The sequence below is a fragment of the Ruditapes philippinarum genome, unplaced genomic scaffold (assembly GCF_026571515.1).
Source record: "Ruditapes philippinarum isolate M1 unplaced genomic scaffold, ASM2657151v2 ctg4427_1_1_1_1, whole genome shotgun sequence".
NCBI lineage: Eukaryota > Metazoa > Mollusca > Bivalvia > Venerida > Veneridae > Ruditapes > Ruditapes philippinarum.
Genome location: NW_026864030.1, coordinates 1 through 67784, shown reverse-complemented (window position 1 = coordinate 67784; position 67784 = coordinate 1). Strand labels below are relative to the sequence as shown.

The following is a 67784-nucleotide window of genomic DNA, read 5'->3' as shown; positions in this document are numbered from 1 at the left end:
TCCAAACAGTTATTGTTTATTGCCATTTTCAACTGTGTGTTATGAATTTTGCTATTTTATCTTTTCACAAAATATTATGAGACGTAACATTACCATTATTCTCAAACTGTGTGTTAATGTTAAATTAAGTTTCCTTTTAAAAGGAAAGGCTTGCACAGTTGTGCCTTCATCCCAACCCTTTAAAATTGTTCTTTTTTGGGGGGTTTCAATTTATTACCACATTTGTTTTTAAATTTATATCATAAAGGGTTTATTTAGTTTTTTTTTGTTTTTTTTGGAAAACCGAATATTTTTTTGTCAAAACGATTTAGATCTATTCTCTATTGTATAAAACTAATAAAGAAAATGATCAATCGTAAAAATATTAACGTGATACTGAAGGAAAACAAGTGTGCACATCTCATTTCCCCTTTTTCGCAGCGAAATCATTCCTTTGCTTTATAGACAAGTAAATGCACTTAAAATACTTCGTTACGTGGTACCAATTAATAAAGCATGTATCAACTATGATACATAGATCAGCACGTGGAAAGGTTAATGATATGCATGGGCTATTTTTAGATTACCTCACCAAGAAGTTGAATTGGTTCAGTAGATCTAAATATAACTCGATCATGCGTGATTTTGGTTAAGCAGGACCACCCTTTGAAGACGGAATAATACTACAGTCACCATTCTCTATTGTATAAAACTAATACAGACAAAAAAAAAAAACAATTATAAAAGAAACTAACTTTTGCGTCTTGAAAAACAAATGAAACGGAACAATTTCGTTATTAATTTATTACGATTTAAAACCAGATAAATCAAGTAAAAATAGAAATCCTATTTATATACACAAACTGGGATTACCGAAGTAACTAAAATAGCTTAGATTTCCGTAATATTATTCCGCAGTATGACGGAATCGCCGAATTGTCACAATTGCAATCGGAACTACATCGGCTAATATCATTAATCCGAAGACTGATGGAAAAGGCCGAAAAGTTGCGATTGGCACGATTGCAGCTGGTTTCCCGTTCAATCATGCACAACAGATGTAAGCAGGAAACCACCTAACCGGAACAAAGTTTTCCAGATGAAATGGCTTGCAGCCGTGGCTGCAAGCCAAAAAAAATATTACTGCCGTTTTTGCTTAATATGTAAAATAGTAATATTGCAATTATACTCAAACTGTGTTCATATTTCTTACCATTTTTCTATAATTATATACACCAGTAATGTTCTCATAACAGACACACCGATTTGAGTGAAAAGCGTTGTTGCTTACAATAATAATTATATTCTAGAAAGATTGGTGTGAGCCAATGATTTAAAATTTTGCACACAAGTAATGAATAATTTATTGGTCTATACCTACATGAAATGTTAATGTCAAATATTTTTATCCAGTTCCGTCAAAAAAATCTAAGTGGAGTCCCTTTAATAATTTCTTGACAACACTTTAAATCATATTTCGAAATAGCTACATGTACTATAACAAATATTTCAAAACCACCTTAATTTTCTATTTCAAACTTGTTTTTTTTAAAAAAATACACCAAGGGAGAAGAACAGTAAACACAAATAATGTTTGCTTACTAAAATAGTAGGTGGAATAAATTTGTGCAATTAAAAAAAAGCCATATTTTTTTTTTGAAAATGGAGTAAAGTACACAGTGTTATTAATTATTGACAAAAAACAAACACTGAACTTTATAAAGCTTTCTATATATTGTGTATTTATTTATTTATTTATTAACTTTAATTTTATTTAAGTTTTGGATAATCACTTCTGTTAATTTGAAAAAAAACTGAAAAACTGAAGTTAGTAAAATGAAAATTTTTAAATGTGGACCTACTTGTAAAAGACCATTAAAACACCAGTTTAAAGAAGTTTTGATAATAAATAAATAGAACTAATCTCATGCAGTTTTGTATAAATTCACAAAATACGAGTATTTAAAAAAGAGAAATCTGCTCCAATAAAGGTTTTGCCCCCCCCCCCTTCTTTCGATTTATCATGAGTAAAAGAACCATAATCCATCTAATTATAGTACTTTTTTTTCAACAATATGTTGTGAAAATAAACAAATTTGTTTGTTGTAACAACATAATTTCATGAGTAAAAAAATTTACCTAATACATAATGGTTCTTCTGGTTTTTTTTTTTTTTTTCCCTTTTTTTTCACAAAAGGGAAAATACCATTTAATATTTATTAAGTTAACAAGAGGGATATTGATAAAAACATGTAGAAAAATGTCATGGTTTTTAGAACTATTCCCATTTTTTTGGTGCTGATATAAACAAATTTTTATACAAATTACCTAAAACACAACTACTGTACAATGTTATTTACTTAAATTTTACGCATAAAAAGCTTTTAAAAATTTTTACCATGAATAAAAAAGTTTAAAAATTCTACTTGTTTATATGACAACAGGTAATGTGAATTTGTGTATCTTAACACATGTTCCAATTTTAAATCCTTAAATTGACTTTACAATAAAGAATTTTCTAAGTTAGTTTAAAACCTTTGTTACAGTTCACACTTTTCTCCATAAAATTATTATGGTATCTGATATTTTATACACTTTCAATGGCGTTTACATATTTAAAATAATTCCTATATCCAATATTTACAAATTTCAAAATATCAAATATATTTAGTAATATCAAGCCTTTACAACGGGACTTATTATTAACTCCTTTTAAAAGCACACGTTTACATTACACTAGTATCGGACCGATGATAGATTTTACAGCTCAACTATCTGATAGTTGAAAACGACAGAAAAGAAAATTCAATAACGCTGCTTTTATTATAACCACGAGCATAGTCATATGCTCAATTTACTTTAATCGCCCTTTAGGTATCAGTCCATTGCCGTCTGTTTCAATATTTTTTTTCACGATATCTTAAAAACCGCAATCACTATTTGAAATTTTTCTTATCGAAAATGGAATTCTTCACTATCATTTACAAATGGCATATAATCCTTTTGTGGGAAAATGTCGCAATGTTTACAGCAATGTTTATCTAATTCATTACCCTGAAAAGCCTTTCATGTCTTCCGATTTGACTTCAACCGGTAACCCCGGTAAACCCGCTGATTTATTTCCCCTAGGAGTGAAATCTTGATAGGTTAATCGCATAATTTAGATAATCTTGTCACTTATTGTACCGGGTATACCCTAATCTATTAACAATTGCCCTAGATTTTATATTAGCATTAACAGATTATTTGGTTATACACAGAAATTTCTGTGTTGTCATTTTTTTCAGAAATTCCCGTTAAACAACATGTTAAGCCCGGGTACTTTAAGAACAGGGTGGGGTCTGATTGCAATGGTGAAAGGATCAATTCTAGTATTATCAATCACATTTTTTTAAAAGTCATTCCTTTCAAAATGTTAACAAAAACATAGTTAATAATTATCTGCTTGTTTGACAAAAAGGGCTATTTGAAAATAAAATATCTTATATTAGTGACTATAACAAGAGCTGCCTGGCTCACAGGTCAATTCTCAGTGTTTGAAATAATATAAGTAAAAGCAAAGAGAACCTGTGAAGATTTCAGCTAAAGGATAGCAAGGAAAACTGTGCTGAAAGGGAGCAAGGAAAATAGCCTAAAAGGAGCAAGGAAAATTAAGTCTTCAAATTTCACTTATTTATAAATGTATATTTGGGGGTGTTACATAAGATGTGACAGCTGTAAAATGCAACAAAGGTATACAAATATTTCTGGTCCATTATCATAATGATTTTAGTGTTGAAGACTGAATACTACTTATGCCAAAGCTGCAAGAGACTATTCCACCTATCACTGTCAACAAACCGCAATCAAAGCAAAATATTTTACAAGACATGATTTGGACAGGCAGAATTCCCTAATGTTTAAAGGCACAATATACCTCAGAAATGAATACAATTTTCCTTCTTAATTTAGAAAGGGCAAACATGAGTATTTAACATTAAAACAACGGTTTTGGAGCATGTAATGTGCTTAAATTTACCAAAGGAATGTAAGGCTGTCTATGTCATATCATTTCTAATATAGGCAGCAAAATGTAAACAAACTAGTATTTTTGACTTATTGTCCAAAGCAATATTGACCTGGCACTTCATTAATTTCCGTAAAGGTCAGGTGATAAACAGTGGTATCTAACGAATATATTGATATCTTTATTACTTCACACGTCAATGAGTTGTGGTGTATTGGTATAGATGCCTGACTACTGATCTGAAGTTCCCTGGTTCGATACCTTACCAACACCATGTTATGAGGACATACATTTTTTTATTTCATTTTGAAATTAACTTGCAAGAATTAATTTGAAATTGTTTTACTACATCTTGTTTTTAGGATACCTTTTAAGTAGTGTTTTTATACAATTTTATTTTTTATTTCATTACATTATCTTTAATTAATAAAAAGGACAGCACGTCCATAATACAAATTAAAATTCATACACAACCAAAACTCAAAACGTTTTGCACGAGTTAAGAGAGAAATAGCAATTTTAAAATAAGAAAAAAATATAAAAGTGGCTGAAGCAGGATTCAAACCTACGAGTGTGCGTCTATATTCTTGAAGTTAAAGCACTTAAAGAGGGATTTGTAATTTAGATCATTTAACAACTGGTTATATACATGTACATTCATACTGATTTACAATAGATTGTAATGTTTACGGAATTTACCGACTATGGGGTCAAATGCAAGAGTGCCAGGTCAATGTTGTTGGACAATACATACAAAATACTAAATTACTATAATTATATATACACTGTTCTAGTTTCAAAAAAGCAACAGGAGCAAATGATGGTTTCGGGCAAATATAGCTAATCATTCTGGATGCTTTAACAGGACACCAAAAATAAAAAGCATTTTTGAGGCATTATGGGTTGTTAATTATTTATTCTGCCAATTTGGAAAAAAATCACAATTTTATCATGAAAATTCCCAAAAATTGGGAGAGGATATTTCCCTATCAGGTTAACAATTAAGATACATGTACAGGCAGGATTCCCAAATGATTTTATGAACAGCACAATTTTAATGTTAATAATCTTTTGAATCAAAGGTGAATGGTTATATATTCCCACTTTCTATCTGTTATATTGCTAAATTTTCCCAATTTAAAAGGCATGGGCTGGTCAGTAAACAGTAAGTGATTTATTGTTTCTATTAGAACTTATAAATTTCAAAATATAAATTTTAACAAATATAAATAACAGTACTAACAAGTTTTGTCCTACAACTGGGCATATTCTGACAACCTTGGCCCATTAACATATAATTATAATTGACGTTTAATTGACATGTTTAAAAAGTATAATTAACAATCGCCTACAACAAACAACAGATTCTGGGAAACCTGTGTTGTTTTTTTTACCTAGAATCAGGTCAAATAGAAACTTTTATTCTGCATGTGACACTGTGTTTGTTTTTAGTCATAAAATCAATCTATATTGATCGTACCCTTTTCTAACAAGCTGTTTTTGCAAATGCATTTTTCATATTCAATAATGTATTATTCACATTACTGTTTAAAAATCATATTTATAAATTACATGGGTTACTTAATGTTAAAAAGAAGCTCATGTTCATTTCCTTAAAGGTGAAGTCTTATTTTTTTAAGAGTTGCAAAATTATAAACAAAACAGAATGCAAGCTGTACATTCTGAAAATGTAAAATGAGAATCTATTTAAACCTTCCCATGATTTTTAAAGAAATCAATAGCAGAAATAATTTAAGCAATAAAATATCTAGGTTCACTGACCTAGTTTAACAGTTATCTGCAGTCTCTGGTGGGATTCAAACCAACAGCAGTAAGGGACTACAAGTCAACAACTTATCAACTACTCAGCAATACTGTATTCCTAGAAAAGATTTTGCGCATTTTAAGTAAGCGCTTTTCGCGGTAGGCATGATTCCGCGAATCTTAATAGCCGCGAATATGGAACCTATAACAAATCCGCGAACATTTCTAGCTTCAACCAAATAAAAACATAAACTTGCAGAATATTTATTATAATCTACTTGCATATTAAGAAACATATAAACACAGGTGCTATAGAAATTTGTAAAGAATTGTGTATGTATGTTATAGATAACTGTTTGGACCCTGAAAAAAATTGTCAATTATTAGTAATTATCATGCTTATTGACGTTATTCGCTAGTCACTGCGTATACAAAAACATTTAAAGTTTGCGTACATTGAATGACTTTTATTTTATTTGCTTGCAGTACTGGTGTCATCCTTTGCTGAAAGTACAAAAGCGATCAAGTGCTTCATTGATAAACAGCTGTTAATTTGTTATAATGAAAGCAATGCACAGTGTAATTAATTACATATCCACATTTTGAAGATAAAGTCAGTTATGATTCAAATGAGAATAAAAGCTAATGGGTCTGACTTAATCTTACTTAATCACACAGTGAACAAGAGCACCGCTAGGCGGAGCATCATATGCCCGAAAGTGTTTTGTTTTTTAGTAAGGATGAAGCAATTGTAAGACATGGGATTTAAATAAAGTATTACCTCCTTCAAATAGCAATCCTCCTATGAAGTTTGCATATTGTGGGCCAAATGGAACTTAAGTTATGCTCCGAAAACTGTTTTCAGTTTTAAGGTAATAGTGACCTTGAACTTTGACCTTGTGACCCCAAAATCAATAGGGGTGTTCTGCCCAATATAGACATCAATAGGGGTGTTCTGTCCAATATAGACAATCATCCTATGAAGTTTGAACACTGTGGGCCAAATGGAACTTAAGTTAGGATATGGAAACGGTTTTCAGTTTTAAAGTAATAATGCCCTTGACGTTTGACCTTGTGACCCCAAAATCAATAGGGGTCTTCTACCCAATACGGACTATCATCCTATGAAGTTTGAACACTATGGGTCAAATGGAACTTAAGTAATGCTCCAGAAACTGTTTTCAGTTTTAAGGTAATAGTGACCTTGACCTTTGACATTGTGACCCCAAAATCAATAGGTGTCTTCTACCCAATATGGACAATCATCCTATGAAGTTTGAATACTGTGGGCCAAATGGAACTTAAGTTATGCTCCGGAAACTGTTTTCAGTTTTAAGGTTATAGTGACCTTGACCTTTGACCTTGTGACCCAAAATCAATAGGGGTCTTCTACCCAATATGGACAATCATCCTCTGAAGTTTGAACATTGTGGGCCAAATGAAATTTTAGTTATGCTCCGGAAACTGTTTTCAGTTTTAAGGTAATAGTGACCTTGACCTTTGACCTTGTGACCCCAAAATCAATAGGGGTCTTCTACTAAATATGGACAATCATCCTATGAAGTTTGAACATTGTGGGTCAAATGGAACTAAAGTTATGCTCCGGAAACCAAATTGCTAACGGACGGACGGATGTCCGTACAGACAGACGGATGGAAGCCAGGGGGTATAACATAATATGCCCGAAATTTTTTCGGGCATATAAAAAGGTAAGGAATGAAGTAACAAGAGCACGGCTAGGTGGAGCATTATATGCCCTAAAGAACTTTAGCTGTAGGTTGATTAATGCTTGAGTTATTGAGCGAAAACTGTTTCCAGTTTAAAGGTGAAAGTAACCTTATCTTTGACCTTGTGACCCCAAAATCAATAGGGGTCTTCTACCCAATATGGACAATCATCCTATGAAGTTTGAATACTGTGGGCCAAATGGAACTTAAGTAATGCTCCGGAAACCATTTTCAGTATTAAGCTAATAGTGACCTTGACCTTTGACCCCAAAATCAATAGGGGATTTTTACCCAATATGGGCAATCAGACAGACGGACAGACGGACGCCAGGGGGTATAACATAATATGCCCGAAATTCTTTCGGGCATACAAAAAGTGTTCCTGGAACAACCGTCCTTGTTCGACTAGTCAATACATGAAAAGGTATCGAGTAACGTAGCGCTTTAGGCGCGACTTGTTAAAAAAAATAAAAGAATTAAAAGTAACAGGCAAGGTCATGCATTAAAAACATAGCCTCTAAAAACTGTAATTTATGCTGTAGCGACTTAATATTCGCAGAATTCTCGGTTACTACAAATCCGCGAAAGTTAAAAAATTAGTCACGGTGAAAATGCTGACGTTATGAAAAATGCGAAATATTGTATCCGCGAACATTTCTAGGTATACAGTTGACTCTACGGTATGGGCCAAATATGTAACACACTGTTGACTTTTCAAATTTGGTTTTTTCAGCTTGAAACTGTAAAAAAAAAATATCAAAGGAATGAAGTAACAAGAGCACGGCTAGGTGGAGCATTATATGCCCTAAAGTACTTTAGCTGTAGGTTGATTAATGCTTGAGTTATTGAGCGAAAACTGTTTCCAGTTTAAAGGTGAAAGTAACCTTATCTTTGACCTTGTGACCCCAAAATCAATAGGGGTCTTCTACCCAATATGGACAAGTAGACTGTTTAAAAAAAGATTAATATATCATTTTTGTATTGAATCCTTAAAGTATGTTATCATTTAAGTCCAAATTCGAATTTTCGTATAATCTAGTCTCTAAATTTTTAAAATTAAACGCCCATTTTAAGCTTCAAAAATGCTAAAATTGTGTAAGTTCTAAAACATTATTGATTGGCCACCTTTACCGAGCTATCTTTCGCTTTGTTTGTGTTTTGCCATTTCTCAGGCTTACTGTGCCTGGAAGTTTGACAGGTTTTAATATTCTGGCATAGCTGAAATTAAGACATATAAGTAGGGCAAACCAATATAACACCCACAACTGTGTCATAATTGGACAATTAATCATGTCCATCTTTATTAGTGGGGGTAACATTTTAATGGGAAATGTTATAAAAGGCTTAATTTCTTCTTATACTTTGAAAGGTAACATAGGAACTACAAATATTTAAATAAAACTTGCAGATAATGGAAAGACTAAGGTCATTGTAATTTATGCAGGGGGAAAATAGTGTGAATGGGGATATATAAACTGCCAAGGAAACAGGGAGAACAGTGTGAATGGGGATAAATTTCAATTGAAAGGGGGAGAATAGTGTGAATGGGGATATTAACTGCCAAGGGAAGTGGAAAAACAGTGTGAATAGGGATAAACTGCCAAGGAAAGGGGAGAATAGTTTGAATGGGGAAAAACTGCCAAGGAAAGTGAAAAAACAGTGTGAATGGGGATCAATTGCCAAGAAAAGGGGGAGAACAGTGTGAATGGGGATAAATTGCCAAGGATAGGGGGAGAATAGTGTGAATGGGGATAAATCGCCAAGAAAAGGGGGAAACAGTGTGAATGGGGATAAATCACCAAGGAAAGGGGGAAACAGTGTGAATGGGGATAAATAACCAAGGAAAGGGGGAAACAGTGTGAATGGGGATAAATCACCAAGGAAAGGGGGAAACAGTGTGAATGGGGATAAATCACCAAGGAAAGGGGGAAACAGTGTGAATGGGGATAAATCACCAAGGAAAGGGGGAAACAGTGTGAATGGGGAGAAATCACCAAGGAAAGGGGGAAAACATGTGTGAATATGGATAAATTACCAGAGTGTTTCCCTTCACTGCCATATAGTTAGTCAAAATTGCGCAGTGTCTTGCCTTTGCCAGGTGTTTTAAATCAACATATCAAAGCCCCCACTAATTTAATTCTCCTTAGGTTGGGGGCATGGTTACAAAGGACTAATTATGCATTAATATTTGTCTCCAAGAACAGTACAAATTCTACAATGTTATGGTTAAGCTTTGAATTAAAATACGACCTTCATAATACAATGATGTGTTTTCTGCATTCAGAGATGGTCCTCTGTTAAGCAAAATTTAATACTGTAAAATTAATGGTTTTATTATAACATAACCTTAACCCAGATAAATTTGTCTACAGAACTTGTCAAGTGCCTTTAATTTGGAATTTCCAATTGTTAGTTTAAAGGATTTCAATATCAAAACTGTGTACCCAACTCTATGGGAAGCCTGCATGGTTCCAATACACAAAAATAATTAATTGCAGTCTTCGCTCAAAATTTACCAGAGTTAAACTATTCCTCTGGAAGGATTTGCATAAAATCAGATTGTTATAGAATTAACTGGAGTATTATAATAATTAGGATTGTGGCCAAATTTTCACCCTTGAAACACCAAGCAATACAGTCTTCAAATCAAATCATCACGGCATGAACAAAGTTTGCAAAGGCTAGACAGAAGTGTCATTAATGATTAAGAGTCCAATGATTAGAATATTGATCACCATACCCCCACAACACAAGTGTTTACATATTCCAATTGAAAAAAGATTAAATAAAGTTCATCTCAGTTCTGTTACGATAACATACATGGTGGAAATGCAATCTATTTCCTTGCAGCAAATATTTACATTTCTAGCTGTGATGGGGTTAATAGTAGGTGGGTAGATATGCCACAAGTTTAGCCTCAGTCAGACTGGTCCTCCCTCCAGTCATGTTGTGACATATTATATTGTTTGCAGCTCCATTCAATCTGAAGTCTACCCATATACACCACTAAATATCTTAAATGGACTTGTCTATTTAAGATATGGACAATTAAGACCATTCATCATTTTCCGGGGCGTCCATGGCCGAGTGGTTAAGGTTGTTGACTTCAAACCACTTGCCCTTCACTGTTGCGGGTTCCAATCCCGACAGGGACTTTAGATTCTTCCATGTGAGAAAGCTATCCAGCTAGCTTACGGAACGTCGGTGGTTCTACTCAGGTACCTGTTCCTGCCTGAAATAATGCACAGAGGGGCACCTGAGGCCTTCCTCTACCAGTAAAGCTGGAACGTTGCGATATGACCTATACTGTGTCGATGTGACGTAAAACCCAAAACAAATTAACAAATCATCATTTTTCGTTTATACAAATCTTTTAGTGTGATTGTGTAATGGATTACTTATAAGCGTATTGTAACATTCTCCAACCTGTTCCCTTAAACAACAGGTACTACTAAGCAATACCTCAAGAAACAATGACATGCCTGTGACAGGGTTTAAACCCACACAGTGAGTCAGCAATCCTTACATTACTAGTCCACTTCATCTTGTGTAATGCCGCCGCTCATTTTTAGGGAAACTTCAAAATATTTACTTACTAAATAGTGAACAGTTTAGACCATGATCAGATGCCACGGACATGCCGACTGATCTTGGTCTGCACATGCTGCATGGGTAAATTCAGTCATGCCAAATTAGCAGGCTAAGTGTTAATTTTATAGCAAGACACTCAATAAAGCCTGATATTTTCTCATCAATTTCTAATAATTATAAAAAATTGCCTAATTTTTTGGGGATCAAACTTAGGTGTTTGGCAAGATGTTAGAAGGCAAAAAACCTTACTTACCCAATACTACAACAACAACATTATAGGCTCCTTCAGATGCATGGTAAAATATTTTTTTAAGTACTCTTTCAGTAGGAACGGACCGGACCAGTACTAATTTTTAGAAATACAGTAATAAAGAAGTTAAAGAAAATTAAAAATAATTCTTAAAAACAAGATACAAGAGAGTTACATTGATGGCAATAATTTATTGCTCACCCGAGTACAGACTCCAACATCTGTTACCTCTGATGATTGCTTAATAGACAATATGAGCATTAAAAAAAAAAAAGACTTTAATCCATTTTCAGCATTGAGATACCTTGAATGACGAGATCAACTTAATGCCATCAATCATAAAACCTCAAATGAGTGCTGAGATTTACCTATAAATTATTATTAAACAAGAGCTGTCCGTAAGACAGCGCGCTCGACTTTTTTATTGCTTGCCAATAAAAAAAGTTTTTGCAGTAAAAGGCAATACAAGAATCTCTGTATTTTTAAAGTGAACAATGGCCATGAGCATTAAGATATTTAGTGAAGAATTATTTTACTGAATTGAATATTACAGCAATGTTTATATGACATAATTTATGGTAAAGTGAACAAGTGGATAGGAATGAATTTTTTTAGATTTTTTAAGTTTTTTAGTGCTTGCCTATAATACAAAACATTGACAGTTAAGGGCCATAATTCAAATAAAATCTTTGACAGAATTACCTTCTCCTGGACATGTTTGGGAATCATGATTGTAAACAAGTATTCCAACTTTCAAATTAATATCTCAAACAGTTCAGTCAAAAAGTGGACTGGTACTAAAAACTTAACCAAGATTCTAAGTCGATAAAAGGCCTTAATTTTTAAAACAAATCCTTGACAGAGTTACCTTCTCTTGCGTACAGATGGGGGTAATGATGTGAAATAGCATTAAAAGTTTCAAAGCAATATCTCAAAGGGTTAAGGCAATAAGTGGATTTTACCCATATTCAATGTATTTTCTAAGTCAAAAAGGGGCATAATTCTGTCAAAAACCTTGACAGAGTTATGTCCTCTTGTCTGTTGATGAAGGTCGTGATGGTAAACAAGTATGGTCAGTTTCAAAGCAATACCTCCAATGGTTTTTGAAATAAAGTGAGGTGGTACAAAAAACTTAACCAAGCTCAATACACTTTCTAAGTCAAAAAAGGGCCATAATTCTGTCAAAAACCTTGACAGAGTTATGTACTCTTGTCTGTAGATGGAGGTTATGATGGTGAACAAGTATGGTAAGTTTCAAAGCCATACTTGTAATACTTCTGAAATAAAGTGGGGAAGTACGAAAAACTTAACCAAGGTGTGACGCCAACGCCGACGCCGACGCCGGGGCGAGTAGGATAGCTCCCCTTTTCATAGAAAAGTCGAGCTAAAAATCCAACATTTTCCATAAATCAAATGCTAAAAGAATTCAAAGTCTCTTAAATCGTTATACATACATTAGAACTGCCTCAAAAAGCATTCTAAAAAGCCAAAAGATAAGCCAATAAAGTTTTTGGATGGTTCCTCTAGGCTGTGATATTGCTAATATTCAGACCGGGAACCAGGTAATTATTCAACGCCATTGACAACAATTAAAAAGCACTTTGAAAAAAAAACCTAGGATATCATGGGACATTAGGACACTCCTGACATAAATTGACAATGCGTATTGATTTTGAGATACTAACTGACCATTAAAATGACCTAGTCTTCCTTGAATATAAATGAGCCGTGTCATGACAAAACCAACATAATGGGTTTGCGACCAGCATGGATCCAGACCAGCCTGCGCATCCGCGCAGTCTGATCAGGATCCATGCTGTTCGCTTACAAACCCTATAACAAGTAGAGAAACTGATAGCGAACAGCATGGATCCTGATCAGACTGCGCGGATGCGCAGGCTGGTCTGGATCCATGCTGGTCGCAAACCCATTATGTTGGTTTTGTCATGACACGGCTCAAATGCATTTTGACGACAAACTATTGATTCTAGTACACATTTAGTGCCAAATATTGACAAACCAATAAAGTTACCAATTTTCATTAGCATTGCAAGTCAACTGTGTATTGGCGAACACTGATTTCTATTTGTAAGGTTAAACAGTAAGTATTGACAAAATTTTCACCCATACTGATTTACACTAAATTGGATTGTAACAAAACAATGACAAAATGTGACATTGATTATCACAAAATCTTACTGAAAATCTATAAAATTGTTTATAGGCTTTAATTGCCTACAGTATCTATTGAAAACACGATACTACTTCCCAACAAATAAATAACAAATCTGTATCTTCCAAACAAAAAAAACAAATCTGTTTCCACTTTGTCAAGAGTCAAAACAAACTCCTTGCATTGTCCAGGGATGGCAAATTCAATTGTCAATTTTGCCCAGGTTGTCCCACAGGCACAAGTGGAAATTTTCAAGAAATTACTATATAAATATTATACAGACAATGAGTTAGAAAAATGCTTTATATAAAAATGGACCAGATTTTGTCGGCCCTGTCATCATCATAACTCCTGTGACGATAGGTATATCATGTGACCAGCAAGAACAGTATGTAAGACAGTGTGATAGAGGATGGAAGACATGGGTTGCAGAGGCTTTCCATAACAGTCAGTTTGGAAAATGCTGGGAGCAGTGGGCATTTAAGGAGAAGCCTGGAAAACGGCAGCACATGTTCTTGGCAAAGCTGTAAAGAGAACGTCTAGTTGGCTCTGGCTAAGACGCAATGAACCAACCTGGCAGCCATCGTAGAGGAGGTAAAACCTGATCAATACTACCTGCCCCACCATCTAGAGGATGTTCCGAGATAAGGAGCGAAACATCCAGTGACAGATGGGAACTCGGCTGATGAGTCTATGTTCAGTAGTATATCTGTATTACAAGACTATTCTCAGTGCAATGTTCCCATTTACACACATGTGCGTATTTTACGCATAAATGTCAAAATTTACATACAGAAATTTACAGCAAGAGGGTAAAAATACGCACAGAAAATCAGAAACATAATCATGTATAATTCACGCACAGAAAATCAGAAACTTAATCATGTATGATTAAAAAATCATTCTTGGGAGCAATTTCTCAAACAAATATCACTGAAATTGCATTGAAATTGATAAAAGCAAGAAAATCTACACAATGAAGTTTACAGACCCCCCACTGGGAATTATTGCTGTAAATTACAAATTTGAAATTTTTGTTGTAAGAATAGCCAATTCAAAACAATCTTAACATATTAAAAAAATATTAAATCTTATATAACTGTAATCTGCAACAGCTGAAATTGTGTATGTTCATACAGAAAACTGACAAATTATCATTTGCCACATATTTTCGCGAAGCTGATTTTATTAATTTTAAAAGAAAATCACAAAAAAAGGAAGCTTTGTTTTGTTCAAAGGTATGTCACTTAGTAACAATTTAAAAGTTGTTTATGAATTAAAATAACTTAAATAATGGTTACATTAATTGAGATGGAGATATATGCCAGTATGTGTTGATCCCAATAAAATTTTACCTAAAGGGAGGGGGGGGTATAGAGATAATCATGAAGAAAACAGCATAATTGTCATATGTAAGGTTTTGGAATTATCCTTAAAATATTTTCATTACTTTTTTAAGGTACAATGTTTCCCATTTTTGACATATTACAATTTTCTTATACTACCTTTTCTCTGTTTAAACTCTGATCCCCTCTCCCTCTTCTTATTATATATCAACTGCAGCAAAGAGTCAGCTTAACATATTTTTGACGGTCATTTGGGACTCCTACTTTTCTGGCTTGGTTGGGAGTCCCAGTATTCCTATTTTGGAAATCCCAGTAAGAACTGAGAAATATTCTTTTTAACACTTTTTTCACTTCAATTAAGTATATTTCATATAATTATGTATATGTATATTGTACAAATTTATGTACCCCCTGATTTTTCAATTTACCCCCAGTTTTCAATGGTTAATAAAACCCCCAATGAAAAATAGAAGTGGGAACACAGCAAGTGTTTAACTTGGATAATATAGTCTTTTCTATCTTCATAAAGGGCCATAATTGTTAGAATAATGGGCATTGGATAGAGATCTCTTACTGTACTGTCAAATAAGTGTGTGAAGTGTATTTTTAAAACCCATTCCTTTCAGTTGTTATGGAAATACCAACTTGCACACAAATTCTTAACAAACATGGATGCTCAGGGATGAGTACAATAGCTCTCCTTATTCTTCAAAAGGTCGAGCTAAAAATGGCAGCCCATTTACACATGAAATTTTTGTTTTTAAAGCCTCAGACCCCTTCCTTCCTAAATTTGTATAATGACTTTGCTCTGCTCAATGAATCTGGAGCAATCCATTTGAAAATTAAGGGTTTTCAATACAAAATTGAGTAAATTTTAATTGTCAGACTGCATAATTTATATGTGCAGGCTATTACACAAAAAGCTTTTAAATCAAATTAGGCTAATATAGCACAAAAATACAATTTTCAATATATTTCTTCAATATATTTTCATATTTTCTGTTTCAAGTGCCTCAGTTGATCTTTAAGTAATTCAATTTTCATGTTCCTCAGCGGAGCTTCTTTAATAATTAAACTCAAACATATGGACAAATATCATCTAGATATTAAAGTATGTACATTTTTTTGAGGATCTAATTTATTACAAGACAATGATTTTACACTACAAATTCAATCAGCAATCTGAATTATTTCCCATTCTTCAGCATGAACTTATATCATTCTTTATCTTATGTAAGTTTATTATGTAAACAATTTAAAAGTGAGTATCATACAAACATTTTTTTTTTTAATCATAGAATATTTTCCTATTTTAAAAAAAACACAATGGTGATACATACGTAATAAACACTTAATCATGGTATTAATCATTAATAATACTTAAGGTTAAAATCTCATTAAGATTACTGATTAAATAAACAGACACTATAACAAGATCAATTTCTACTAAATCTAAATCCTTTTCAAGGTGCTTGACATACTTAAAAACCTAACTAATACACATTGACTTTTTGACCAGATTTGGATTAAGCTACTTTAGTACCGAATACCTTTTAACCATAACCGTTGCTAAATTTGTAGAACTACGACACAATTGTCTTCCTATATTTTGTATAAATTTGAAAATGTCAATGTACTGCAATTTTATAATTATTCCCAGGCACTAATTTTCATGCTTTTCCATGAATTCAATATCCATTTAAAAAAAAAAATTATCTGCTCAGTGTAGGGGTATAATTTCGCATTCCATTAATGTACATTGTATTTTTTATTTTGCAAAGGCACATTATCTACAAATCAAGAACCAACAAAATGTCCTTTTTGACAAATTCATATTTGTTCATGCATCTTTTTTTCATTCTTTACATAATTATGTTATGTGAATATAAGTTAATAACTTAAAAATAATATCACACAATTATGTGTATGGTATATGATACATCAAACATAAGTTTCTACAAAAACATTATAGGAAATCAATGCAAATAATTATAATCAATATCAATGATATAAAATCAATATATATACTACCTCAAGTAACATGATTATCTTGTGGGATGAAAGTTGCATAAACAGTTGTAAAACTAAAATAGAATATCAAATGATGTTAATTTTCAAACAATGTAGTTGCTTTTTTCATTTCTGGAGTAGGTTGATTTTCTAGATCAATACAAAATACAATGTGCGAGAGATGTATATTTAGCCCACATTTTAAAGACATAAAATGCAGGATATTAAACCGGTGGCTTTTACAGTTAACTCTATCTGACTACTGTCATAGGAATTGTGGCACAGACTGTGCCCATTGTAGACCAATCCACTTGAAAAGGGAAAAATACTTTTTTTAACAACTCTTGATCCAGGTTTTCTTTAAAAAAATTTACATTTGACTATATTTTTTTTTAATTTAGATAAATTTTAAATCTTTATGACTAAACATGACAATAATAAATTAACAGTTTAACTTGTGATGAGAACTAATCAATTGTATAGTGGGGTGATTGGACAGTTTGTTCCCTATATGTTGTGCATACTTTGTAGTATGTTGCAGGTACTATATAGCAAGTGACACAAAAATCATTTACAGACCAAAAGGTATTTTTATTCAAGGGCCATTACTTATCTAAAAATCATTCAACAGAAAATATGAGTTAAACAGTATTCAACAGTTAAATAATATGCACAAGTACTTGAGATACCCATTAACCTGTAACATTTCATTCAATTTGCATCAGTATTATAAGAGGAGAAGTCAAGACAAACCATAAAAATAAAAATCATGAAAGGGACTCCACTGAGGTTTGACAGGACTGGAAATAATTTTTGTAGGTCTAGTCACCAATATCTTCTGTGAAAAATTTCAGATCTTTTGCTCCCTCCATTTTCCAGAATGATACTTCTAATTGTGACAAATGACCCAATATTTAAGAGCAGTGCAACACTTTCACTCAAATTGGGCAAAGAATAGCACAACAATATGATATTTCTTTTTATATTATTAAAGTTCTTAATTAGCTTTTGCATGTCTTTCTGTTTTAAGTGCCCCAACTGATCTTTTTAAGAAATTAAAGTTTTGTGAATTTAGGCCTTTGGACCTCAGTGTAGTTCCATTAAAGGGCTACCACTCTGACAAAAATCACTGAGCTGGAAAATGCTGAAGATATGCAAAACTACACTTGGTAGTTAATTGGTACAGATTAAGGCTTATTACCACGTTTACAACTTTTTGTTGACGTTTACACGATTGCTTAGAACCGAAACGATACCATTTAAACAATGGTACCTTTATGTACTATATACACCATGTATTTGAGTCGCCAAATGATGACTTACTTTCTTTTTTTTTAATACACATACAAAAAAAGAATGTTCAGGGCCCATCACGATTGAGTCAGCACACATTTTCTGCATTGTATCCCCATTTTTTACCAAAAATGTATTATGTCACAAGCAATTTATGCAGGGCAATGCTGTGTGGAGGGCTGTAAACACCCATTTTCCATATTTTACTTTCGAATAAACCACTAGAATTGATAAAATCCATGATTACAGGCAATAATTAAGAAATTTTGTAAGACAATATGGTCATTTCGATAAAACGATTAAAATATCGTAAACGTTTATGAATGAAAATCGAAACGAATCTGTTTAAACGTGTAACCATGGGGGCCTTAGTACAGATCATTGAAATTGAACCAGTACTTTTTGAGGAGTAGTCCGGACAAGTTTTGTGATGGACAGAGAAGTGATCCCTTTATGTCATCAAGCACTATTTTGTAGCATGTAGAGGTAACTGTATAGCAGGCGACACAAAAATTAACAGGCCAATAAACCTTTTATATTCAAGGGCCAGAACTCACCAAAAAACACCTTTCAACCGGAAAACCTGTTATATGTGCAAGCACTTGAGGTATCAATTAATCTTGTGAAGTTTATTCAAATTGCATTAGTAGTCTGAACAAACTTTCAAAATAAAAATCAATAATGAGTCACAACTCTGACATAAACAATTAACAAGAAAATCATCCAAAGATATGCATAACTGCACTATATGTAATGTATTGATCATTCCTGTAAAGTTTGCCATAGTTTTGCGACAGACAGATGTCTGTCTGTCTACTCTGTACATAATCCAACCTATTGTTCTAGTAACTATGGGATGAGATATTGTGCTATTTTGTGTATGGACAATATCTCCCCTCTACGAGATTCTGACTCAAAATTTTGCTTTGACTGTCACTAGTCCTATACTCTGTGCAGGTGGCACAAAAATGATAACTATCATTGGGTACCCTAAATTGAATCCGGGTCAGCTCGGGCCTAAAACGTACTCGGCCCCCGAGTCAGCTCAGCCCTATTCCAACTCGGCACGGGTCAACTCGGCCCACTTTTCAATTATTAATATTTAGGTTTGTGTTATCACTATTTATTGTAATTATTTATAATACACGGATTAACAGTTTTCGAACTAGCAGCAGACAGGCTTTTCTTATCAGTAGAATTGTGAGTAAAGATAACCGATTGAGTATCTCACTGTATTTCTGACTCCTGGTAGATTTAACCGTAAATTTAAATACTTTCAGTGTCAAACAATGTGTTGAAATATATATACTGAGAGGAAGCTCATCTTGAAGATCATCAGCTTTTAATTGGTGTAATAAATTTTAAAATCGGACATTAAATCGCACTAGCGATTTATCCACGGCTAAATGCAAGCTAAGGGAAACTAAGGGAAACAACTCTTGTTTTTTTTTCACTCGATTTACCTCGGTTATTTACGTAGTTCATAAAGAGACTGTCCATTGGTGGAGACAGAGAGAGTTTATAAATATAACAAAGAGCAAACAGTGCTTATATACAAGCTTATGATATTAGGTAAACACGTTTTTGTTTCATATTTTTTGAATATTACTTTACAAACAAAATGCATCTAAAGAAACACATTTTTATTAGATCTATATTAATTTTATCGAATCTGCAAGACAAATAAATAACATTTTTTTTTCTAAATTTCGGCAGAAGTACAATGTATAAATTATATAATAATAAGATATTTCTTATTATTCATTTACCTTAACAACATGCAAAGCAAAGTTAATACGTTATATATATTTTTGTAAAGTGGGCCGAGTTGACCCGTGCCGAGTTGACTCGTGCCGAGTTGACTCTTTTCCCCCTAAATTTGTCCCTGTCCTAGTTACAACACCATTTTTGTTTGAATCACAAGATTTTGTCTTGAATTTTAAGAAAGAAAACATTCAATACAACTGGATACGTTAATGAAAGGCAAAATTGTACATGCTGTCAAGACACTGAAAAACAAGCAGTTGAAAAATCAGGATAAATCATATTTTTCATAATTACCGCAGGTTATTGTGGAAATATAAACTAAAAAATTACATTTTTCAAACTTTTACTTACGACTGTCACGCTGGCATTATCCTGAAGAATCTTTTTATCACAAAAAATGCTTCTTTTCTAAATTTAGGTCTTCCAAACTCTGAAACACTTGACATCCATATCACGTGATGTAAACGATCTTTCAACAGGAAGTGACAGGTGCCCGCCGTTGGTTCCCAGTCAATACAGAGTTTATTTTTAGCGTCGACTAAAAATTGCAACATTGTATTTTCGGTTTTGGTTATCTACAGTATTACATTTTTCCTGTCACATTTAGAAGGTTTGTTGTAAATTCTTATATATTTTAACACAATCTTCACTTATAATTTTTGCAGTTGCTGTCAGTTATTAAAAGATTTAATGGTAATGAAAAACGTGGTCGGTTTTCTGGAAATAAACCCAAAGATTTGTAAAAAGTAAAAAGGAAGTTATTTCAAAACTAGATTTGAAGATTTCATATGAAATTTATGGTTTTTTTAAAATATACTGATAATAAGAGTAATCTGAAAATAATGTAGATACACAAGTCATTAGTGAATAATTATAACAAAAATTATTTTTAATCCAAATTTCACATTAATTTGATAAACAATTTTGTACTCAGTTCTGTTATGCACATTTGCATTAAAAAGGGGCATCTGTGACCGAGTGGTTAAGGTCGTTGACTTCAAACCACTTGCACCTCACCGCTGTGGGTTCGAATCGGGATCTTTCATGTGTCTTTTTTTTGTGAAGAAGCTTACGGAACATTGGTGGTTCTACTGACAGGTGCCTAGCTTAAGGTCTTCAGCATACCCGTTTATATACTATGACATGACGTGAATGCCGCATCAGATGAAAAACAAAAATGTTAAAAAGCGGCTTATAAAGTTTTGGAAGCCAGAACTAACAGGTGCCCATTGGTGCTTGAAATAATGCTCAAAACTGCAGAAGGGAGTTCTTCCAACATCGCCATATGACCTATACTGTGGCGTGTGACGTAAAACCCAATCAAACAAACAAACATTTGCATTAATTGTAACATTTTTAAAGTAATGCTCTAATCATTTGTCAACTCAAATTTTTCTTTTGAGTTAAGCATGCTCTTTATCTTTGTGACTGGCAAATCCACTCTACTGGTTTGACTGAGTCACTGACAGAAGTCCTGTCAACTGTGGGTGTATCACAGCTAGAACCTTATAAAAACAACTGTTTGTTAAAACATAACATGATTAATGTGTACATTATAAATAGAATAGAATAGGTTCAATTTCTGTTTCAGAAATGTCGGCCCTTAGTGCTACTGACCCGACGTCTTTCTCCAACCCGGATAAAGTTGTAGTCACACATATTGATCTAGATCTTGAGGTGGATTTTGAAAGACATGTTCTAGCAGGAGAAGTCAATCTTTCTCTCAACAAACTTGTTGATGGTGTCGATACAGTGGTGAGAATGTTATCAATATTCATAGAGTATGAATGTTTTTAATTCTAAATTTGCTTTTTACTCAAACCCAACACTGCATAAAAATAACACAGTCCAGATTTGGAATTTCAGCATCTTTATTTTAAAGCTATTGTAAGTATTGAAATGTTTCAAATTAACCATATCATTCAATCATTTATATGTGTTCTACTTTCATTGGTTTTGAAAAAAAAAAGCTGTATTTATAATAATTTAGAGCTGGTAAGATATACTTTGTTTCCTTTACTGAGAGACCCTCCTGTAGAGCAATAATCTCTTTACAAGAACAGATTTTCCTGAAGTAAGACAGTAGACTGCACTAAAAATTTAACCTCTCCAGAGCAACAACTTATGGCAACAACCAAAATCTTTGTCTCCCAAAGGGTGTTACTCTGCCGAGGTTGAACTGTTCTGTTAAAATTAAAAAAAAAAAATAGAGAAAAAACACCACACTTATAGGCATATACATGTATATAATCTTTTGCATGCAGCATCATAATTATGTATACATTATCTGCTGAGGATGATAGAAACAGACATGTCACCATACTTAAAGGCCCATTATGCCTCAGATATGCTATTTTAATGATAATTTATGTTATGAGACATATTCTTTATAATTCATGTTATTTTAATGCTGTACAATATTGTATTAGATTCTGGACACACGTGATGTAACTGTCCATAGTGTTACAGACAAGCAGACCGGTCAACAGCTGAACTTCTCACTGGGGGAGAAACTTGAAGCTTTTGGTTCAAAACTTGAAGTAAAACTTCCAACATCTGCAGATAAAAAGTAAAATCATTAAATCATTGTTTTGAATTTGTATAATAGTAATTGAAAAGGTATTGCAGGGGGGTGGCTTTGAATCACTTGTCCTTCTCTGCACTGGTTCTAAACTTGCTGAAGACTTACCTACATGTAACTTAGAGAGTTTATAGCTAACTTTCAAAAGGATAGTGTTTCTATTTACATCTTTTATTCAATGTATAGAGGGTCCCCGTGGTCCTCCTCAGGTAAAGCTTGAAAGTGGCAATATGACTCCCTAGCTTCTCAAAAAAAAATAATAAATAAATAAAAAAAGGTAAATTTTTTTTTTATATCTTATATCCAAATGCTTGCCATTTTCTTTAAAAAAAGTTATCTGTTTGTAGTGGTCTTGTTTTGTATATATACATTTTTGCTTCCAGAGTAACACCTATCAGAAGGTATGTGTTGTTTTCTTGTTATGTTTTGCTACCTCAGTTCCCCTATTTTATGCAGCATTATAACACAAATATTATTTTCAGATGTGATATTACTATAAAGTATGAAACATCTCCAGAATGCAGTGCTCTTCAATGGTTACGCCCAGAACAGACTGCCGGAGGGAGGCAGCCATATTTGTTCAGTCAATGTCAGGTATCATTTTTTTTTATCACTTTAAAATTTGTCATCAGTTAAAATTTAACAAGAATGGAGCTGTAGCATTTTATAGTATCACGGCATGGTCATTATCAAGGGATTGAGCGTAATTAAATACTTGAGTAAAAATATACACGATTGTATTCAGTAAGGTTTCCATTTTAATTGCTCAGGTTTTTTGTGTTTCACTTAGTATGTTGTCTGTTGAATATGTTGCTATGGAGAAGAAAGATAAACTGGTTCTTTTAAATGCACTATTTCTATCTTACGTATTTCTAGCACTTTTTTGGCACTTTTCAAGACAACTCTTCAAGTTATATTTTATGTATGTCGAAAATTAATATTGTAAGTGGTTTTTCTCTTAATTGGGAAAAAGTCAAAGCCTCTTAATTTTAAGAAAAATTTTCACTACATTTGCTTATTTATGAAATAAAAAGCTGGTGTAAGTTCAAATTTTTGGAAAGACTACATAATTTTAAAGAAAAATTCAATTGGGAAGAGGCATTTTATAGGCCTTGGTAATACATGTATAAAGGGGAAAATCACTGTACTGTTTCAAGCTATACAATTTGCTATACGTAAAAGGATTTTTAGGTTTTTCTTAGTATTTTCTGTCTTGAAATTCAAAACAAATGTTTAATGTTCAACAACATGTGATAATGTTCTGGTTCCAGGCTATACATTGTAGAAGTATGGTTCCCTGCCAGGATACACCTTATGTTAAATGTACATACACAGCAAAGGTAGGTAACTTTGTTTCATTTGAGTATAAAAATTGTTTGTTTTTTTCACTGATCATTAAAAATACTCTATTTTAATGTTGCTTTAATTAATTTTATTCCAATTAACCCTTACTGTAGCAGACCTGCCCATCTTTCAATCTATGACAACCATTTATCAATTTAAGGAAAAATGTCAAACTATGTTCTATATGAAAAGCAATCGGTGCAGACCATATTGAGGTGGCACAGATGTGTTGGTCTTGGTCTGCACTGGTTGCTTGTGTAGAATTTGTTGCCGCTAGGAGGCTAAAAGCAAACTGAATTTCAGCTCTCAAAATAAACCAAATTTTAGCACTCTTAAATATGTCAATATTGTCAATCTGACTTGTTTCCAAAAAGTTGATAACAACAGTGGCACTGATCTTTATTCTCTACAATTTATTATGTATTTGGAAAAAAAATATATCAGATAAGCTAGATTTAAGGGGTGGTTAGATTGATACAGCTAAAGTTGTTGCCCTTGGATTTGATGAAAAGACAAATATTTTATCTGAACATCTGGCTGTTAAATTTAATTGAACACCCAAAGGTATATTTTTAAAAAAGGGGGAGAGAAAAAAAAAACCTGTACTGGCATGCGAGCAGTTCCCGTACAGAAGCAGTACCCGTATTTTTCATTTAAACGCTTGATTTTTACATGCATTCTTCAAAAATTCATTTCAAATCAAGCAGATACATAAACGAGACAAAATCTAAGTGTCAGTTCGGCAGTACGTATAAAAAGTCTCATTTTAAATCACTTTCACCTGTGCGTTGTCAAAACGTGACCGTGTTTTATCTGGGGGATTCCGTCCTTGCGCGCATGCGCAAACATACATACACGTGAGGCATGTTAAAGGGTTTTCCACTAATACCACCTGTTTACTGATAAGTAGGCAATGTGATGAAAACTTGTTTAATTATCAGAATTTTGACCAATATTACTATATAAAATAATTTTATGGCTTTGATGCGTAAAATATCATGCATACAAGCATGCCATCACATGTGAATGCGTTGGGGATAACGGTACCGGGTAATAAATACATGCCTTTAGTCTACTTTCTATTTCCTGAATTACATCTATTTATCTCTTAGAAAGTGGTCTGTTCAACAATTATAAATGAAAAATAGGTCCGATATAATAAAATTGTATTATTATAATGGGTTCAATTTTATGTACAGGAACTACTTCTCTTTATACAAAATAATTGATAATTTCGGTACCCCATATGAGGCCTCATAACTAAGGGTTATTCTATGTTTAGAACATGATGGAATTTCCATGATTTGTGTGACGAGCCGAATATTGATGTGTAACATTGAAATTTTGGTGAGTGAGCGTAATAAAAAATAATGTTTAAGTAACTACGATTTTTGTACGGGAACTGCTCACATGCCAGTATATTATGATAACTGTCACAGTAGATTTTGGAGTCATTGGGGGATCATGTACCATTAGTGAAGTTTTTAAATTATAGTATTGCCTTATTCTGTTGGTTTAAAGAAACAGTTGTCATGATTTAGACATTTATTTGCATGACAATTTCTACTTTCATAATGTAAACCATTCAGTATGATTCAGTTTGTGATAATATAAAACCTACTTTGCGACAAAAAGTATTGCTTAAATACACATCAAATGAATGTAAGTCACTTGAAAAAGAAAAACAACAGACAAAAGTGCTATTTATTTAAACAGGGCTGCCATAGTGGAAGTTTTGGAGTCACTCCTGATTTTGGCTTGTTACTTTACCTTCTAAACCTAATTAATGTGACTTCCTGTGTCAGACATTTTCAATCTGACTTCTCTAGATTTTGGAATGGAAGCCCTGTTTAAATCATCTATCCTTTGAGCAAAAGTGTTTTGCTTCTTTATTTCACAGATAACTGCTCCTAAAGTCATTACAATTCTAATGAGTGCGCTATTGGAGGGGTCGAAACCAAGCGCCTCGGATCCTGGTAAAACAGTTTACAGTTTCCGACAGAAAACACCCATGCCAAGCTATCTCATTGCCATAGTAGGTGGAGATATTGTTTCAAAGTAAGTTGATGTCACTTTAAATTTAAATGGTTGTGTCACAAATAATTTTTGAATTCTATACTTTTATAGATACTACTGGAAAACCATACTATAACTTACTTATAATATTTTATTCTTTAATAGTCCCATCAGTGTGATGCAGTATAATTATACAACATATCGTAAATAAAAAACATATTTAAACATAATTTGAAAAAGCACATTGTCACTCTCTACAGAGATATAGGAGACTTTCTTATCTTTTGATATCATAATACATGTACAAGAAAAATCATTGCTTAATGCAGTATTAAAATAATATGATAATGAATAGAATGTCATGCCCAGCTATTTCCCGCCCCCCTTTTCTCGCCATGGTTTCCATTCCCTGGTGCATATGAATGATACAAGAATTTTTAACCATTTTTTTTCAAATTAAAAGAATTGAAATAGAATGTATTTGAAAGGTTACCATTAAGTACAGGTTAATTAGTCAAAGTGCAATAACCCCTCAACAAACTGAGAGCAAGTTATATTTAACAAGCTTGTATGATATTATTTGCAGAGATCTTGGACCAAGGAGTAAAGTATGGTCAGAACCAGAACTTGTGGAACAATCAGCATTTGAATTTGCCGAGGTATATTTCAACACTTATGCCTACAAGTGACAAAAGACCTATTACCTTTGAATTATATCCCTTTGTATGGTTAAAAGTTTCCTAAATGATTAAATAATGACTCTTGTTTTATTATCAAGCATTGAGAATAGTCAAGCACAATGTCCCTCAGACAGGTCGTTTGTTTAAAGGTAGATGTCTGCTTCATATTTATATAAAAATGAGGGTGATTCAGGTATATAAAGAAAAAAAAATATAAAAACAGTAAACTTTATGGTATTTTCTTAAAGGCTTGTTATTTAATATACAATACATGTATATTGTACATAAACAAAATAAAATGTTTCAGAACAAAGTATAGAAGGTTTTGCTATAATTTCACACTTGCCCCTCTGGCTTTCAATAATCTGACAAATTACTTTCATTTTACTGATTAAGTTATTCTGTAATCGTTATAATCACAATATAAACAATTTTACAATCCACAGATGGTAAATATTTAGCTGTTTATACTTGATAACCTTTTATAGTGCATTTCCTGTTTAAAGTCTTTGTTTAGTATTTTAATTTATGCAATGCTCAGGTGGTAATTTGCAGGCAATTTCTATTTTAAGACTGAACAGATGTTGCAAACTGCTGAAAAACTTCTCGGACCCTATGTTTGGGGTCACTATGACCTTTTAGTGCTGCCACCATCTTTCCCGTATGGTGGCATGGAGAACCCCTGTCTTACCTTTGTTACGCCTACATTATTGGTAAGTTTTTAAGAAAAGTCTTCTTTAATGATTAATACAGTCCACTTTTTGTGGTTTATTAATTATAATCAAAAAACAGATTATGATTATGCTGTAAGAGGAAGGCCTTTGTGGTCAAGTCTTTAAGGTCCTTGGTGTTGAATTTCTTGCCTCTCAATGTATTTGGTTTCAAGTCCAAACACTCGGAAGACAGATGGTTCTATTAGGATGTTAGTTAGAGGGATACCTAAAGGGTAAGATACCCCCTACCAGTGAAGCTTGAATGACACAATATGGCTTTAAAAGTGTTGTTATTACTTAAAACCAAACAGAAAATACAAAACACATGGGTAGGGTACATAACTAGATTGTTAATTCCATAGGACTTAGACTTCCGTTTAGCATTTTAGCAATGCCTTGAAGCAAATTATATCTGATATGTAAGCAGAAACTTTTCTATTTTTGTTAACTATGTTTGTTTAATTGGGTTTTACGTCACACTGACACTATATAGGTCATATGTCATTTTCCAGCTTTACTGGTGGAGGAAGATATCAGGTGCTCTTCTGTGCATTATTTCAGGCACGAACTGGTGCCTGAGTAGAACTTTTCTATAACAGTCTCTTAAAGGAACTCCAGTGGTCAAAAGCCTGAAAATATCAGATTTAAAATTCAAACTTAGATCAACTGGGGCAATTCAAAATGGAAAAAAAGATGATTAAAAATCAAATTTTTGTGTGATTCTTAACCTGATTTAAGTTAAATCCGTTTTAAAGGTCATTTTGAGCAATGAAAATAATAATACTGGGAAAAAAAAGTGTGAGCAAATGGTCTGAAATATTACACACACATGTTTGGCATCAAGGCCAACATTAAATGAAACACAAATATATATTTGTGTTCTTTTATATCAAAGAAACCTCAGATAAGTCCCTTTAAGAAAGATAGTGCTAGCAAACAAATGGTAATAATCAAGTTATTGCTCTTGTTTTGTTTCAGGCAGGAGATCGTTCTCTGGCAGATGTTGTTGCTCACGAGATCTCGCACAGTTGGACTGGTAACTTGGTTACAAATAAAACATGGGACGATTTCTGGTGAGTATGTGTCAGGCTAAAGTAATTTATACAAATGGCACGAGTTGCAGAATGATAAAGGTCACTAGCTTCAATTTCTCTCTCCCGTATTGCTTGGGGTATAAATACTTATAGGGAGATAAGATATTTGAGCCGTGTCATGACAAAACCAACATAATGGGTTTGCGACCAGCATGCTGGTCGCCAACACACTATGTTGGTTTTGTCATGACATGGCTCATTTTTATTTTTGAAGTGGCTATCCATATAGAAAGTGAGTGGTTCTTCTGCTGTGCTTACTTGTGCTTGAACATTATTTGATTATAGCAAATATTAAGAATTTAGAATTTTTAAGAAATTCAGAGATTTATATTTTATCACATAAACCTCAGCGCAGGAGTGAAATAAAGCCATTTAATAAAAACGATATTACACTTGTGTAATAACACTTTGAAATGATGTCATTGCGCTATATACAAACATACCATATAAGCGTGCTAATGTTAGCTTTACATTATAGGGCTGTCAATGAAAAATGACTCTATTTTAAGAGTTTACCATTTTAATTTTAGATATGTGATTTATAAAATATTATATTCATGTAGATTCAATACTTAATTTATTCAAAGCGTTGAATTAAACAAAATAATGTTTGTCAGAGGCTAGCATAATATAATTTTGTTCACCTCGTTTATAGATTTAGAATTAAACCTACACTCATTCAATAACCGCTATTTGTAACTGCAAATGATATTTTATTCAGAAAAGATTTCAGTATGAGTGGCGACCTAGTTGTTAAGTTGTCTGCAGACTCATACATGTAACTGTTTCAAATAAGCTACAAATTTTCATTACAATCAAGCTTAGATATATGATGTTTAAGCTAAATTAGAATGTTTAAACATTGTTTAGGCTGAACGAAGGCAATACAATGTTTGTAGAAAGGAAGATCGCAGGGAGACTTGTGGGGGACTCGGGGGAACAACTCCGTCAGTTCAAAGCCCTCTGTGGCTGGCATACACTTATTGAAACTGTAAGTTTATTATGCTGGAGGTATTGTATACTAAATCATATTTGGATGCAGCTAAAATGAATGTAGTATCTAGATTAAATTAAAGCGTAATCTAGTGCTAGGGGACGTGGACAGTAGCTTGCACTTTACACTGCTGTTCAACAGGCTTAATCACACAGAACCTGCAACATTTTCAATTTTGCCATTATTAGCCTCCTTTATTGAGTCTGTTTTTCTCTTTTTGCTTGTCTATAGTGAAGTGATGAAAAATATTTGGTAAATTTATACATAATGCTTCCATGTTAAATTGGCTAATGGAAAAAGTATTTGAATTTGTTAATTTCTACTGATATAAGACACATATTTCAGTAAATGCTTTAAAGCTGAATTTTCTTCCATTCCTTAATTATACATGTACATATCTTATTATGGATGATACATTGTTATGCCCCCCCTTGAAAGAAGTGGGGGTATTGCTTTTATCTGTCAGACTGGAAAGGTCGGTCTGTAGACGGTTATCGATCAATAACTAAAGAACGCTAATGCCTAGAAACTTCAAACTTGGTATGGAGATTTTTCTTGACCAGTAGATAACCCCTAGTTATTTTGTGGTCAAGGGTCAAAGGTCAAGGTCATATTGACCTTGTAGGTAAAAACAGTTTCCGATCAATAACTTGACAACCCATAGGCCGTTTGGTGCTTAAACTGCATAAGGTGCATTAGTTTTGGAAAGTAGATGGCCCCTATTGATTTTTGGGTCAAGGGGTCAAAGGTTAAGGTCACATTGACCTTGTAAGTAAAAACGGTTTCCAATCAATAACTCGACAGCCCATGGGCTGTTAGCCCTAAAGTATGGTAGGTTGATTGGTCTTGGCAAGTAGATGACCCCTCTTGATTTTGAGGTCAAAGGTCAAGGTCATATTGGCTTGAAGGTAAAAACGGTTTTTGATCAATAACTTGACAACCCATAGGCCGTTTGGTGCTCAAACTGCATAGGTGATTTAGTCTCAGCAAGCAAATGACCCCTATTGATTTTGGGTAAAAGGTAAAGTTCACATTGACCTTGTAGGTAGAAACGGTGTCCAATCAATAACTTGGCAGTCCATGGGCTGTTAGCCCTTAAACATGGTCGGTGCATTGGTCTTGGCAAGAAGATGACCCATATTGATTTTTGGCTCAATGGGTCAAATGTCAAGGTCATATTGACTTGTTGGTAAAATGGTTTTCGATCAATTACTTGACAACTCATGGGCCCTTGGCCCTCAAACTGCTTAGGTGCATTAGTTTTGGCCAGTAGATGACCCCTATAGATCGTAAGGTCAGGAGATTAAAGGTGAAGGTCACATTGACCTTGGATGCCAAAACAATTTCCTATCAATAACTCAACAACCCATGGACCTTTTACCTTCAAATTTCACAAATGCATTGCTTTCGGTCAGATGATTACCTCAATGAATTTTTGGGTCAAGGGGTGAGAGGTCAAGATTATATTGGTAAATAGGTTAAAACAGTTTCTGATCAGTATCTTGACAACTCATGGACCCTTAACCTTCAATCATACAGGTGCATTGGTCTTGGCCAGTAGATAACCCCTATTGATTTAAGGTTGGTTGATATTTTTATTGAACTAAAAATGCATTTGGTATACACATTTCAACAAAACCTTTATTGATTTTTCAGTCACTAGGTCAAAAGTCAGTCACAATTACCTAGCCACATGACTAATTGGCTGCCAATAGGGGGCATACATGTTTTACAAATATTTATCACACACCCGTGCCGATTTTGCGACTCCGTAAAAATGGTATTGCACGGTCGTGCATATTTTTTGACGTGACGCCATTAGCGTTATACAAACATAGTGTAAAGACGCGCTAATAAATGTTAGCGTTATACAATAGACGCGTCAATGAAAAATGACTCTTATTTCACTTTCAACGGTCTTTATTTTGGGTATGTGATAAATAGAATATTGAATTCGTGTAAGTTAATTACTGATTTTATTGCACTCGTTGAATAAAATAATATTATGCTCGCCAGAGGCTCGCATAATATAATTTCATTCAACTCGTGCAATAAATTCAGTATTGAACTTACACTCATTCAATATCCTCTATATCTTGTTATTGAAAGGAAGTGTCCATTAAAGGAAGAGTCCATAACAGAATGCTGATAATGGTGATATCTTAGTATAGTTACTTTTTGTTTGCATCCAAGCATGATTTGGTATACAGTATTTCAATGTTCTTCACTTTTGATTATATATATTCAAGCCTTGATTAATGTGTTCTTTAACTAGGTTGAATGAAGGAAACACAAAGTATGTGGAAAGAAAGATTGTTTCTAATCTTAAAGGAGGTGAAAAATTGCGACAATTTTTGGCTCATAAAGGCTGGACTATATTAACTGAAACAGTAAGTCTGTAGGATAATGATGCACTAACAGTTCCATCTGTCTATTTTTGACCCTAACCTCACTTGATATCATAAATGGAGTGGTCCATCTTTTAATCTGGACAAAACCATTTATCATTTTTAGGGAAAAAATTTCAAAATATATACTGACTGAATGTCAAACAGTGAAGACCATGATCACAGATCATGGCACAGATTTTAAGAGTGAACTGTAATGGTCACACAGAAGGGACAACAGTTTACTGTTCCTCAAACACCCATGAAATAACTGTTTTATTACCTAAAACTTAGTAACAAACTACAGTTGACTCTCAATAAGTCAAAATCCCCTTACTCAAATTGCATGTAAGTCAAAGAATTTCTGAAGTCCCATCAAATTTCCTTCTTTATCTTTGTACATTAACTCCACTTAGGTCAAATTTTGACTTACTGAGACTCCTGTTTAGTCGAAAAGAGTTTTTGGTCCCGTCAATTAAAGACCAGCATATTTTAATCTCAATTAGTGGAAGTGTGAAAACAGCTGACTGTTCAAAGGTAGGCGACATCAAGGTGAAATGTTGTCACTCGGGTTCACATGTTCTATAGTAATTTAATTGCCAGTCATCATGTATTATTAACACATTGTAAAGGTGACTCTAATTGGTAAAAGGACTTAATTGGTTTTAACAGTTAGATAACTAAATTAGTATGTACTTCCAGCTCATGATATTTGCTACTTTTGTTTTCGTTAGATTATGAATTCACATTCTCCAAGGTATTAGACATGTTTTAATAAATATTTTATTGTGCTTCTATAGTAATGAATTGTCATGAGTGCTTATGATAAACATGTGCTTAATATTATTACTGATGAATCCTGACTAACTTGAATTGCATTTATGCCATTGCTACGAATGTTTGTGTTTATGTTTCACTATTTATATACATGTACATGTATTAAACTTTAAATAATATCTTTCTGCTCATTTATAACTTGTGGTTGTAAGTGATTAAGCGTCATTTCTTACCATATTGTACAATATGGGCATCCTTGGCCGAGTGGTCAAGGTTGTTGACTTCAAACCACTTGCCTCTCACTTCTGTAGGTTTGAGCTGCACCAATGTTTGTATTCTTCATGTGAGAAAGCTATCCAGCTAACTTCAGAATGTGGGTGATTCTACTCAGGTTCTTGTTAGTACCTGAAATAATGTACAAAGGGGCACATCAGGTTTTTCTCCAGCAGTAAAGCTGGAAAGTCACCATATGACTTATGCTGTATACTGTGTTGGTGGGACGTTAAACCCAACACAAAAAAAAATAATATTGTACAATACAATGTTTACTAGTTTATTTATAATTCTTCAGAGTGGATAATCCCCGATTGAAAAACTGTGAATTCATCCGTCATGTATCATTGCTAAGAGATGCATGCCTAATGTTTCTAACCTCGAGCTAGGTGAATGGCAGGTTGACCTCAGACAATGAGTTAATTGGTCTTTTGTTTCTAATGGTTGATTCAGAAATCATGTTGGATTAGTAGCTGGTCAGTTGTGAACAATTTGATAGTTAATTATTAGTTAGAATGCTAGTTAGGTAGATTGACCACCAAGTTGTGACCGAAAATGTATTGAAATCATCGTCAAACCAGAAAAAAATATTACAATGTATAATTATATACCTTCAGGTTGATGATTTGGGTAAAGAGCATCCTTATACAAAATTAGTACAAGATACGAAAGGTGTTGACCCTGACGATTCCTTCTCATCTATACCATACGAGAAAGGTCATGCTTTACTGTTTTATCTAGAACAGTTACTAGGAGGTCCAGGTATGTATGTGGCTTGTTATCAACTGTGAAAGTGAAAGTAATTTGTACCTCTTTTAAGATGAATTATGCTCAAATTTGATATTTGAAAATACTGATAATTGCTTAACAAGATCTTTTTAGATGTAAAATTAACATATTTTGTGTACATATAATAGGGAAGATATGTTATGTTTAGAATTCTACACTCTACAGGTAAACACAGTATGAAAACATAGTGTCATTAAGAAAACCTGGCAGGTTTTTTAAGAAATGAGCACATTACCTTACTAGTATTAGGTAATGCAGCTTCCCAAAAATATTTAATACATTTTCTTATTTAAATATCCATATTTAGTAAGAGTTTCCTACATTTTAATAAATTTCTGAAATAGAAGTATTTTACCCAAAGATGAGCCAAGTATATCTTTAAAGGGACTGGCCTGAGGTTTTTTGCATTATTGTTTTGAGATTTATATTCCATTTGATGTACCGTTACCTCTATGTCAATAATGAGTGCAACATTTTAAGTCATTCACTCACTCTTTATTTGCAAGAATTATCTTTTTTTTTGTGCAAAATGACCTAAAACGAAAATTGTTTTTAATGTTTATAACTCAAATCAGGATTGGAATGGCAGTAAATATTGATTTTCAATTCAAATCTGAGTATGTCTCATCATATATTTTTCATATTTATCTGTATTAAGTACCTAGGTTTTTGGACCTCAGTGAAGTTCCTTTAAATTAAAGATTATGATTATTCTAGCATTCTGAGACTTCAGATAATGATGTAATTTTCAGACGTATTTGAGCCATTCATGAAAACATACATTGACAAGTTTAAATACAAATCCATAACTACAGCAGACTGGAAAGAGTTCCTATTCACGTACTTCCATGAACAGGTAGAGATTAATTTATATCATTTGTTTGATATTTATACTTAAGGTACGATCCCATTAGATTGTTTGCCTATCATTTTTCTTAACATATTTATTTTAGCTCAATTGTGCAGAAAACTGGGTAGCTTATGTGAACAACTTGACTGCTTATTGAAATAAGTTAATACAGTAAAACTCCACACCACTTATAACAATGCTGTTGCCTAGGACCGACTCTGGTTTTGAAACTGGTAGTCTCTTGGATATAACAATATCTGTATATAACGATATAGATTTAGTGTTTCCCTAAATATTGTTGAAGGGGGAGTCTAATGAACTAGTGTCATATGAGGAAACATGGTTATGACGTTTATGACCCCTGTAAGTCTTGAACCAACAGTCCCCTTATTAAGAGGCAGACAACTTTACAACTAAGCCACCTAGCTATTGGGAGTCAGTTACTTGAGCTTTAAGCATTTTTATGTTGAAACTGCTTAAATCCGAGTGGAGGATTGAACTTTACAGCTGATGAAGATAATTATTGAATGTCAGCTGTGTGTAGCAATTATAAGTGTATTCCTTACATTATGTTATAGTGAAATTAAGTTAAAATGTTATAATTTCATACATCTTACGTTTGACAGGCTGCAGCCGGTGTATTTGATAAGGTTGATTGGGACGGTTGGTTGTATGGAGTTGGGATGCCACCTGTCAAACCAACGTAAGTCGTTGAGCACTGGAGTGTGGTTTACTTTCCTTTTAAGCTTGATAATATTAGGTAAATGGAGTCTTGCATTTTCATGCAGTCACACTAGATGATGTTTTGCTGCTCAAATTTTGTTGGAAGTATCTTAAGATTTTTCACCTTATAGAGTTATTGTACATGCTTAATATCAGATTTTATTTTGGAGTTATATCTTGTATAAGAATTAAATTTTGCATGTATTCTACTGTTTTTTGCTCTTTAATATAATAATGCTTTATCATTCTGTGTTTTCTGTGACAATGAAATTTATTTCTATGGAATTGAATATTAAAATTTGTAATAAACTTTAAAATGGGAAAAAATTCCAGTTGTTAAAGAACAATATTCATAAACTTTCTAAATACAGTGTATCTGGAAAAGGGGAAATCCTGGAAAAGCTATGAAAACAATAAAATAATATGAAAATTGCCAACTCGATTACTAGTATAAGATAATGTAAAAAAATGAAGTGAGAGATAATGTAAAAGAGCAATATCTCTCACACCCCCAAGCAACAGCTTAAGCGTAACGGTTAGTCTACAACACTTACATTTGAGCCGCGTCACGACAAAACCAAGGTAATGCGTTTGTGACCAGCATGGATCCAGACCAGCCTGGGCATCCGCGCAGTCTGATCAGGATCCATGCTGTTTGCTTACAAACCCTATTACAAGTAGAGAAACTGATAGGGAACACCATGGATCCTGATCAGACTGGCAGGCTGGTCTGGATCCATGCTGGTTGCCAACGCAATACCGTGGTTTTGTCGTGACGCGGCTCATTTGTTATACTCCCCGAAAAATTTCGGGGAAGCATATAGTCGTCAGGTTTTCCGTCAGTCTGTCCGTCCGTCCGTACATACCTCCCGAATTCGTGTCCGGCCCATAACTTTGTTATTTGAAGTCAGATTTTAAAAGTTATAAACTATTTCACAGAAATGATCACCATATTGAGATGACGTGTCGCGCACAACATTTGGGTCGCTACCTTGAAGGTCAAGGTCACAGCATAACCTTGCAGCAAGAATCATGTTTGGTCCATAACTTCATTATTTGATGTTAGATTTTAAAACTATTTCACAGAAATGATCACCATATTGAGATGACGTGTTGCGCACAACATTTGGGTCACTACCTTGAAGGTCAAGGTCACAGCATAACCTTGCAGCAAAAATTGTGTTTGGTCCATAACTTCATTATTTGAAGTTGGATTTTAAAACTATTTCACAGAAATGATCACCATATTGAGATGACGTGTCGCGCACAACATTTGGGTCGCTACCTTGAAGGTCAAGGTCACAGCATGAGCTTTCCTTCCATACGTATGTCCCGAATTCGTGTCTGGCCCATAACTTTGTTATTTGAAGTCGGATTTTAAAACTATTTCACAATAATGATGACCATATTGAGACGACGTGTCGCGCACAACATTTGGGTCGCTACCTTGAAGGTCAAGGTCACAGAATGACCTTGCAGCAAAATTGTGTCTGGCCCATTACTTGGTTATTTGAAGTCGGATTTTACAACTATTTCACAGAAATTATCACCATATTGAGACAATGTGTTATGCGAAACATTTTGGTCGCTACCTTGAAGGTCAAGGTCACAGCATGACCTTGCAGCAAAATCGTGTCCGGCCCATAACTTTGTTATTTGAAGTCGGATTTTACAACTATTTCACAGAAATGATCACCATATTGAGACAATGTGTTGTGCACAACATTTGGGTTGTTTTTACACTATGAACTTTGTCTGTGACATAACTCTAACATTACAAGAAGTATACCTTCCTGTGTCCGGGGAGCATCACCCGGTTCAACCGGCTCTTGTTTACAAGTTTTATCTTTATGAAATTTTAATGAAATTCAGTTACGATATGACCTTGGCAGAGAGTTGCGAGACCCTCGCCAAGCGATGGTTAGACAGTAGTGAGGAGCAGCTTTCAGGGTTCACATACAGTGACGTGGAACAATTTTTACCAGTTCAAACTGAACAGTTCCTTGCAGCATTCCTCAACTATGTAAGTTATGCTTTCACTTAGTGTATAAAGCTATATAAGCTGATGTCTGTGAATGTTGTAAAATTATTGTTCATTTTATGGGTCGAACAATTACAGAATACATAAATTGAAAGAAAATTGTTATTTTATTTTATTGAAAGTGATTGGGGCTTGCTTGAAATCATCGTCAAACCAACTAAAATGGCAGTGAAATATTTTGTTTCGGAATATTTTATTTGTGAACGTATTTTTGTACAATGAGTGATATACCCGAGATCTTGTTGATAAAAATCTAGCATCTCATTGGCTAGCATAAATGATAGCAATTATTTATTGGAAGATAACATCGCCTGTATAGTGAATATCAGTGCATAATGCATTGCTAACATACTTTGTAATTTGATATATAAGAATATTATCTGCTAGGGCTTCAGGTCATATTTATCTCCTTTAGGCAATATTCTCCCGTATATCCTTCAGCAACTTGTGTTACTAATTATGTATTTATTAATTTCCAGAGTCCATTGTCACATGCCAAAATCATTAAAATGAGGGACACATACAAATTTGATGAAGTAAAAAACTCAGAAATAAAATTCAGGTAATATTTATCAATATAATTTAAGATAAACATAGATTTGTCTTATGTTTTATATACTGTTATTATTGATGTTTATTATAATTATGATGTAAATATAGCTTCAATCATTGGTGCAAACAGTAGTCAACAACTGAGTGTAGTATCATATTATATATTTAATCTAAAAATAAATAGAGATCTTAAATTGAGACTGTTATTTAAGCGTGTGTTGTGTTTTGTTCTTTATAGCATATTTCTCAATTAAAATATTGTTACTTTACTGTAATAGTTAAAAGTTACACCACAATGAAGAGTATAAACCTGAATTACTTTTGTTTGCACAGCATTGGCATAGTCATTGAATGCCTGACATCATTTTAAGTTTATTTGATACATAAAATGAAATGATATTTCTTTTGAGGCATTGATTCCTTATTTCCTCAGAAAGGTCTGGTAGATGGGGTGACCTTATGTTATCCAAAACCTAAAAATAGCTATTTTCCCACAATAGTGTCCAAATTTACCTTTTGGTTGTTGTTGTCATTGTTTTTTTTTCAAGTTTATCTGATTTCAGACTAAAAAAAACTCCCAATTACAATGTAGTTGAAAATGAGAAATGGGGAAAAAAACATCAATTGGTATGGTCTATAGGAGGTTGACAATAATTGATGTTTTTATCCATACATAGCTGAAATTCAAGACCGTCTGTTACAAGGTTGAGGGATTTACAGTCTACAACTGAGCAGCTTATACACCAGTAAATCATTTTCCCTGCCATCATAACATAAGGGCATAGTGTGAGCTTTGACTTTAAAACAAGTGCTCCCATCACAACATAACGGCATAGTGTGAGCTTTGACTTTAAAACAAGTGCTCCCATCACAACATAAGGGCATAGTGTGAGCTTTGACTTTAAAACAAGTGCTGCCATCACAACATAGGGGCATATGTGAACTTTGACTTTAAAATCAGTGCTTGCCCAACATGGTTGGGAAAGTCAAATTGTAAAAACCCAGCTAATTAGCATTATAATACTTTCCACTGAATACAACGACTATGTCTATATTACAATGTATTTAATGTTATTACAGGTGGTTGCGTGTGTGTATAAAAGCTCAGTATGAGCCAGCCATTAAACCAGCATTACAATTTGTCACTGAGCAAGGAAGGATGAAATTTGTTAAACCAATTTACAGGTAACTTTCTATCAAATTATAAATGATTCAGAATGCAAATTCATTTTATACTATTCTATGAACTTAATCTCACCAAAAAACTTTTATTAAATTCATTTCAGAAATGTGTGAAAGCTTGCCACAGGCTTGCTTTAGAACACTCCTACCCCTCTTGTATATATTGCAGTATCAAATGTCAATTTGTAAAAGATTCTAAACATGTATAATCCAAGCTGTCGACAAAGGCCAGTCTCGAAATATAAAATATGGTCTTTATTGAAAGGTGGCATTAAAAAATTGATAGTATAGCTTAATTGATAAAAAAGTGGTATATGAAATGATGACCACTAGCGTCATGTTTTAGATAAATATTTATAAAGCTAATGTTTTAGAAAGTAAAGGGTTGAAATTGTGAACTATTTTTCTTGTTTCAGGGATTTATACAATTGGGAGACAAGCCGGGATCAAGCCATCTCAACATTTCAGACCAATAGGAACCAGATGCATAACACAACAGTCCAGACAGTGGCCAAAGTCCTTCAACTTGCCTAATACCTTCTCCTGTTCTTGTCTTTTATACATACACTGATGACTTTGTGTGCATCAATGAATTAAAGCAAATTAAATAGTTAAGAGTTACAAACGTTAAGCTGGATTTTTGAAATCTTTCCAGAATTAATTGCTCTTAGATTGCTAGAAATTGCTAGAAATATGAAAATGGCATTGGTGAAAATTTAATCAGAATATTAACATAATTGTGGGTAATTTGATTTTGTAGGGATATACTATTCAGACATAAAATATCAGAATCACATGAAAAAATGAGTAATTTGATGTGTATGTACTTAATCAGAAAACAAATTTTGTATCACTGAATACAAGGACAATAAACAATAACATGAAATTGAATATTTCAAAATTTATTATACTGGTGTGTGTTGGTTTAAACAGTATTTATTAGTCCCCTACCGGTTTACCGGAGGGGACTTTAGGTTTACCCTCCGTCCGTCTGTCCGTCTGTCTGTCCGTCCGTCTGTCAGTCCGTCAGTCCGTCCGTCCACAAAACTGGATCCCGCGATAACGCAAAAAGTACTGAAAATATTTTAATGAAACTTGATATATGGATAGATGGCAGTATGGAGATTATGCACGTCTTTTTTTTTCTTCCTATGTTGAAAATAATGGTTGCTATGGCAACAAATAGACTGAAAATATAGCAAATTTTACACATAACCTGGATCCCGCGATACCGCAAAAAGTACTGAAAATATTTTTATGAAACTTGATATATGGATAGATGGCAGTATGGAGATTATGCACGTCTTTTTCTTTTTTTCCTATGCTGAAAATTCTGGTTGCTATGGCAACAAATAGACTGAAAATATGGCAAATTTTACACATAACCTGGATCCAGTGATAACGCAAAAATTACTGAAAATATTTTTATGAAACTTGACATATTGGTAGATGGCAGTATGGAAATAATGCACATTCTTTTCTTATCTTCCTGTATTGAAAATTCTGGTTGCTATGGCAACAAATAGACTGAATTTCAAGATTTCTGATTCTAGTTTTTCAGTTTTTTCACTATAAGTTCTTTATTTCTTAAGGTATTTTCTTCAAACTTTAAATATAAGTTGATAGTCATCAACCACATCATATGTGACAAAGTTTACAACTCTAGCACAAAATTTATCAGAATTACCTCCCTGGAACTTAAAATTTTCATGAAAAAAACTTTGTTTTTTTTAATAACTTCTTTTTTTCTGAACGTATCTACTTCAAACTTCATATAAATGTTTCTTATTATCACTCAACATTTGTGAAAAAGTTCAATACTCTAGCAAGACTATTTCCAGAATTATGCCCCTTTTGAACTTGACTTTTTTTTGAGAAATTGGTAATTTTCTTCAATTATGATAGGATTTTCTTCAAACTCCCACATCATAATAATATGACAATAATATGACAAGGTTTATAAATCTAGCATCCATATTTCCAGAATTATCTCCTCCTTAAACTTTTTATTTTTCCTATTCGTTCTTTTAACTTTCATTTACTTCAAATTCAAAATAAACATTCAATATTCATACCTTCATTACTAATTGTTCTTTGTTACACTCACATCATTTATGACATCGTTATCTCCTTTTTTAAAATTTTGCTTTAAAAATGTTATATTTTGATAACAGGGATGTTTAAAAAATAACTTTAGAGTGTCCTTCAGTCTCTCTGTCTGTCTGTACATAAAAACTGTTCACTGTGATCACTTAAAATAGAAACATAAGTGAATGGCCAATGGCCCTTCAGAATGTTGCTTAGGCTCTTACCGGTAGGGGACTTATGGATTGCTTGCAATACTATGATAATTGCTTGTTTCATCTAGTTAAAACATGTACAATTATGTACAACCACATGATGTGATACAGGATCAAAAAGAAAGTCAAAGACTTGTGTAAAGTTCTTTCCTGGTGTGTGTTCAACACATAATTGTTTAGTTATTTGAACTTTTTTGTTTTTAATATAAAGAGAAAAAATTCAACCCAAGTTGCTAGGCTACAGTTCATAATGCATGTTGCCTTAAGAAATAAAATAAATGTTAACAGAGAGATGCAACAAAGAATCTCAGTTAATTACATCAGTTAATATTTTTTATTACATAGATGTGTTCACTCTTTACCGATGCGTCAGCAAACCTTATACTGTAGAAATTTCAACACCATTTGTTTGTTTGTTTTTAAACAGATTTTTATACATTTTTAGGTAATATCTCGGTGGTTGGGTATTTTTGATGGCTTTCCCAGATAACAAACCTGTAATTATCAATTTCTCCACAAGTGTCAGACAACTCCAAATGATTTCTGAATCAGCAACAAGAGACAAATGACCATTAGACTTGTTATCCCTTCAGTAAAAAGATCAAGTTGAGCAGACATATTTCTATTTTAAAATGCTAAAATTTAGTGGTGCATAATCGCGTAGTAGATTCTACAAACTTGTATGCATGTTAGGAGTAGTTTGAGTACTAAAGCTGTCATAACAATTACATTGATATCTGCTGAAAGCTTTCTTTTTTATGTTACTTTTTGTTAAAAGTTTTTAAAAGTATTGTTGTTTCAGAGACATAATTTCTTTCACAGGCATAGAAGTACTTTCTTTCTATTCAAGATGTACTAAAGTTTGGTGTAATAAAAGAAATATTAACATGCCACTTCTGCTTTGATTTGTGAAATGTTTGTTAGTTGACTAGTTGGATCAAGGCTCTCACTTCTGTACTATTATTGTCATTGCTAAACCACTTAAAAGTTGAGGTGTGCAGAATAACACTGTAAATTGCATGGAAAAGTTTTGTCTTGTAGGCAAGTTAATATGGTTCGATTCTGGTTTCCATTTTTGTTACTAATAGATACATGAATATATTAACAACCTCTTTAGTCAACTGTCAAAATTAACTTTGTTCATACTTTTATATTTAAGATTTTTTATGTTATGGATTTTGTATGTATATTTCTTAAAAAGTAAAAAAAATAATATATATTTAACAGCTCTACATATCTAGTATTTTTATTTTCTCCCTTCAAAACCAATTGTATGTAATTTCACAGGTTGAATTTTATTTAAGTCATGCTGACAGAGGTAAAGGATGCGACATTATGTCTAAATCGAATAATGGGAGAGAAAACTCCCTATGCAATATTCCAGGCAAAAGTGGGCACCTTAGTACAACCACCAACCTTCTGTATGCTGAAGAGCTATCCTACATGTAACACGAAAGAATCAAGTCTCCAGTGGGTTTAGAACCAACACCAGTGAGGTGCAAGTGTATGTTTGGGAATATGTAATGATGTGTTGCACATGGAGTGTGAGATAAGCCCATAAGAGCTAGGATTTTTCAGCACAAACATTTTTTGAAGCAGTAAGGGATTTTTCTATTTGACAAGGGAGAAAACTATCTAACATTAAAGTATTAAGCTTCAAGTGTTTTGAACCCACAGCAGTTAGGTGCAAAAGAGTCTGAGTCAGCAACCTTACCCACTTGGCCATAGAGTCCTTTTCTTGTATGTAGCTTGAATAAGTGAAAATAAAAAAAAACTGTTTTAAAATAAATTTAGCAAACAGATTCAACATAACATCATTGGTTTAAGATACTTTGGTATTGATGATAAATATTTCATGTTTCTTTCTTTTCAATGTATCTTTCATATTACTGCAATGCATAAAGATTTCATATACATTGTGTGCCTTGGATCAATTTAACATGAAATCCTAAAAAAATGATATTATAACGAAGAAAAACAACAAACAAAATAGTATTCTTGTATAAATGTATTATCGAAGTCAGATAACAATCTTACAACATAACAAAATTTTTCTTGCACACAAGTTTCCATATTACAAAATTTCAATGCTTTAACAGAAATATATAAACTTAAACAGAAAGTGAAAATAAATATATAATTTACAATATTTTACTGGTATAGGCCCTCTATCCATTATTTTGGTTACCGGTTATTGAATTTTTAACTGGTTTTTAGCTAAAAAAGATAGTACTTGTTTAAACAGATAAACATTACACCCCTACTACCAACGCTCTGTAAGTAATTTAGTTGGCTTACAGATAAAAATAGCTTACACATATGAAAGGGCATAAAAATGTGATATAACACTATTCTCAGACAACAGATCATAAAGTTAAACATGACCTATGTCAGCTGAAAATAATTTCTGCGTCACTGGGATCATACACAGGCTCGGGACAGTTTTGCCAAAAGTTTTCAGGAACATTTTGCAGGTCATGTGATCGAAAGGTGTGGATACTTGTGTCGTTGAAAACATCCTCGTATTGTGACGGAACTTGTAACAAAGTTTCCTGTGTATATGGTTGAATCTGTAAACAACAGATTTAGAAGCTCAAATTTTGAAAACTATATTTATTTATATCAATGTACATTTAGTACAGTAAACTTTGCCTTTGAAACATAATTCAGGAAATGAATATATTAAATGTGCAATCAATAGGGGTACATATATCAAAACAGGATGTCCATCTATCAGCACCAGACCATCTTTAAGTGTATGCTACAGTTACATATTGACAATTTGAAAACTGTGAAAAAAAAATGTTTCAATTAAAACTTTGCCTGATCAACAGATATATTGAAAACAAAAGAATTTAAATGTCACCAAGTTCGTATTCAATTATCTGGCTACCAAAGCAGATGCAGATATCGAAAGTGTTAATTGATAAAGTACAAACAAATGCAGTCAGTATGTATGTAAACTAAAAAGTACACATTGTCCGATGGTAAATAAATGTGCAATTTACACTGTCATCATCTCCATTCATTCTGTGCTAGACATCTTTCAAAATAAGAGAGGAACATTGCATACAATACTGAGTTGCAAAAGGGCAAGTAAAGAATTATTTGTTTGTTTGTTTAGGTTTTACGTCACACCTACGTAGTATAGGTCATTTGGCAACTTTTTCAGCTTTACCAGGGGAGGAAGACCTCAGGTACCCTTCTGTGCATTATTTCCCCTAAGTAGAACCACCAACATTCCGTAAGCTAGCTGGATAGCTTCCTCACATGAAAGAATCCAAGTCCCTGTCGGGATTCGAACCCACAGCGGTGAGGAGCGAGTGGTTTAAAGTCAACAACTTAACCACTCGGACACGGAAGCACCTCAAAGAATTGTTAATACCTATGTTGGCTAAAAATGTGTATTAACTAGCATGTATGCATTAAACAAAAGTACATTAGCAACAAATAAGAAAGCAAACTAGTTAACATAACACTCCTCACCTTAATCACATAATTTGCTGTGCTCTCCAGAATTCTTGAAGGTGTACTGAAAATTCAACAGTGAAATAAATTTTATCCAAGTGTTGCAGTATAATCTATAAAATTATTTCAATTGTCTTTACTTCTTTATAGGAAATTTCAAGCGCCTTTCAGACTATCAATAATGCTGTCCTATGTTAGGTAAGAAATATGTATGATAGTTGAAAATCAGAAACGGTAGAATTTGGATTAACATAAATCATACCAGTTTCAAATCTCTCTACACTTACTTTTCAATCATATGAGTGAAGCTGTTGCCAATAACGATGATGTTCTCTAACCGTTGTCCCCAATTTCTCCACAATACATTATTATACAGGGCTTTACCACAATGAGGCATGTAGAAAACTGTAATTCTGTCTTCAATACACTCTCTCTTACCCTCCTACAAAATATACAACTTTATAAGTACAAGGGAATTTACAATGTCTCTGCTTTAACATAGATGTCTCCGTAAGTAAAGCAAGAAAATCTTTATACATGAGTCAGACAATGAAACAGACATTTAACCAAACCCAAAATAAATACATTTTAATAAAGACCAATTAAGAGCGTCTGAGAGAAAACATCTATGTGAACTGGTATACTGAATCATGTTCATATTTCAATAGACTTGAGCTGTTTCGTAGGATATGTCATGTTTACATGTTCAAGCCATGTGCCAAACTCCACATAAATTTGTTTGTGAATTTTTCTAATAGCAAGGTGGGTTGAATTAAACATTATTAAGGTACCAAAACTTTTATCCTGCTGACAGCAACTGAATCTACCCAGGCAACCAGTGCAGACCAAGATTAGCCGGCACCACTGTGCAATCCTATCATGGTCTGCACTGTTCCCTATTCAGTCAGTGCATATTTTGAATTTTTTCTCTATAACTGTGTTGCCAAGAATGAAAGCATGGCAAGTCCAGTTTAGATATTTAGCATGGTAAGAGTCAAATGAATTAGTATAATTACTCAGAACTATCCAAATATTTCACTAGGGCACATATTCTTTCACTAAGGATCAAACACAGTATCCTAAACAGTACATTAACGGTCTAAGTGACCAAATATTCTGAGTGGATGCAAGTTCTGGGATGTCATTAAGACAAAGCTTGTGGCCAAAATGGCTTTCTTCCATATCAGACAGGATTATCTACCGTTTACACCGGTGCTAGAAAACCCTGTCGTACACCCCCCATGTAAGACAAGTCACGTGCTTTAAATGACGTCATTGCTGCGCGCCTTTTATGAATGAATTGCGTTCTTATGATGATGTCACTTAACCGTTATGAATGAAGTTGTACGTTCATATGCTACTATAAGAAATAAGTGCGTCATGAGAATATCAGTTTCGTAATTTCTGTTCTGAAAATAGTTGATATGTAATATGCAAGAAAAAGAATCAAACACCGGCCGTCGGTACAGACGGGAATATCTAGCTATCGGTAACTGTTTAGCGGAAACTCAGCAGAGCCTCGTTACCGCCGTAAACAGTCACCCTCGAGCTAGATATTCCGGTCTGTACCGGCAGCCGGTGTAATATTCATATAGTCTTACATCACTGCTTTAATAACATGCATTTTGGGTTGCCTCAAAACTCCAAAAACATATTTTTGTATATGTGATAAAGTCAAAAATGATAGCAGAAGTATTTAAATGACAACCAAGTGGAAGTTTTTTAGTATTTAAACATACAATGTACCTGGTTGTGTTGCAGCACAGTAAAGTTTAATTCAGATAATAAAGCTCCCTCCTCTGGTACAAACTGTGGGTCATATATCTCACAACATCCTTCTACTATCTGTAAATATTGTCGGTATTGTACACAAACATTATCTTTTAGAATTATTATATATTGAAATAATTGATGAAACATCTTAAAAAACCAATATTTCATTCTCCTACTCAGATGGTAATTGAAAAGCTTTAATATTCATATTATGTAGTTTTTACAATCATTAAAGGGTTAAAAGTAGAATCTTACAGTATTTTACATTCTTTTGCAATTTCACAAAGTCTGAAATAATCAAAAAAGATAAATTTGCTTTTTTTTCTAAATAAAAATGCATGCAATAAGTATTGTAAAAAAAACTTTCACCAAATTGAAGGCACATTAATACGCCTCACAAACAAATAATGTTTACTTTTTTCAAAAAAGACAAATATGAATTTTATATCATTTAAATATTGGTTTTAGAGCATATTAAATGTTTGTTACCTAAAGAAAATACCAATAAAGTAAACATTAAAATATTTGTAAATTAAGTTAGCAAAATGTAAATAAAGTAGTAATTTGACATACAAAATATTAAATCACTGTAAATGTACAAATTGCCAAATAGAAGCAGAAGAAAAAGAAGGTAATTGATCTACAATATACATGTAGTACACCAAAAATGAAAAGCTTTTAAGAAGTAAAAATTAAAACATTTCTGGAGCATTATGGACCTTTAAATAAAAAGAAAAAAGTAATGTCATGTGAAAACTGATTCAATGACTTAAATCAACAAAATATTTAAACTTTGAAATCATGACCTTGGTTTCTGTATCTACAAAATTTCAAACATTTTATACTAAAATAAATAATTTCAAAAAAGGGAAGATAAATGTTATAGTAACCTGTAATTCTTCTCTAAGTGCCAGAAGTAATGCCAGCTGGTATCTGGCAATGTAGGAATCCATGAAATTGCCAAGTCCATAACAAACTAAATCTGTGTTTGATGACTGCTTCTTTGCTAAAACAGAAAGTATTTATTCAAGATTTTTTTTGGGTTGGTTTGGGTTTTTACGTCTCACTAACACAGTTTAGGTCATATGGCGGCTTTCCAGCTTTACTGGTGGAGGAAGACCTCAGGTGCCCTTCTACGCATTATTTCAGAAACAAACAGGCACAGGAGTTAAAAGCCACCAACCACTAAGGCAGTTGCATAGCTTCCTCACATGAAAGAATCGAAAGTCAAGTGGTTTGAAGTCAAACGATTTTACTTTTTTTTGCTAACCCTTTTTTAAGTCATACCATTAAACCTTCAAACTTAAATTTCCACACAAAAAAAGAATAAAGAGAAAAAAAAGAGAATCACTTACATGTATTGTGAGTTAACACAGTGATCATCTGTTACTGTAAATAGTTAGAGACTTTTTCAAAATAGACAAAATTTCCATTTGTTTGGACTTTTTTTAGTTTTTGTACCATAAATAATTTACTACAAAAGCTAATTGAAATTAAGTTTACCTGTTGTTAATTTCTCTTGAAGAACCATTTTAATAGAATCTGTAAATAAACAATTAAAATAAATAAAGTTTTGATTTAAATTTTATATCCATGTATCACATAAATAATAATATTTGGACCAGCCTTAAAAAATACCTTTGTTTCCCCTCTCGCAACCCATATTTATCAGTTTCAGTTGTGTATAAAGATGGTTTTTTTTATTCAAATTATTTTATTTAATGAACACACAAAAATGTAATTACCATTTAAATCTTAATTATATATTATCTGAAGCATATGGATTTAAAATAAAATGTGAATCTGTTTAAAGTTTAGAACCAAAATTTATTCAACACATACCCTAGTTAGTATATCTACCATGCAAAAACATAAGACAATTAATTCTGCTTCGATATTTATTAAAAATCTTCATTTTCTTTTGGACAGAAGACATATTTTTTGGGGGTAGCAAGGATTTTTTTTGCAGGTTGGTAGCTGGATTGAAAACAAACAATACCTTATTTTAGGCCTTGTCAGAATCTGTTTCTATTAATTTTGAACTTGAAAGAGGTTAAATAATGAGCAAATATAAACACAGATTTAGTTTTAAACATGACCTCCTTTAACCAGCATGCCCACTCAATTTCAAATGTAGGGGTACATGTACCCCCCGTCATTGAAAATTGGGGGTACATTTCAAAATCTGGGGGTACACAGTCACATAAGTTTAAACATGTTGTTTGTTTTTTTTGTGAGAATATTTTAGTCAACATGATATTAATGAACAGCTCTTTCACCACTAACACAGACACAAACTCATCACTTAACCCATTACTTCATGAGCATTTTGTGAAAAATGGCTGTTTTCATTGAAAAGTCTCCCGTTACAAGTTCAAATTGCTATAATACTATAAAAACTGCTTCAACACTAATCAAACTTGGCACAAATGTTGACTGGACCATTGCCCTTGCAACAACATGCTCAGGCTTAAATTTTCTGTTACCATGGCAACGAGGGGACATCTCAAAATTGCCAAAAATCACTATTTTGCGTTGATTTTTTCCATCAAAATTGATTTCAAAGTGCTGTAACTTTTCAATGGATTGAGATAGAGTCAAATGCTTTTCAGCGTTGGTTACACATTACCTTATGATCAATCTGGGGTCATTTACAGCCTCTCACAAGTCCAAAATTTTCTTGGCGATGAGGGGGACTCCGCCCCCCTTCAAACCCCCCAAAAAGAAGGGGGCACATCCCCCTTCTGGCAACCCCCTGATGTATCTTTTGGTTGGGGGGCCGCGCCGAAAAAGAGGTCACTTTTTTTAACAACATTTCTCAAACAAAAACAAGTGTTGGGGGCCTAAATAAGGCATATTTTCATCATTTGAGACAACAAAAAGGGGGGGCGGTGATAAAGGCGTTAAAAGGCGTGTATATGAAGTAATGGGTTAAGGTAGCAATATAACAACCATTACAATCACTGATTTTTTGTTTAGTCCGACTCCATACGATTATTACCCATTACCAAAATTCTGTATATCTGAAATTATGTACATTTATTTCAAAATCTCAATTGTTTATATTTTCATTTCATATGACATATGTAAAGCTCACGATTGAAGGTAGTTGTTAAAAAATCAAGTGACTAACTTTTTGCTGATCATTGGAGAACTCAAAATACTTTTTGGCAGTTGTAAATATCCAAAACTTTTTTTCTTAAGATAGTACATGTGACATCAAGACATGACTAAAATATTTAAAAATCAGACTGAGATGACTTTGAAAGCAGACATGCAATAGTGACCGGGTTTGTACTGTTCCTAACCATTGGTAGATGGCAACTACATTTAGTTTATATGCATATTACGCTATCCCTGACCAAACATTCATTCTGACGATTTTACTTTGCCTGCATGTACCCTCTGCTTACATTTTTTTTGTGTGCATCTAAAATTTTGTGTGTGAATTACGCTGTGTAGTGCGTGACTGGGCATGCTGTTTAACTAGATTGTGAAAAAAAAGTTGTAGCTTACATTTTGTATCTAAACCACCCTAGAACTAACAAGTACTGGTGTCATATGAGGGAACATTGTTGTGACCTCAGCAGTGCTCAAACCTTTTGTGCAGAGGCAGTCAAGCAGACACATTAATCACTAAGCCAGAACTAACATTAATCTGTTAATTAAACAGATTTAAAATAATGTTGCTATTTTTCCTCTCAAGTAATCTATGGACTAATGTACTGCCATCTGCACTTGGATCAATTGACTTTTGTGATATTTTAATCTGAATTATAAGGTAGTATCAAAAGTTACATATAGCATTATAAAACTTACCAGCCGTTTCTCTGAAGAACTGTGTGGAACAGATATCAAACCTGAAATTAAAGTATGCAAATCAATTTATAAAACATAAATATATTCAAAATCCTTATTGTTTCACCATATTTCAATGTCCTTGAAAATACAATTATATCTACAGCTAAATTTGTAATGTTATAGGTGTAGGCCACATATAAAAGCACTATTGTAACCCTTATAGCGAAGTGGTTGAACGTCAACTTTCAATCAGGAGGTCCAATTTGGTCAAACCCCTTTCAGTGCCGAGAACTTTTCAAGTTTGCAATAATGGCAATGAGGTTTAAAAACATAATGATATTAGTTCAAATGTAACATATGCAGGTATGCTGCATTGACAAGCAATCAATTAGAGACTTGTAAGAAACTTGTATAAACTAAACTAATTACAGACTTAAAGCAGTGCTTCTTGCAGGGAAAGTTAAACTACATGAGCATGTGTAATTGCTGCAATATGCTTAAGCTATACTCTGATGGAAGCTAAACAATTGATGCTTCACTCACTGTCAGTGTATTTAAGATTGCACTGTATAGTAATTACGCTTGTATTTTAAGGTGTACAAACAAATTTATCCGAAAAGAATGAACGTCCGAATACACGACAGTATGTAAAAACGGTAATAGGACATTTCGGACCATGGACGTTTCGGACCAGACACTTCGGACCAGATTTCGGGACACTTCGGACCAGATTTTGGGACATTTCGGACCAGATATTTGGACGTTTCGGACCATGTGTTGGACATTTCGGACCATGTGTTGGACATTTCGGACCATTGTTTTGGACATTTCGGACCAGATTAATTTTTTTTTTTTTTTGATATATTAGGCAATTATTCGATAAACTAAAGAAACTTTATATATATATATTGACACAATGGGACGATTTTACACCTATCCCGATTTAGATTTTATATATTTTACACTATAAATGAAGAAAATTAAAAAACAAACAAGCAATGTTTTAATGACACACGTTTGCAAACAATTTATTTTAAAATATATACAAAAAAGACATGGCGAAATATATATAGATTATTTACAACATATTTATTTACCATTAAAATTAATAGATCAATTTTTACATCTTTTTATATTGCAGTCTGGACTTCAAATTTGTTTACAATTAATCAATTTGTTTGTTGTTTATTGTTAATTAAAACTGTACTTTAATCGCATGCCAATCTAATCCAATCAATTTGAATATTTGTTGTAAAATAAGGTGAAAATTACATACATACTTCTTTAATTGAGTGAATCGTAACTTAAACGAGCTCTATTCAGCAATTAAAACGTGTGAAAAACTGCATTGACAAGGATGTCGCTGTTCTTTAATACCTTCTAGATCACGATTTAATTTGGATAAAGTTGACATTAAATATGTATATTCAGCGTATATCCTACGCTTACCAATATAGATCTAAAGGTATTTTATTATTGTTTTAAATTTTTTTCAATATTAAAAAAATGTCAGCGTATAGAAATACATAAATGAATTACGATAGAAGTATTTACATGGATAGTCAAAACAATGGTAATATAAGCTTATCAGAAAATGTTAAAATCCCGTCGGACAGGTCTTTACTGCATGCATTTTGAATATCATGAAATATAAAAAATGTCAAATATTGTAAATACATCCTGAAATAACAAATAATTATATATAAAAAGGAATATATGTTCTGGTCCGAAGTGTCCCCATCATGGTCCGAAATGACCATCGCATGGTCCGATATGTCCCAAAATCTGGTCCGAAATGACCAAAAAATCTGGTCCGAAATGTCTGGTCCGAAACGTCCGTGGTCCGAAATGTCCGTAATTCGTAAAAACTGTCACGAAATCGCATTACAATTGATTACCATACACATTTACAGAAGAGACATGTTGTTCAGAATTAATAAGAACATAGATATGTATCACACTTAATATCCTCTATCCTTTGTTTATGATTTCCAATTACATCTAATGAGTTCTTAGACTTCTTCTGTTTCTTTTTTCGAGCCGGTACGAAACCATCCATTTTGAATGGTCAGATGTGATTATTGAATTTCAGATGTTCACGGTCAGATAAATGTAGTGATAAATGGCTGAAAAACCGTAAGATTCAATGGGCCATCAGGTCATTGGATTAAAACGTGATGCTTATAAATGTATTTTTTTTTAGGTTTTTGTCGATTTCTTAGTAAGTGTCTAAGATATTTTGTCATATGGACATATTTAATCAAAGGGCTGCATGCTCTGTGGTATTTTCTGATCTTTGCAATCTAAATCATACTGACTATCTGTATGTATTTTCCTATATAGGTTTATTTTTATATACATTGTACTATAATTCATCTTACGCAGCGACTGCGTTAAGATTTTTTTCTATAACAGTTTGAGATTGATACATATGGAATTTTGCATGACTAGAGTTGCATCAAAAATCATTTTTATGACAGCCACACTTTATCCTTGCATATCGTGGCTACTTCCTTAAAAAGGACACATCAAAAAAAAGTTGCCTCGACTAGGATTTGAACCTTAGCTAGGCCTCTCACACCCTAAACGAGCGCGATACGAGCGCGATACCCCTGCACCACGGTGAAGTAATACGTAATATGTAGCCTGAATAAAAACAAATACATTGTAATTCTAAATTGAGAATTTCCATTTCGTGTTTGTAATCGATCCTTATAGTCTGATTTTATTGACCTGTCAATTTTGAATACATTATATAGGACTCATTTAAATATTCGATCCCACTTCGGTTTGGTCCGTGTAGTTTACGAGAATTAATGTGGAGTATATAAGTCATCGATTGAAAGTCACGCCAGCTTTATGTGAAAGTTTTCGTTAATTCACAATAGGACAGTCGGTAAAGAGAATGCCTGATAATTGAGAGGTCTGTGGTTCGATTCTTACTGTTGCCATTGTTTTAGTACTCTTTCTTTATTTTTGCAGTATATTTTAATAGAACAGATTTGTAGTGTGTTTTACGGCATTGAAATGACATTTATTGATTTTAATCCGTTTTAATTTTAAACATGAATTCTTAAAAAAAAACATGTTATTTAAAAAGAGTATATGCATAACAAAATTAAGTAAAACATAATCAAACAAAACGAACAACATAAAATAATCATATATAGATTCAATAATGTTGAAAGTATTAATAAGAAAAAAAAACATGGACCAACGAGGCCTCGAACTTAAAACACGTGTGGCACTTAGATTATAAACTCGTGATTTACCCTATTGCGCTATAACGCTGAGTACACTTAGTTTAGAGATACAAATTAAATTAAATTCTATCGTACAGCGTACTTCTCACGGAACTTACCGAACATCTACCGAAGATTAACATACTGTGTGCATCGACCGCGTAATCAGTATGTAATTGACAGGTTAATAAAACCAAACAATATCAATTTCGAGGTATTTTGTTCACGATAAACCTGTTTAACACTGATAAAAATAATTTAGCGAAAATCTTCTCGCCAAAACAGTCCGACATGTATATATTCCACTACTCGGCAGTCAGATTTATTTGTATACTACGCCCTGGAGTATTCAGTAATCGACATAGCTAAAAATAGCATTTTCATTGATTAAAATGATATTCATCCGCGAAATTTGTGATTGTAACCTCATATTTCTATTGACTAATCTGAACTTTCAATGCACTGTAATTCGTTAAATGCCTACATTAAAAATTATTCTGTCTTTTAAATTGCTGGTTTTTAAGCAGTTTTGAGTAAGAACTACTTTGCGTTGTTAGGACTGTTAGGAAATTTTGTGTTAGACCGTGGATGTTAGCTATGTATTTACTGATCTTGCGATCAGAAAATACAAAAAGTAGTGACTAGCAGCAAAGTTTTGATGGGGGAGTGAGGGTAGGGGGAATAGTTTTAAGTTTCTTGTGGATAAATTCTCAATTTTAAGACATTCATTTCATATTATGTTAGTCAATGGGAAAATCAACAATGTAGTCTGACCTGTCAAGTAGCTGCTTATTCTGATGTGAGTACTGTTCACAAAATAATGTATCTGCTTTAAGCAATTAAGTTCTTTTCTTGTAGTGAGTAGTGCTCAAAACTTGAATTGTGCTCAGTGACGTGAGAAGTGTGCACTCAGCAGTGTATCTGACATGAATAGTTAATTGTGCTCAGTATATAATGTACCTGACATGAATAGTGCTCATAATGTGAATTGTGATCAGTATACATGTATATATAAAATATCTAACTTAAGATTGTTCTTGTATCTGACATTTATAAGATGCTCATTTCGTGAATCGTGCTCAGTATATAATGTATATGACATAAATTTTGCTCATAATGTGCTCAGTAAGTACTGTATCTAATATAAATAGTGCTTATATAGTGACTCATATGTGAGTAGTGTTTAGTGTATAATGTATTTGACATTAATAGTGCTTATAATGTACGTGAGTTGCAGTTTATAACGTATTTGACATTAATAGTGCTCATAATGTGAGTTGTGTTCAGTAAGTATAGTGTATCTGACATTAATAGTGCACATAATGTGAATTGTGTTCAGTAAGTAGTGTATATGACATTCATAGTGCTCACAATGTCAGTTGTGTTCTGTAAGATGTGTATCTGACATTTGTAGTGCTCTTAATGTGAGTTGTGTTCAGAAAGTAGTGTATATGACATTCATAGTGCTCACAATGTCAGTTGTGTTCTGTAAGAAGTGTATTTGACATTTATAGTGCTCTTAATGTGAGTTGTATTCAGTAAGTAATGTATCTGACATTAATAGTGCTCATAATGTGAGTTGTGTTCAGTAACTTTAGTGGTGTATCTGACATCAATAGTGCTCACAATGTGAGTTGTGTTCAGTAAGTAATGTATCTGACATTAAAAGTGTTCATAATGTGAGTTGTGTTTATTTAGTGGTGTATCTGACAGTAACAGCGCTCACAATGTGAGTTGTGTTCAGTTAGTAATGTATCTGACATTAATAGTGCTCATAATGTGAGTTGTGTTCAGTAAGTGGTGTATCTGACATCAATAGTGCTCACAATGTAAGTTGTGTTCAGTAAGTAATGTATCTGACATTTATAGTGTTCATAATGTGAGTTGTGTTTATTTAGTGGTGTATCTGACAGTAACAGCGCTCACAATGTGAGTTGTGTTCAGTTAGTAATGTATCTGACATTAATAGTGTACATAATGTGAGTTGTGTTCAGTATGTAATGTATCTGACATTATTAGTGCTCATAATGTGAGTTGTGTTCAGTAAGTAATGTATCTGGCATTTACAGTGCTCACAATTCGAGTTGTGTTCAGTAAGTAATGTATCTGACATTAATAGTGCTCACAATGCGAGTTGTGTTCAGTTTATAATGTATCTGACATTAATAGAGCTCACAATGTAAATTGTGCTCCGTCAGTTATGTTTCTTAAGTGAGTAGTGATCATTATGTAAGTTGTATGTATGTAGTGCTCAGTGAGAAATTTTTCTGAAGCGAGAAGTATCCAGTGTGTAATATGCACGATATGAGTATTGATCAGCGATCAAGAAATGTACTAGGAATAGTGCCGAGTGAAAACTGTTCTCGGTGTAAGCAATCTGACTTAAGTTTAGATCTACTTATTTCTTACATGTAAATAGTAGCGTTATTTAAAGCTGATTTTAATCAGATTGCGTTGTAAGAAGGGTTCAGTGAGTAATATATGTGCAGGGGGTAGTGTAAAGAAAACACCTTTTCAAGATGTTGAAACGTTCATTGTGAGTAATGCACAGTGAGAAGGTCTGAATAATTATTATTTTGCTAACGTTTGCTACTCTCAGTCACCATGTTTGATTAACTGTTCCTTCAAACTTATAAATGCCATGAAGAATTAATCAATGATGAATATGCAACAAGAGCAGGGAAAAAACGCGTTCCTCAGTTTTGAATCATATTAAAAAAATAGATTGGTAGATGACAGACTAACGTGTCTTCCTCTCCGTCCAATCACGACCTTGCTTCCTCAAATTAGTATGCCAGTAGTTATCCATGAGGCAATCTCGATATTGGCTAATTCATGTTGAAAGACATTTCTAATTTTCTATATCATGATAGAACTTTGAATTAACCCTGTCTAAACCCAGACAAAACCATGCACCTTTTTAGGGAATATTTTAAAATAAGTACTAACTATATAACTAACAGTGCGGTCTGCACTGATAGCATGCGTATAATCATGCAGTTTCCGCCAGCAAGTCTACGTGTTAATAGATTAGACTACATCCAACAGAGAATTTGTTGATTAATACATGTATGTATAATATAAGCGGTCATGTTGCCATGGTTGCGTGCAAACATGTATACTTTGCAACCGTAATATGTCACAGGGTAAAAAAATAATTTATCCCTGAAAGGTTATAATTGATTATATACAGTTGCCAATTTAATCATTATCTTGCTGAAAATCTTAAATGGATTTGTCCAACTTCCATTTTTGGAACTGTTCATTATCAATTTTAGGGATCTTAGGATCAAAATTTGTAAGAGCCTGGTAAGAATACAAGAATTTGCAGGCTGGCTTTGTTGTATTTATTGGTGGCAAAGGCTTAAATAATAACGTTCGGTTCCACAGCAGGTTAAGGGGTTAAAGACTGAACAAATGTTAGCATATATTATAGGCAATTAAATGTACAGTTTTACCAATACCTTTTAACAAATAGTCAGAGACCGTCTTGAATAACTCAGAGTATTCGTGAAAAGATCGTCGTCTATAACACCAAAATTGATGGTACGTCCTAATGAATGAATGAATGAATGAATGAATGAATGAATGAATGAATGAATGAATGAATGAATGAATGAATGAATGAATGAATGAATGAATGAATGAATGAATGAATGAATGAATGAATGAATGAATGAATGAATGAATAAATAAATAAATAAAGGAAACCGCACTAGAACTAACTTGAAATAAATGAATTAAAGATCCTGTAACTCAATTTTAATGGTTATTATATCATAAATATAACGCTCAAATGAAGATGTGTGGTAACAACCTTAATTACAACATAAAGGATCTTCAAGCTTCCCTAGATTTATTCAATACCTTATAAAAAAATTATTGTAAGGAATAAAAGCGTTAATAAATTTGCCATTTTGAATTCAATATTTCTTTCAATCTTTACTTGTACACGACTATAAGTATGTAAAAATAGATTTATCAATACAACTTCTTTTGTCTCAAATTTCAGTGAAAAGAAACCGAATTCAAAGCAGTTTCCAGACTTTACAATGTACCTTGAAAGTAGTACTTCCTCGGCGATCGATGCTATACTGGTTGTGAACACCACTTAGTAATACATGTAGTATTAAAATTGATTGCAATCACAGGTTTGATATCCATCAAATTATCATGATTAGTTCTGTGATTGAAGCAGACGACAAGTGTACATGATGATGTTCAGAAGATCGTTTGCTGTATCTGAAATAAGTTCCTGCGTGAACATGCAGGAATCAATCCATATGTAGATATTTTTGACATTTACGTTTTGAAAATAGATTAAAATTGTTTCTATTCTAAGAGTATAATAACACTTCTGGATTTAATTATTTTTTTATTGACTATGTAAAGGTGTCACATTCATATACAAATAACCGGAAATTTTAACGTGAATAGGGGTTTAAATTTATTGATAAAACTGTACAATATTATAGATCACGTGGTCAACTGGTATCTGAAAATGATAACTGTGTTATGAACAGCTTCCGTCTACCTATATGATTTAATTTTTGCCAGGTTTAGTCAAGAGAAATACAAGTTGTGACAAAGTTTATCCATAGGAGAATAAGAAAACTCTCGCAACGTACAACGGAGTAAAAAAATTCGTGGCAGAACATGGGGTGCGTATCCAGCGGGACTGTCGTGGATAAAGAAGCGAGAAAAAGAACACAAGAAATAGAAAAACAGCTGAAAATTGACAGAGAGCGGGCAGCCAGGGAAGTTAAAATGCTCATGTTAGGTAAGTTGATGTACATGTACTTATATATAAAACATCGACTGTTAAAATTAGTTAACTTTAAAAAAAAACAAAAACAAAAAAAACTTTCTTTATATTTGATATTATCTATTTTGAAAAAAAAAGCAAAAAACGAAAATAAAAACCATAATATTATATGATATACAACAGGTTATGTTGTTAAAAAGATGTTCTAAATTAAATTGTATTATGGCACGACCACCACGCATCTAACTTAAAAAAACAGGATACATATATCTGAAGAAAACTGAGAATGTAAATGTTCCTGGGCATTCACCACATATTGTTTTATCTTGCAATTAGACTATGGTACCGTTTTTCCTTTGAAGATTTTGCATAATAAACTATGCTTAATTAAGGTAGGATTTATTTACATGCATTATGCCATGTAATTATAAATATGAAAGTATACGTGTATAAAATAGCCTACTATTGCATCAATATTGCGCCAATTTCTTTTTGATTTTATGATTATAATCAGCATTTGGTCTCACTCCACCTAACAATGCCTGAAAATGTTGATGTATCACACTCATTAAATGGAAAATCTAGTTGATATTTCCTTTTCATTATCATTTATTGACATATATACCTGTATATATTGTAGTAAAGATAGTCTATATTAAAAACATATCGCAATATTGATCAATTTATTAATTAATAACAGTCATGTTCGCGAGTAAGATAAATGTTTATTGTGTAGATGTATATACATGTACACATAAAATGGCTGGGGTGTTCTTTAGCTTATCAAAACAACTGAAACAAGTAAAATGGTTTCCTGCGGTGAACATTTTAATGATATAAAGATATTTCATTTAACTATTTTCAACATTATTTGGGGGGGGGGGGGTTGTATCAGGAATATAGTTGACAATAATCGATCAATATAGAATAAGGTCTTTGGAAACTGGTGACCGTTGAAAACCGGAGAAGGTCGAACATAAAACAATTATTTCTTTTTAAGAAAATGATTAAATAGGCTTCCCATTTTATGAATAATTCCGAGCAAAAAATAAATAAAGTAAACACACAAGTTTACGCAGAAAATATCTCTATTTAAAATTAGAAATATCACGTAACGTACCGGCAAACGGTATTTAGCTGGGTTTTCGAAAAGGTCAATTAACCAATCATATACGGTTTACAGATCACGTGCTCCTCCATGTACCGAAAACAGGTCACGTGCTCCTCCATGCCTCAAAAGTTAAACGCGTACCAATACCCTGCGGTCTCCAGACCGCAGGGAATAAGGAAATCGTTACGCACGATCGGTTTGTTTATCTTATTTCCTTCCTTAAAAAAAGTCGCATTTTTGAGATATCATAAACTTCCCATAACAACACATAAGATTATGTGCATATTCTAGAAACACAACATTAAAAACACGTGTATATTCTAAATACACAACATACAAAGCACGTGCACATTCAAGATACACAACTTACAAAACACGTGCAAATTCTAGATACACAACATACAAAGTTGGCACACATTCGAAATACAAAACATACCAACACGTGCATATTCTAGATTAAAAACATAAATAGCTCGTGCTTATTATAGGAACACGACATAATTATAAAGCTCGTGCATATTCTAGATACAAAACATAACACAAGCTTGTATATTCTAGATACAAAACATAAAACTTGCCTTATGCTAAATACAAAACATAACACGTGCATATTCTAGATACAAAACATACAAGCACGTGCAAATTATATATACAAACATAACACGTGCACACGATAGATACAAAACATAACGCGTGCATATTCTAGATACAAAACATACAAAGCCGTATAACCGTATTAATTTAAAAAGGGCAAAAAATAAAAGGTTAGTTCACCTATATCGCAAATAAGTACTTTTTAGACATTGAAATAGGACACAAAACATAAAAAAGTTTTAAAGAAATAAAATTTATATCATTTTTGAGGCTTAATGGACCTTTAAAGAAAACAAATTTATACACTTTGCACCTATTAACATGACTGTAGCCTTTAAATGTCACGATAGGATTTGTTTTTTAATCTGCTTTGCCAATGATGAAACTCACACTGGAGGCCGTTAGAAAAAATTGTTAATTAATGTTTGCTTTTTTGTGCAATGAGTGAAGCACGATTCCGAAAAAACAAATGAGCCGTGTCATGACAAAACCAACATAGTGCGTTTGCGACCAGCATGGATCCAGACCAGCCTGCGCATCCGCGCAGTCTGATCAGGATCCATGCTGTTCGCTATCAGTTTCTCTACATGTAATAGGGTTTGTAAGCGAACAGCATGGATCCTGATCAGACTGCGCGGAGGCGCAGGCTGGTCTGGATCCATGCTGGTCGCAAACGCACTATGTTGGTTTTGTCATGACACGGCTCAAATGGTGATTTTATTTTGATTGGCATATTGCAGCCAGGCGGAATTCCATACCTTGAAGCTCTGCGTCCGCTTCAAAGTTTATTTTAAAAAAAACGAAATGAAAAGAGTGGCAGTAAATTGCCTAGAAACATTTATGCTTTATTCTGAAGAACAAGTTTGTATTGTGCTGTTTGCATTGACTATTGATCATACCTTTCCGGAGTATGACGGAAATGGCCGAAATGTTGCACGATATACAGAAAATCATGTGCAGAGTTAATCAAATGAGTTCTTCCCCACATTTAATCATCGGTCGATAAAAATCTAGAACAGAGTTGGAAATCTAATATGCCTATCTATGGAAAGCCTTGACTGTCTTATGATTGTAAAAATGAACGTTGTTGTGTCACTCTTTCTTTATACGATGTGCACTCATGAATATATTATGTAGATGCATCCTTATATGAAGTCAACTCAACAATATATGATGTCAATGTGTCCTTATATGATGTCGAACAATCATTATACGATGTGCAATTATGAATATATGATGTGGTTGCATCATTATATACAGTCAACTTATCAATATATTATGTCCATCTTTCATTATACGATGTGCATCTATTATTATACGATGTGCATTTATGAATATATTATGTGGTTGCATCATTATATACAGTCAACTTATCAATATATTATGTCAATCTTTCATTATACGATGTGCATCTATTGTTATACGACCGCTGCTTTATATGAAGTGCAAACATCATTATATGGTGTGCATTTGTTATTATACGATGTGCATCTATTATTATACGACGTGCTTTTATTATTATACGATGTGCATTTATGAATATATTATGTGGTTGCATCATTATATACAGTCAACTTATCAATATATTATGTCAATCTTTCATTATACGATGTGCATCTGTTATTATACGATGTGCATCTATTATTATACGACGTGCTTTTATTATTATACGATGTGCATTTATGAATATATTATGTGGTTGTATCATTATATACAGTCAACTTATCAATATATTATGTCAATCTTTCATTATACGATGTGCATCTATTATTATACGATGTGCATCTATTATTATACGACGTGCATTTATTATTATACGATGTGCATTTATGAATATATTATGTGGTTGCATCATTATATACAGTCAACTTATCAATATATTATGTCAATCTTTTATTATACGATGTGCATCTATTATTATACGACGTGCTTTTATTATTATACGATATGCATTTATCAATATATTATGTGGTTGCATCATTATATACAGTCAACTTATCAATATATTATGTCAATCTTTCATTATACGATGTGCATCTGTTATTATACGATGTACATTTATGAATATGTTATGTGGTTGCAACATTATATACAGTCAACCTATCAATATATTATGTCAATCTTTCATTATACGATGTGCATTTGTTATTATACGATGTGCATCTGTTATTATACGATGTGCATCTATTATTATACGAGGTGCATCTATTATTATACGATGTGCATCTATTATTATACGACGTGCATCTATTATTATACGATGTGCAATTATGAATATATGATGTGGTTGCATCATTATATACAGTCAACTTATCAATATATCATGTCCATCTTTCATTATACGATGTGCATCTGTTATTATAAGATATGCATCTATTATTATACGATGTGCATCTATTATTATACGATGTGCATTTATCAATATATTATGTGGTTGCATCATTATATACAGTCAACTTATCAACATATTATGTCAATCTTTCATTATACGATGTGCATCTGTTATTATACGATGTGCATTTATGAATATATTATGTGGTTGCATCATTATATTATATAAAACCATCCTTATATAGAGTCAAATAATCGATATATTATGTAAATGAGTCTTTATATGATGTCCATTTTTCTTTAAACAATGTGAACCTATGAATATACATGTATTATAGGGAAACATCTACACATGTTTTCAATTTCGTAGACGAAAAAACGTTATTTTCCAACAGACAATGGAAGAAATTTTAGTTAAATGTGGGTTTGGAACCTACCAAATAAGGCTATTTAGGGAGCAGAAGATTACTCCAGATATTGTGCCGTTACTTTCACTTTATGACTTTAAATGTTTGGGTGTAACAGAAAGATATGAGATCATGAAACTGCGAGTGGAATGTGTAACTTTCGGAAGACATATCAACAAACCAGTGCAGCGTGGTTTTAAGATACCAAAAATAACTATTGAAAGTCTTCTAGAATCTGGATTTTCAATTGTTAACATCAGCCAACTTCTTGGTGTATCGGAAAGCACAATTTATCGAAATATGCGACGACACGGAATTTCAAAATATGCTTTCACCAGTATTGAAGATCATCAGCTGGATGTGGTCATGGCAAAGATCCTAGAAGAATTTCCAAGGTGTGGAGAAATGATGTTGAGGAATCTGCTAGGTGAAAAGGGTATTAAGGTATGCAGATATACATGTACTATGCAATAATATTTAATTCTAAATTCCTTTTCTAAGAGCGTGTGTATAACAACGCCACACCTCATGTATATTGAAATTTTGGCCAAGTAAAGTAAGTGCACAAAATGGAAAGCCTTAAAAATAGAATGGTACGAGTATTATAGGAAAAGGGGTCATAAACAACACTGACAAAAACATTGGAACGATGTCGTTAAGGTCTGCACATGAAACAGCTAGCTTTGGTATAAATCAAATGTTCGGATTTTATAGTACTTAAAGATTATATAGACGTATTAAGGAAATACACAATAGTATAACAAAATTTAATGCTTGTTTTAAAACCTAACATTCAGTTATATTTTGCAATCAACCGATAAAAATGCCTGTTGTGTTTCATTGGCATTTGTCACGAAACTTTATCATGCTGTAAGATTAACTGTCCTTTATGTTTGTTGATCAATACATTTGTAAATTATCCACCAGCCTTTCAAAATGTATCATGTCTATAAATGCTGTAATATGGTGATACAATGTTGTTGTTTTTTTAATCACAGATACAAAGATTTCGTGTCAGAGATGCTCTAAAACGATTGGATAGTGATGGTGTACAAGAACGGAAGAGGAAGCGACTTAAACGGCGTGTTTATTGTGTGCAAGGTCCAAATGAACTGTGGCACATTGACACAAACCATAAATTGATCCGGTGGAACTTTATAATTTGCGGTGGTGTCGATGGTTTCAGTCGTTTTATAACTTTTTTGGTATGTACGGAAAACAACAAAGCCACAACTATATTAGATTGCTTCACCAGCGGTGTTCAAGAATATGGCACCCCGTTACGTGTGAGATCAGATATGGGCATGGAGAACTCTAAAGTGATGGAGTATATGAATAATGTTCGGGGAACAAACTCAATGTTGACCGGAAAAAGCACCCATAATCAAAGAATTGAACGATTATGGAGAGACGTCTTCGATGGAGTCCTCAGTTACTACTATGACCTGTTTTATTTTCTGGAAGACGAGAATTTGCTTGATGTACTGAATGAGAAACATTTGTATGCATTACATCACGTCTATTTAAGCAGTATTAACAAACGTTTGCATTTGTGGAGGTCTACATGGAATAGCCATAGAATTAGAACGGTAAAGTCATCACCACTCAAACTCTTCACTGCTGGGATGCTGAACAATCCCCCTGCTGAGCCAGCGCTTGACATTGGTATTAGACAAATAAATGACTCAGACAGCGAGGTTGATAGCCCAGATGAGTACCACATGAGCAGACCGTTAGTTAGGTTTCCTAATTTGAATTTAAGTGAAGAGTGTCTGTCCCAACTGGATGAAGAATGTCCACAGGACTGGACATCAGACAACCACGGAATCGACGTCTTAATGAAGGCGACAACGATCTTAAGTAGATTTTAGAATATATATGTGGTATTAACGAACGTTGGCATTTGTGGCGGTCTCCATGACATAGCCATACACATTCGCACGGTCGAGTACATTTTAATAGTGTATTATGTAATCAGTTTTACGAATAATGTTGGATCATAAGTAAACGGACATGGTAAAAACAATGCTAATAACTTATGACCTGCAGATCTTACTTGTAGGATTTTTGTTGTCTCGCCTCCAGATATGGTTAAATGTATGAAAAATAAAGAATGTTCTAAATAATTATTGTAAAACTATACAAATTAAGCAAAAGTGTATCTTAGAAATTGATCCAAACACATATAATACCCCGATTCTCTTTTAATCAAGCGATAGAAATACTGAATTATGTCAAACTATATATGGGTTCGTATATGTGGAACAATATTTATGTTTTGTTAACATATAGATGAACTGTTATCTCATTTGGAATTTAAACATTTCTCTGCTTATCTTGAGACATGCATATTAAATGGTCATTTCTGTTGTAGTGTACCAGCATTGAAAAAGTTACACTTCTAAAGTTGTACAAGCATATTATAAATGTTAAGTGAGTATCAATGGCATAAATAATAATAATTTTTGACTTATTTGGTGTGGAACATAGAAATATTCCAATAAATGCATTCCCAGAAGCAAAACTTGTGAGCTCTTGAAAGAAGCAGTAGCTACATTATCATTACTGAGATTTTTGCACGCAAATATATAATTGTATATATTAAAATATAAATGGGTTTTTATTTATGATCATGTTCTTAGTCTCTCATAACTCTCTTTACTTATTTCTTTTATAACTTTGTAATATTTGTTAATGTATGTACAAAAGTGAGACTTAAACAAACAAATTGACTTGACTTGACTATAAACAAAAATATTCATCACGAGCTGGCTGTAGGACCATGCGCTCGACTATTGTCAGTGCTGCATAGTTAACAGGAAGTATCTTTAAAAAAGATACTCGACCGAAGTCAAACTTGCATATGATAATCTACCACTAACTGCAAACAGAACTTCTTTTCGTCCTCTCTATTTTCCTTTCAGTTCATTTTTCCCACAATGTGTTTTTTCCATTAATTGTCACTAGTGATGGATATCGGTGGCAGAACTGCAACTGATATCAGTTAGAATCGGTTAGTAAACCAATGCGATATATCGGGAAAATGATCGGTTAAATGTTATTCAATATGTTTCTTCAGATAATTTAAAAGTGACTGTTTTAATAAAAATTATAATGATCTTTTGAAAGAGTTAAGAACTCAAACCTATACGCTATTCAGGTGGTTTCAGGTTAACAGGAATTTGTTTAGTAATCACTAATGAGTTGCAAACAAGGAAAGCTTGGACACCACAATTAATTACAAATTGTATACATAGCTGGCATTTGAGAGAATTGACTTCTCTTTACAATCCTAACAATTTGTTTAAAAACAAAACAACAAGACAGTTAACATCTTATTTATATTTATTTGTTTTCTAGACAATTAGCAAAGAACAGCATTAATTTATTCACATAAAAAACTGTTTTACACTTTTACATGCACATTGAATGTGTCTCTAAAATAATCAAGTTACATATAAAATAAAGTTCTTTCAACTTATATTGCATAATGGATACGGAAATGTCCCAGCATTTTTATATGCCCGAAAGAATTTCGGACATATTATGTTATACCCCCTGGCGTCCGTCCGTCCGTCCGTCCGTCCGTCTGTCCGTTAGCAATTTGGTTTCCGGAGCATAACTTAAGTTCCATTTTGCCCAAAATATTCAAACTTCATAGGATGATTGTCCATATTGGGTAGAAGACCCCTATTGATTTTGGGGTCACAAGGTCAAGGTCACTATGACCTTAAAACTGAAAACAGTTTCCAGAGCATAACTTAAGTTCCATTTGGCCCACAGTGTTCAAACTTCATAGGATGATAGTCCATATTGGGTAGAAGACCCCTATTGATTTTGGGGTCACTAGGTCAAAGGTAAAGGTCACTATTAACTTAGAACTGAAAACAGTTTCCGGACCATAACTTAAGTTCCATTTGGCCCACAGTGTTCAAACTTCATAGGATGATTGTTCATATTGGGAAGAAGACTCCTATTGATTTTGGGGTCACAAGGTCATAGGTCAAGGTCACTATTTCTTTGAAATTGAAAACAGTTTCTTGAGCATAACTTAAGTTCCATTTTGCCCACAATATTCAAACTTCATACGATGATTGTCCATATTAGGTAGAAGACCCCTATTGATTTTTGGGTCACAAGGTCAAGGTCACTATTACCTTAAAAGTGCAAACAGTTTTCGGAACATCACTTAAGTATCATTTGGCCTACTGTGTTTAAACTTCATAGTATGATTGTTCATATTGGGTAGAAGACCCCCAATGATTTTGGGGTCACAAGGTCAATGGTCAAGGTCACTATTACCTTAGAATTGAAAACAGTTTCTGGGGCATAACTTAAGTTCCATTTGGACCACAATATTGAAACTTCAAAGGAGGATTGTTATTTGAAGGAAGTAATACTTTATTTAATTCCCATGTCTTACAAATGCTTCATCTTTACTAAAAAAAAATCACTTTCGGGCATATAATGCTCCGCCTAGCGGTGCTCTTGTTGTCCCTTGTCGACAGATAGATTCAATAGGACATACCGTTACAAAATATGAAAATCTATCAAAGTTTTGCTTATTCTTAGGAACTTATTGTTTGACGCTATGGGCGCCGCCATATTGACAGTTGTGCCTAATTGTATGCTGTTTAGTCAATTTTCATAATTTTGATAATTGCAATGAAATACTAATGCTTCGTTGGCTTGCATACTTCAGTTTTAACTGTTAAGCATTAATCATCTGATATTTCGGGTACTTTAAACTTGTGGACATAAGTGGGGAGAATATATTATTAAAGCTCTTGAGTTCCAAAATATAATACTGAAGTCTAACTAAAAGTACTGGGACTGGAAATTTCAAAAGATTCGACTATACTGTATTTGTACCCACTATCCGATAATCTACCCCGAGAAAACACAATCGATTATCGGAATCGGTTGGGCTTTTCTAGTAGAAAATCGATTATACCAGCTAATCGGCCCATCACTAATTGTCACCTTAGATTTTAACATATTACTTACGTTTTGTCTGTTTGTTTGTTTTGGGTTTTACGTCACATCGACACAGTATAGGTCATATCGCGACGTTCCAGCTTTACTGGTGG

The 67784-nt window shown here is 33.2% G+C and overlaps 3 protein-coding genes across 6 annotated transcripts; 2 read left to right on the top strand and 1 right to left on the bottom strand.

Moving 5' to 3' along the window:
- Positions 1-20364: 20364 nt before the first annotated feature.
- On the top strand, positions 20365-39788 carry LOC132724201 (leukotriene A-4 hydrolase-like). 2 transcript variants are annotated; one of them, XM_060709024.1, is made up of 17 exons: positions 20365-20516; positions 21498-21661; positions 22336-22475; positions 22970-23081; positions 23759-23827; positions 25732-25889; positions 26434-26506; positions 27100-27240; positions 28219-28313; positions 31604-31718; positions 33383-33527; positions 34307-34410; positions 35031-35107; positions 37000-37150; positions 37648-37730; positions 38801-38905; positions 39319-39788. In XM_060709024.1, exons 2-17 carry the CDS (start codon positions 21500-21502, stop codon positions 39434-39436), a joined length of 1848 nt encoding a protein of 615 aa, XP_060565007.1. In that variant the 5' UTR covers positions 20365-20516; positions 21498-21499; the 3' UTR covers positions 39437-39788. The 2 variants fall into 2 exon arrangements, with proteins under 2 accessions (XP_060565007.1, XP_060565006.1); XM_060709023.1 differs by lacking the exon at positions 31604-31718 and adding an exon at positions 29205-29325.
- A 3407-nt stretch (positions 39789-43195) lies between these two features.
- Positions 43196-52340, bottom strand: LOC132724199 (SRR1-like protein). 3 transcript variants are annotated; one of them, XM_060709019.1, is made up of 8 exons: positions 52206-52340; positions 50263-50303; positions 47947-47985; positions 47334-47449; positions 46417-46515; positions 44958-45112; positions 44689-44734; positions 43196-43772 (listed from the first exon to the last, which is right to left on the bottom strand). In XM_060709019.1, exons 1-8 carry the CDS (start codon positions 52301-52303, stop codon positions 43593-43595), a joined length of 774 nt encoding a protein of 257 aa, XP_060565002.1. In that variant the 5' UTR covers positions 52304-52340; the 3' UTR covers positions 43196-43592. The 3 variants fall into 3 exon arrangements, with proteins under 3 accessions (XP_060565002.1, XP_060565004.1, XP_060565005.1); XM_060709021.1 differs by having other exon boundaries at positions 52244-52314; XM_060709022.1 differs by having other exon boundaries at positions 52143-52240.
- A 9667-nt stretch (positions 52341-62007) lies between these two features.
- LOC132724202 (uncharacterized) lies at positions 62008-65064 on the top strand (the record flags this gene model as incomplete). The annotated part of the gene is given in 2 exon segments (XM_060709025.1): positions 62008-63138; positions 63693-65064. Coding segments are annotated over 2 exon segments (1326 nt in total). The 5' UTR covers positions 62008-62685.
- Between the last annotated feature and the right edge of the window lie 2720 nt (positions 65065-67784).

Coding starts and splice junctions, on each gene's coding strand:
- LOC132724201 (XM_060709023.1), top strand. CDS start 21,500: ATGTCGGCCCTTAGTGCTACTGACCCGACGTCTTTCTCCAACCCGGAT. Junction 34,411..35,030: donor TCACGTACTTCCATGAACAG/GTAGAGATTAAT, acceptor TACGTTTGACAG/GCTGCAGCCGGTGTATTTGA. Junction 35,108..36,999: donor ATGCCACCTGTCAAACCAAC/GTAAGTCGTTGA, acceptor AATGAAATTCAG/TTACGATATGACCTTGGCAG.
- LOC132724199 (XM_060709019.1), bottom strand. CDS start 52,303: ATGGATGGTTTCGTACCGGCTCGAAAAAAGAAACAGAAGAAGTCTAAG. Junction 50,304..52,205: donor CAAAGGATAGAGGATATTAA/GTGTGATACATA, acceptor CTTTAATTTCAG/GTTTGATATCTGTTCCACAC. Junction 45,113..46,416: donor CTGTGCTGCAACACAACCAG/GTACATTGTATG, acceptor TATATTTTGTAG/GAGGGTAAGAGAGAGTGTAT.